This window comes from Antechinus flavipes, chromosome X (genome assembly GCF_016432865.1).
Source record: "Antechinus flavipes isolate AdamAnt ecotype Samford, QLD, Australia chromosome X, AdamAnt_v2, whole genome shotgun sequence".
NCBI lineage: Eukaryota > Metazoa > Chordata > Mammalia > Dasyuromorphia > Dasyuridae > Antechinus > Antechinus flavipes.
The window spans coordinates 40993397-41060165 of record NC_067404.1 but is presented as its reverse complement, the minus strand read 5'-3'; the positions used below and the strand labels follow the sequence as shown (position 1 = coordinate 41060165).

General features: G+C 40.4%; 1 protein-coding gene across 3 annotated transcripts; it reads right to left on the bottom strand.

Annotated features, from left to right (window-relative positions):
* Positions 1 to 17912: 17912 nt before the first annotated feature.
* On the bottom strand, positions 17913 to 53901 carry MOSPD1 (motile sperm domain containing 1). Of its 3 annotated transcripts, none has more exons than XM_051967775.1 (7): positions 53729 to 53901; positions 36204 to 36459; positions 35950 to 36025; positions 34223 to 34443; positions 32159 to 32272; positions 27858 to 28019; positions 17913 to 19675 (listed from the first exon to the last, which is right to left on the bottom strand). In XM_051967775.1, the coding sequence occupies exons 2-7, from the start codon at positions 36355 to 36357 to the stop codon at positions 19644 to 19646; spliced, it is 759 nt and encodes a 252-aa protein (XP_051823735.1). In that variant the 5' UTR covers positions 36358 to 36459; positions 53729 to 53901; the 3' UTR covers positions 17913 to 19643. The 3 variants fall into 3 exon arrangements, with proteins under 3 accessions (XP_051823735.1, XP_051823736.1, XP_051823737.1); XM_051967776.1 differs by lacking the exon at positions 53729 to 53901 and adding an exon at positions 50471 to 50606; XM_051967777.1 differs by lacking the exon at positions 32159 to 32272 and having other exon boundaries at positions 53729 to 53898.
* Positions 53902 to 66769: the final 12868 nt, after the last annotated feature.

The following is a 66769-nucleotide window of genomic DNA, read 5'->3' as shown; positions in this document are numbered from 1 at the left end:
CTGCAGAGGTGTTATTCTGGTTATTTTCTTCTACCTCCTGTGGACACATTTCACAATTCTTTCCCACAAAGCTGCCCTTAGATTGTGAAATTGCTGCTAGCCACTGGAAAAAAAAATACATATATTTTACTTTTCTCAGACTCTGAGAGGTTACATGTCTGGTCTGAGTTTTATTAACTAACTGTGACCTTGGCTGGGCCCTCTTTCTTCCCTGGGTCTCAATTTCCACTAGAAAATGAAAGAGGTTGGATCTTCCATCCTATATCACAATAAGCTAAAAATGGATACCTGACCTGAATAATTAAGTTCATGCTATCAAAAAATTAGACAAGAACCAGATTAGATACCTTTAACAGCTACAGCAAAGGGATGGATTCTTAACCAAACAAAGGGGAGAGATGATCAGAAACGATAAAAACGATCATTTCAATTACAGGATATTGAAAAGCTTTTTGCAAAAAATAAAATGAATACAAGTAGAACGAGAAGGAAAGGGTTGGTTGGGGAAAGTCTTTATAGCATAATCTGATATATGGTCTAATAATGGTCTGATACAAAAATATGTAAGTAACTAACAAATATATAAGAAGAAAAGCCATTTCCAAACGTCAAAGGATATGAACAAACTTAATTACAAACTAACAACCATATGAAAGAAGGCTCCAGCAACAAAGGATGTTCCAACAATAAAAGGAATATGAATCAAAACAATTCTGAAGTTTCACCTCACACCCAGCAGACTGGCAAAGATGACAAAAGATGGGAATAATTAATGTTAAAAGGGTTGTGAGAAAACAGGCACACTAAAGCACTGCTTTTTTTCCCCTTTAATTGTTAAGTATTTTTTCCCTTCCTCCCACATCCTTTGGCCCATGGGAGAAAGAAAGAAAGAAAAATCATTGTTATGAATAAGTATAGTCAAACAAAATTAGTTCCTGTGTTGGCCAGGTCCAAAAATGTGTGTCTCATTCTGTGTATTAGTCCATCATCTCTCTATCAACGGGGGGGGGGGGGGGGAGGGGGGGTTCAAATTCTTCATTACTGACTCTCTGGAATCATTGATGATCATTGTATTGAACCGAGTTCTTAAGCCCTTCAAAATTTTGGTTTCATAATGTTGATGTTATAACATAAATTATTCTTGATTCTGAATGAAGTAAACAGAACCAGGAGAACATTGTACACAGTAGCAGCAACACTGTGCAATGAACAACTATGATACACTTAGCTCTTCTCAGGAATACACTCATCTAAGACAATTTCAGGGGACTCATAATGGAAAATGCTGTCTATAGCCAAAGAAAGAACTATGGAGTCTAAATGCAGATCAAAACACACTATTTTCACTTTGTTTTTTTCTTTCTTGTGCTTTTCCCTTTTTGTTCTGATTCTTTTTTCACATGACTAACATGGAAATACATTTAACATGACTGTACATGTATATGCTATATAAGATTGCTTGCTATCTTGGGGAGGGAGGAGAGGAGAGAAGGAGGGAGAAGAATTTGGAACTCAAAATCTTAGAAAAATGAATGTTGAAAACTATCTTTACATGTGATTGGAAACAAAATCAAATGTTATTAATTAAAAAGATATGAATTGTTCTCCTGATTCTGCTCACTTCACTTGGCATCAGTTCATGGAAATCTCCCCAGGTTTCTCTGAAACCATCTCTTTCATCATTTCTTATAGACAAAAGTATTATAGATCAAAGTATTACATTCATACATATCTATGTCACCCCCCTTAGTTTCCACAAAAAGAGCTGCTTTAAATATTTTTTGCACATATAGGACTGTTTTCTTTGATTTTTTAGGGTGCATAGACTTTTCAGTAGAATCACTGAGCCAGAAAGAACACACAATTTAATAATTTGGGGGATTAGTTCTAAATTGGCTTTCAAAATGACTGGATCGATTCACAGTCACCAACAGTGCACCAATGTGTCTCTCTCCAACAAAACCCCCAACATTGGTCATTCTCCCTTTTTTGTCTACTTTGCCAGATTCATGGATATGAGGTGGAACCTCAGAGCTGTTTTCCTATACATTTCTCTAATTATTAGTGATTTGGAGCTTTGTTTTTTCATTTGGATAGCTTGACATTTTTTCCTTGAGAACTGTCATATCTTCAACCATAATTTAATTGAGGAATAGATCTTATTCTTATAAATTTGAAACAGTTTCTTATATGTCATGAGACTTTTTAAAAAAGAAACTAGCTCCAAAGATTATTCCCCCCAAGTTCACTGTGTCCCATCGAACCTTAGCTGCATTGAATTTATTTATAGAAAAACTTTTTTGATTCCAAGTAATCAAAAATGTCCATTTTACCTTCTATAATCCTCTTTATCCCTCGTTAGGCATGAATGTTTTTTCCGGATTCATAGAGAAAGGTAATTTCTCCCTTATTCTCCTAATTGGCTTATGATGTCATCTTTTCTATTCAGGTCGTTTCCATTTAGAGCTTATCATGGTCTCTCCGGTGTGAGGTCTAAATGGAATTTTTGCCCGACTGATGGACTGATGTCCAGTTTTCCCAGCAGCTTTCTGTCACATTAAGTAAATCCTTATCCCAGTAGCTGAACTATTGAATAGGTTCATCAAACACTAGGCCATCAGGTTTGTTTGTTTACGTATTTTGCGTACTTAATCTTTTCCACTGATTGACCTCTCTTTTTCAACCAGTACCAAATTGATGGTTGCTGCTTTTGTTGCATAGTTTGAGATCTAGTACTGCTAGTTCTTTTCCCTGACTCCCTATTTTCATTATTTCCTTTTATATTCTTGACCTTTTCTTCTTCCAAAACTAATTTAGATAGAATTGTCATTTTGTTTTATTATATTGTTTGAACCTACTCGTGAGCATTGGATATTTCCCCCAAATCATTTAAATCATCTCTTTGTATAAAGAGTTGTTTTCTATTTCTATTCATGTAGGTCCTCTGTGTGTCATGGCAGGTAGACATTCAAGTATTTTAGACATTCTGTAGTTATTTTAAAAGGAATTTCTCTTTGTTCCTCTTCCTGGATTATGGTGGTGGTGGTGACAAAAGGTAAAGGATTTATGTGGATTGATTTTATATCCTGCAATTTTGCTGAAGTTATTGTTTTGAATAACTTTTTAATGGATTCTTTAAGGTTCTAAGTACACCATCATACTTTATACAAATAGAATGACTAAAATGTCCATGTCCTTTGACACAGAGATTTCATTACTAGGTAGCTATCCCAAGGAGTCCATCAATATTGAGGAGTCCCTCAGTACATTTAAATATTTGTAGCAGGACACCATCATGTCATCTGTGCCACACTGACTGTGGTTCCTTGATATTTGAACTCTTTATTTCAAGCTGTTTGACATGTTTTTTGGTTTGGGTTTTTTTTCTTTTTTGACCGGGAAATGCTTATGAAGGATCCTGGGAGTTTTGATTTTGGAGTTTTTATCAAGAGATGATTGATGGATTCTTTCTATCTTTACTTTTCCCTCTTTTTCTAATGTATCTGGGTACTTCTCTTTCATAATTTCTTGAATTTAGCTCTCTGGGCTCTTTTTTGGTCATTGCTTTTTGGTAATTCAATGATTCTTGTATTATCTCTGTTGAATCTATTTTCCAAGTTGTATTTTCTTTTATATGACATACCTTTAATTTTCAGCTTTTTTTCCCAACTTTTTAACTGTGTTTTAATATTTCTCATTTTCTCATGGAGTCATTGACTTCTGTGTGATCCATTCTAATTTTCAGGGAGTCTGTAATTTGAGCAAGGTTTTTTTTTTCTCTTGTGCTAAGCTGTTAAATCTTTTCTTCACAACTCATTTCTTTCAGAATTCTTTACTTCAGCCTTTTCATTTCATTTATATCATTTTAAAATGTCCTTTTAAATCCTTATATTATTTCTCTTGGCAATTCTTTAATTTGATCTTGTGGCTAAATTGTTTTTCTTTGAGGCTTTGCCTGTAGGTGTTTTAGAATTGTTCTCCTCTGATTGGTATCTTGGGAATCTCAGGCATTATAGTAGTTTTTCATCATTTTTCTAGTTCTGTTTACTCGTTCTTCCAGACTGACTTTCTGGATAAGGATTTTGTGTTCAGGCTAGGCTCTAAATAATTCTGGCTGGACTTTAGGGGCCCTTCTTGGCTGATGTCCTGTTTCTATGGTCAGGTAGAGAGCACATAGCCCTCCTTCATCCACTCCCAGGAGGCTAGCTGCCCTATCCCTTCTCCTGGAGGAACAACACCATAGCCCTCTTCTACTCTCAAGTAACTGGCACTGAGATACTGGCCCATTTCTGTTCCTGTCCTGTCCACTTACCTGTAAGTCAGATTTGTGATCTTTTGGTTGGGAAAAAAAAACCAGTGTGGCTTCTTCTTTGATTTCTGATCATTATTCTATCTGGCACTTGTCCGAGAGCTTCCTTTGAGTAGTTGTTTGGAGAGCTATGCTGTACTGCTGCTTTTTATTCTACCATCTTGGCTGACTCTTGACTCTGTTGCACTCTTGAAGTTCTGAATTGGTCCAAACATTCTGGGATTTGCTCTGAGAGTGATTAAAGTGTCCACCCCCTTTGATTCTACTGCTAGGCATATACCTGAAGGATGTTAGTGATAATATCATATCCTCTCTGTGGCTCCTTCAACTAGGTGCTCATCTTCATCTGTTGGGATCCTGAAAGGGTAGATGACTACAGAGTACCCCTGAGCCCTGACTGGAAGATTCCTTATTATTAATCAGTCAGCTAGACTACTAGCTTTTAGAAAAGGGATTTAATAAGAAAGTACCGAAAGAACAATTGGTACAAAACATTCTCCCCAAACCAGTGACGTGCTCTCCCTTTGTACATATGATGTCTCTGGGGACAGGAAACTCAAACTTACAGTGCAATGGTAGTAAGGCACATGTGGAGAGAACATGTGGCAAAGAGCTATCACCCAACTCCTAGTCCTACAAGACCTTTTCTACCTTTTGGAAGTCCCCATGAAGTTTATCACAAGGCCCAGCATCAGTGATGGCTGAATTGCTTGGATGTTCCTCTTGGCTGGCTCCTTAAAGAGTATGACCTAGACAGGTCCATACACTGCTGGACTGAGTTTATCGGCTGCTTTCTCTCCTCTTTTTCTCAAGTGCCAGAGAAGGGTGATGTGCCAGCTGTCATGATACTGTTGCTCAGGCTACTCACTGGGTTTGGCCAGTCATTAAGCCACTCAGCTTCTATCTTTTCAATCTTTACAATGCCCACAAGATAGATGCTTGAGGAATAATTGTATCAAGTTTGCTACTCAGTCACCTCAACACCCAGGCTCATTGGTAGTACTTCTGGTGAACAGAAGTGAGAACTAGCTACTCCGGTTTCTGGCAGGATCTCTTTTGCAACCTACCCTCTCTATCTCTAGAACTCAGAAGGTTGCCTGGGCACTCCCATCACAGAGTATTCATTCATCTAATGCCAGGGAAGAATAGCCACAATAGAAAGCAAAGCACTATGTGCTCATGGAGCCATGAAAGCCAAATAGGGAAAAATGATTGGCTGCCCGGCCCCTATCCAGCTACTCAAAATAGTCCTCCTCACTCAACACTAAGGGAAAGAAAGAACAACTGAAAAAATGGGTGGGGCATACCTTTTGTATGAATATTTAGCAACTCCTGAGTGATTAATCCCTTGGATTTTTTCATCACTCAGTACCAACGTTTGAATCATTGTGGTCTGAAATGGTCGAATTGGAACCAGGCAGCAGATATTAACGAATACTCTGTGTACTGAAATGAGGCACATGCTTCAAGGACTGAGCTGTCATTAGCCAGCCCCCTTGTTATAATAAAGAAAGGCCTTAAGTGCCCCCCCCAATATTCACATGAGCACTTTTTTATAGTTGCCAAGAACTGGAAATGAATTAGGTGTCCATCCCTTGGGAAACGGCTAAACAAGTTGTGTTACATGAATGGAATGGAATATTACTGTGCCATATGCAATGATGAACATTATGAATAGAGAGAAGCTTGTGATCTCTAATATGAATTGATGCAAGGTGAAGTAAGCAGAACCAGGAGAACGATAGAAATGATGACCCCAACGATGTAAATAACAAAGAACAAGAACCCAAAACCAAACTGAAACTGAGTGCTGTGAAATTAGAATGACCAAGCTTGGTCTCAAAGAAGTCATCTTATTTAGAGGCAGTACTCTCCAATGGAAGAATGCTTTCTCTTCACTCTCCCAGCTTATATAGTCTTAATGTCACCTCATATTTGGAGAACACTTTCTCACAGTTTTCACTATGTTTTTATGCATATTATTTCATCTGATATTTATAAACAAAGAGATCTGCTATCTTTCCAGACTTGATAACCTCTCTCCTCTTAGGGGATAAAAGGTGTGACCTTGGTCAAGTCACTCATCTGTATTTTAGTTTCCTCAGCTAGAAAAATGAGGAGGTTGGATTCTAGATGACCATAAATGCAAGGGTGTGCCATAGATGTAATAGACTGGGAGAGCTGATTGCTTAAATTGTCAGTGTGAGCATTTATTTATACCTTGGAAACCACAAGTGCTAAAATGGAAGCTTGATTTCTCATTTCAATTGTCTAGACTTAAGAAAGTGATGTAGGAAGTGCTAATAATATAAATTAAACTTAAAAAGGTAGCATATATCGAGCTGGTCATTGAACATTTACTAGCGCACCAACGCATAAAGCTCCCTTCCGGTTCCCAAATCTAGAATTCTATAACACTGTGAGAGTGATCATTCTTTAGGTGAGAAACCCTTTAGAAGTAACTTTTTTGCTGTCTTGCTGTAGCTCTGACTTCAATCTCATTGTAGAAATGGAAAATTTTGAGCAATTCTTAGTTTCAAAATTAGGAAAGGGTCAATATTAACCTTACTGACTTTTCCCAAGTGCTCTGGCCACCCTATGACAGATTGCCTGACTCTCGGAGCTAAACAACAATTTTGTCCAGTTCCTGCTAAAGGCTTAACTAATCCTCAAGACACCCCAAATCACCTGAAGCTTAATGAGATGCCCAGGAGCTTATCAGAGAGAAAAGGATGTCTTCTAATAAGCTCAGTCCAGGATTAGAAATTAGAAGTTCCTGAGACCTAATGAGTTGTTGATAAACTAGGGACTCTGGCATTAATGCCTTAGATTGCTTTTCTTGTGTTTTTTTCCCTTTAAATAATGATCGGAAAACCAAAGAAAAGCCTTAATTAACTTGGATAGCTGTGGAGGTGATTAGAGAGCTAAAGTGCACTTTCTTTTGAGACTAGAGAGACTTTAGTCTCATCTCCGGTTGTACAGCTATATCCAGTCTAGACCTACGCAATGCTAAATTAGCTAGCCTTTAAAGTTAACGAATCCTTTCAAGTTCTCTCTGGAATATTATGGAGTGCACATAGCATCCCCACTTTACAGACAAGGACGTCGACCTCATTGTTCTCACTTAAGCCATCAGAAGCAAGTGGTTGCACTCATTTTTAATGGAAATAGGTGAAAAGCACACCACACTTGGAGTTGGAAAACCTGGGTTTGAATCTTGGCTCCCAGATTTGCTAACTTTGGAACTGGAGTCGAGGCCCTTCATTTTCTTGAATGACCGATTTCTAATTTGTAAAAATGTGATGATTCTTGAAAGAGGCCGGGTGAGGTGGATGGTATGAAAGATAGCAGGCTGGGATGATTTCAGAAGTCTCTCCAGGCTTATAGGAACTCATGCTGAGTGAAGTGAGTAGAACCAGGAGATCATTGTACACGGCAACAACAAGATTATGTGATGACCAACTGTGGTGGACTTGGCTCTTTTTTTTTTTAATAGCTTTTTATTTACAAGTTATACGCATGGGTAATTTTTACAGCATTGACAATTACCAACCTTTTGTTCCACTTTTTCCCCTCCTTCCCCCCACCCCCTCCCCTAGATGGCAGGATGACCAACACATGTTAAATATATTAAAGTATAAATTAAATACAAAATAAGTATACATTGGACTTGACTCTTTTCAACAATGAGATGATTCAGGGCAATTCCAATAGTCTTGTGATTGGAAGAGCCATATGCACCCAGAGAGAGGACTGTGGGAACTGAGTGTGTATCACAGCATAGTATTTTCACCTTTTTATTGTTGTTTGCTTTTTGTTTTCTTTCTCATTTTTTTCCCCTTTTTGATCTGGTTTTTCTTGTGCTGCAAGATAATTGTGGAAACATATATAGAAGTATTGTACATGTTTGGCATATATTGGATTGCTTGCTGGCTAGGGCAGGGGGTGGGGGAAAGGAGGGAGAAAAAAAATTTGGAGCACAGAGTTTTGCAAGGGTGAATATTGGAAACCATCTTTGCATATATCTTGAAAATAAAAAGCTATTGTAAAAAAGATTATGTGATGATCTACTGTGATGGGTGTGGCTCTTTTCAACAATGAAGTGATTCAGGTCAATTCCAGTAGTCTTGTGATGAAGAGAGCCAACTGCATCCAGAGAGAGGACTATGGGAACTGAGTGTGGATCACAACATAGTATTTTTATCTTTGTTGTTGTTGTTTGCTTGTTTTTTTTTCTCATTTTTTTCTCATTTGATCTGATTTTTCTTGTGCCATGTGTTCCATGATAAGTGTGGAAATATGTTTAGAAGAACTGCACATGTTTAACCTATATTGGATTATTTGCTATCTAGACAAAGGGGGAGATGGGGAGGAAAAGGAAAAAAAATTGCAGTACAAGGATTTGCAGAGGTGGATGTTGAAAACTAGCTTTGCATGTATTTGGAAAAAAATTTTAAAAAGGCAAAAAAAAAAAGACATAGGTTTTCTCTCAAAACAAAAACAAAAACAAAAAAAGAAAGAAAGATGGCAGGTTGCCAGAGATGGCTCCAGTTGGGGTTTTCCAGTGCCAACAGGAGGAGGCACATCCTAAATGTTTGCTAAAACCTTCTTCTCTATGGTTACTATCCTCTATGTATCTTATTCAGTCATTTCAGTTGTGTCCAAATCTTTAGGATCCCATTTGGGGTTTTCTTGGCAAAGATATTGGAGTGGTTTGGCATTCCTTCTCCAGCTCATTTTATAGACTGAGACAAGCAAGGTGAAGTGACTTGCCCAGGATCACACAACTAGTCAGTGCCTGAGGCTACATTGGAACTTCAGGCTCCAGGCCCAGTGCTGTATTGATTACAGCGCCACCTAGCTGTGTATTTTGTATGTACCTCTTTATATTTGCCTGTTGTCTTCTACATTAAACTATGAGCTTCCTGAGGGTGACAGGTACTGCTTTTTGTTTTCTTTGTATTCCCAGGACTTAGCATAGTGCCTGGAACACAATAAGCATTTAATATATCCTTGTAAATTGATTTTTTGAATTGAATTACACGCTGAACTGAACAAACTTAGCTTTCTATATAGTGCCGGTATATCTTAGTGAAAAGTTTGAAATTCTGTTAATTCCAGAAATTACCTTCCATACATGAAACCAAACACCATTCCTGTATTTTTGTTACTTTAAAAGCTTTGCATGTATTCCTGCAGAATATTCATTTAGAACCACATCGATAAGGATATATTGGAATATTCCAATCTCCTTCAGTAGGAATGCTGCTAATTTATGGTGATAAGTTCATTGCTGCCTTCGCTTACGTCTCTATCTAGATCTATCTTGAAACTAATTTGTTCTTGTCACCGATTCTTGTAGTTGACATTGATTATTCATGTGCAAAAAAATGATGTGCAAATATGGCTTTGTCCATTTTTAATATTTATCAACTGAGCTCAAAAGAAACTAGCATAACAAGGACAGTTGGGCATTTTGCCAGCCAGACATCCCATCCCAGTGTCTGCTACCCCCGCTCAACCACAGGATTCAGCAAATACTTTTTTTTTTTAAACATGTATACAAATAAATCCAAGTGCTTTGCCCATCTGGGTGACTTTTATGTTTGCCGTAACAGTCACTAGTGTTGGAGCTGGAAGAAGCTTTAGAACATAGGATGTCAGAGCTGGAAGGAACTTTAGAACACAGAATATCAGAAATGACTGTGATCTTAGAGATTATTTTATTTAAACTCCTCATTTCACAAATGAGAAAATTCAGACCCAGAGAATTTCAGAGCTAGATCTGGATCCCAGATCTTGGGCCTCTGGCAAGACTTCATTCACATGCACTGTGTGAATCAAATTCTCCCCTTCCCATTTTTTGGCCATCTCCTCCCTCCGGCTCCATTGAATTACATCTGAGACTCTCATATTCCTTTTTGTGCTTGTACGTTCTTCAAGTAGATGTTTCACAAAGTATTCTCCGGGCCATGTGAAAATAAGAAATGTGATAGTGAATTGGATGAAGTCACCATGGCGTACCCCAAAATGACATAACAGGGAAGGTTTGACCCAAGTTTACAAAATGAGACAGTGGAGTAAAGAAAGCCCAGGACTAAGAGTTCAAAATCATACACTGTTAAAATCATCACTCACTAATGAGCAGAACCAGGAGATCATTATACACTTCGACAACGATATTGTATGAGGACATATTTTGATGGAAGTGGATTTCTTTGACAAAGAGACCTAAGTTTCAATTGATAAATGACGGACATAAGCAGCTACACCCAAAGAACGAACACTGGGAAACGAATGTGATCTATCTGCATTTTAGTTTTTCTTCCCGGGTTATTTATACCTTCTGAATCCAATTCTCCCTGTGCAACAAGAGAACTGTTCGGTTCTGCAAACATATATTGTATCTAGGATATACTGCAACATATCCAACATATAAAGGACTGCTTGCCATCTAGGGGAGGGGGTGGAGGGAGGGAGGGGGAAAAAATCGGAAAAGAAACGAGTGCAAGGAATAATGTTGTCATTATAAAGTAATCATTAAATAAAAAAAAATAAAAAAAATCATCACTCACTGCTTGATTTCTCAGATACATATTTCTAATCCCTCCCTCTTCCCCATTTTACAGATGAAGAAATGAATTGTGCAAAGTCATAAAATCACAGGATTTGAGAGTTGGGACCTTAGCGGCCTCAGTGGCCTTCTAATCCAACCCCTGCCTGAAATTCCCAGTGTAACATCTCTAAGAAGTGCCTCACCGAAGGGCAGGAATCTCTTTGGGCAGCCCATTCCACTTGGAGATACCTCTTTTGCCCTTTTCTTTATAATCAGTCCCCCAAGTCCCCTAAGTCAGATCTGGCTTCTGGATGGCTCTTCCACTGAGCTTTGTGATTTTGGACAAGTGCTCTCCCTTCTCTGGGTCTCAGTTTCTGCCACAAAAGGAGATCGGAGCAGATGATCTCAGCGGTCCCTTTCGTCTCTTATTAGAGACCCTATTTGGGTTAAAGTCCTGACTTCCTAGCTGAGTGGTCTGGGACAATCTCTTCCCTCTCTGAGCTTCAATCTCCTCCACCTTAAAATCAAAGGTTGGGCTTGATGTCCATTTTAACTCCAAAGTTCTATCTTGATTTGTCTCCCAGAAACAGAGGCCAAATGAAATTAGATGAGAACTAAAGGGCTGGGCCATCTTAATTTTATTTCACTTTCCTTTCTCTGTTCTCTGTAGTCTCATAAATCTTACTCAAAATGCATTTGATAAGCTCATTAAGGGCAGAGACTATTTCATTTCTGTCTGGCACATTTGGGGAGGGGTCCAGGGTTGGTAAGTTATGAACTAAGATTTCATCAGTATGGAGATCTTCCAGAGTGGAAATTCTCTCCATCTATGCAGTTCCTGTACCTTAAAGTCTTTTTTTTAAATTAATTAATTTATTTTTTAATAATTATAACTTTTTATTGACAGAACCCATGCCTGGGTAATTTTTTACAACATTATCCCTTGCACTCACTTCTGTTCCAACTTTTCCCTTCCCTCCCTCCATCCCCTCCCCTAGATGGCAAGCAGTCCTATACATGTTAAATATGTCCCAATATATCCTCGGTACAATATATGTGTGCAGAACCGAACAATTCTCTTGTTGAACAGGAAGAATTGGATTCAAAAGGTAAAAAATAAGCTGGGAAGAAAAACAAAAACTTAAAGTCTTGAGAGTTTCCTGGAGGCACTGAGAGATTGTGACTTGCTGGTGATCGTACAGGTCTTGTACACAGTCGGTACTGAATAATCGTTTATTGAATCAAATTCACAAATAATCATTTACTGAATCAAATTAATCATTTTGGTCCTGGCTTACTGTGACAACTTGGATCAAATGAGATATCTGCAAGAAGCAGCTAGCACACACAGTACCTGACGCATAGTAGGTGCTATATAAATGCTTCTTCTCTTCCCCCTCAACCCCTACCTGCAAAAACACTCCTACATCTGCCCCTTCTTAGATCAGCCCCTTGTTCTCTTTGGCACTTCCTCCTGGAAAGCAATGTGGTACTGTGACATGCTGTTTATTGCTCCCAGCTTATAGGTGTTACAAATATTTTCCTAATGAAATCATCTCCCTCTGTAGTCTGTTCCTGGTCATTCATTTGATCCTCTTAAAACCAGGCTCCCATGACTTTCTTTTCAAATCAACCTGAAATAGATGTTTTAACAGATTTTTCCCCCCTCCTTTTAAATATCAGGGTTTAATTAAGCTGCTTGAAATATGTGATTCTTTGGTAAATGGTACAGGAAAGAAACAAAGACATATGGGCCACTAACTCGGTTAGACCTTGAATGGGCCCCTGAGGTCTCAGTTTCCTCATCTGTAAAATGGAGGGCATTGGCCTCTACATGACTTCGATGGACTTCATCCAGCTCTGACGTTCTGGGTGGGAGGTACGCACATGCCCAGAGTGGCCTTCGTGCCCGGGACACTCTCTGGGCTTGGAGCACCCTTCCTCCACCTCTCCACCTGTTCAGTCTTTCTTTTCCTTCCAGTCCAGCTCAGGAGCCAACAGCCCCGTGAGCCCCTCTTTTTCCGATTCCTCCCAGCGGAAAGTGATCTCTTCCTCCTCAGATTTTCTTAGAGCATTTTGTTTGGATAGACTGAACCTCCCATAACATTTATTTCTGTACACATCCTTCATATCTCCTCCCCACTCCCCCTTTAGCTGTTGGCTCCTCTAGTAGAGAATTCTGGCTGTTGTTTATTCAGTTTTGCAGCCTCAGGGCCCATCAGGGCACCCTGGAGAGGCAGCGCAATATAAGTAGACAGGCATCAGATTTGCAGGCAAAGGACCCACAGCTGAGTCTAGCTCTCTTCATGACTATGTGACACTGGAAAAATCATTTCATTTCTCTGGGTCTCAGTTTCCTCCTCTGGGCTTGGGCTAGAGGTCTTTTCCAGCTCTAAAGAATTTCCACAAGGGGAATTTCCTGCACATAAGAAATCACAGCTTCAGGTCTCCCTCCCCCCAAAGTAGCATCTTCTGTGTAGGAAACTCCCCTTGTGGAAATGCTTTCCACCAATACAGGTCGGCAACTTTTTTAGAGCTCAAGGCGTCATGGGGGCAATGAGAGCTTTAGCAATCTGCCCCTTCACACATCTAATATGTATGGGGAGGAGGACTTGAACTCAGGTCCTGCCCCTTCACATAATGACTATGTATGGGAAGGAGGACTCGACCCCAGATCCTGTCCTTTCATACAACTAATATGTATGGCAAGTTGGACTTGAACTCAATCTCTGTGATCCTCCGTAGTAGTTGTTGACTAAATGTTTGTGGAATGAATTGTGCATCACTCTCCCTGAACTCTACATTCCCTCCCAGCTGCCCCATGTGAGCAAATGTTTCCAGACATGACATTCCATCTCCCTCCTCCATGCCTTTGTAGTCAGTACCCCGTGCCTAGAATGCAGTCTCCTGACCTCCTCCCCTCCAGCTTCCAGCAAAGTTCACCTCAAGTGCTCACGTGCCACTGGAGTTACACTTCAGCTTCACCCTCCCCTCCCAGAAATTCACTTTGTATTTAATAGGTTTATATTTTGTATTTACTTAAATAAGATTCACTTCTCCGGTGAATCTTCTTTAAGGAAATACAAACTATATCTGGGTTTGCATTTTCTCCCTTTCCCAGCAATCTCTCTCCCTCTCAGAATATAATTTGAGGATGAGGACCTTGGGTTCTGTAGTTAATAACAATAATAATAGCTGGCATTCATAGAAGACTTTTTAATATTCCAAAATTTTTAGTTTTCCAGTTGATCCTCAACTGCTCTTATGAGCCCCCTTGAACAGAGGAGGAAACTAAGGCAAACAAATGCAGTGACTTCCTCGGGGCGGCTGGATTTGAAGCCAGGTCCTCTGGACTAGGGCCACGACCCCACCTAGCTGCCACTGTTTGCGTTTCGAACAGCTAGCACGGTGCTTGGCACAGAGTAGGCACCTAAGTGCTGGTTGAATTAATTATAGTTGAAATCTGAATGGGTAGCTCTTAGCACCTGCTGTCCCTTTCACATCTCACCTTTCATAAATAAAGCCTCTCGTAGAGTCTGATGTTCCCAGAATCTTTCTGAGAAATCCCAAGTCAAGAAACACTTCGCCCTTTTGAAACTGGGACAGACGCAAGCAGAACCACTTTGAAATGTCAGATCCACCTGCAGGGACAGCTAATTACAAGTATTAGCAGACCGACTTCTTGCTGCGGGCTTCCTGTTTGCCAGCTGCTTTCAGAATGAATCATTTCTCCCTGGTGACAACTGCTTCTCTCCCTCTTTCCTGATTAGATTTTCGATTACCTGCTGCCTTTAAAATGGCTTTGTTCTTTTCCCACTGACAATGTGTATTTGTGTATTATTACTATCCTGTTTGAAAAAAAATTATCTACATTTAGGATAAAAAAAACCCAGTGTATCTTGCCCCTAAATCACCTTCCCGGCTCTCTGAAGAATGGCATAAAGAACCAGCCGATAAACATTTAGTAAGGGCCTACTAGGTGCCAGGCACTGTGCTAAGTGCCCGGGATGCAAAGAAAGGCAAAAGACAGGGGCTTACGGTCGAATGGGGAGAAAAACTAACAAATGACTAGGACAGGAGAAAAAGGACACAATCACCAGAGGGAAAATAACAGTGCTAAGTGGGACCGGGAAAGTCTTCCTGTAGAAAAAAGGATTTTAGCTGGGACTTGAAGGATGCCAGGGGAGTCGAGAGGCAGAGCTGAGGGAAAAGGAGGGCCAGAAGAGATGACTGAAGTTTGGAGGAGACGGCAGCTAGGTGGTGCAGTGGATAGATCCGAGTTCAAATCTGCCCTCAGACACTTAACACTTCCTAGCTGTGTGATCCTGGGCAAGTCACTTAACCCCAACTGCCTCAGAAAAAAAAAAATAAAAAAAAAAAGCAGCAGTGTCACTGGATCCAAAGTTGGGTTTTAGTCCCCTGCTCTATAAAATGAGGGGATTGGATTAAAGTCTAAAATCCCCTCCAGTTCTAAATCTCTGAAAACCAGTATCTGTCCCTTGTTTCCTAGCTATGATTACTTGTGGTCACCTATGATGTAGATAGTGTGGTGTATTTTACAGATCAGGGAAACTGAGGTCCAAAAGAAAATGACATCCCCAGAGTCCTGTGGCTCACGACAGAGGCAGAACTTCAACGGAAGTCTTTCTTGATTTTTCTCCTTTGCAAATCAAAAGCTGCTTTGAGACATCTGCACTCTGAATAGTCATGTGTCCCTGACCTGTGGGTAGAGCCTTCCCAGCCCATATTGGTCTGATCAGCCACAATCAGACACACTGTACCTTTTTGCAGATAATAGTGATGTCATTTTGGTTCTGTTCAAACACAAAGGAAAACAATCAACTTTATAAATGATCGTGAAGATGCTGGATAACAGTGGTGGTGGAGAGATTGATGTACATTGATCACTAGATTCAAGTTTTGTAAGATCCATTTATAATTTTGGATGATGATCATTTGGCCTTAATTACCATCACAAACCCCTCTACTCAATCAGCCCTTTGCTGGTCTAAAATTGGTTGAGTCAGCAACAAGCAACAATAATTAAAATGGACTTAATTAAATTAATTATATCTATATAAATTATATATAAACTATATATAAATATAAATATTAATTTAATTTAATTTAAAAAACCTTTAAAAACACTTTTAAAACCTTCCCCCCAAAATCAAAAGCTGAGTTTTACAAAATTTCAGAAATAGAGCAGACCAGCTTCTTTTCTAGTACTCTGACCCCCCTCCCCCCTTCTGCCTCAAGTCAGACTGGATTTCTCACGGCCCCTCCCTCAAAGATTCCCTGCTCACCTCAGCTTCTACCCATGAGCAGGAATGCCTTTTCTTCCCTATGAAAAAAGCTTCTTTGATGCCTTCTGTCATTTCCACATCTCCCACCCTTCCCAAATAAGCCTTCCTCAGGTTTAGTTTTTAAAAAAACAAAACACTACCACCAAGGAAACCAAACAGTTAAGCAAAGCCAACCAAACACATCCACCCTATGGGACAGCACACCCAACATTCCATACCTGTTTGTTGTTCAGTCATTTCAGTCATGTCTGAGTCTTCGTGACCCCATTTGGGGTTTTCTTGGCAAGGAAACTGGAATGGTTCGCCATTTCCTTCGCCAGCTCATCACAAAGACTCATCTTCCCGAGTTTAAATCGGGCCTCAAACACTTACTAGCTGTGTGACCCTGAGCCGGTCACTTCACCCAGGCTTGCCTCTGTTTCCTCATCTGTAAAATGAGCTGGAGAAGGAAATGGCAGACCACTCCAGTGTCTCTGCCAAGAAGGCCCCAAATGGGTCACCAAGAGCCAGACACAACTGAATAAGAAAGCCTCTTTCAAGACTCAGCTCATCCCCATTCCATCTTCTGCAAGAGGCCTTCTTTGACCCCCCCCCAATTCTATAGAAACCTTCCCTAACCTCTCAATTCCAGTCTTTTCCCTCTTTTAAATATTTCCTGTTCATCCTATGTATAGTTTATTTTGTATATATTTGTTTCCTACCCCCTTGAGGGACCGTCTTTTGTCTTTTTTTGTATCCCCAGAGCTTAGCACAGTGCCCAATACACTTAATAAACATCCATTGATTGATTTATACTACACATATCTTATACGCATTTACTCCTTTGCATGTTGTTTAACATCTTGTGTGTGAGCCTCTTGAAGACCTGGGCATGTTTTTGCTTTTCTTTGTATTCCCCAGCACTTACACGGTGCTAGACACTTAATAAAGAGTACAGGTTTCACCTTGTACCTCCCCTGCTCAAAAACCTTCATTGGCTCCCCGTTGCCATAACAAACTGCTCAGTTTGGCATTTAAAGCCCTTCCCAATCCGACTCCAACCTGTCTTCCTTTCCAAGCTTCTTTTACATGAGTCCCCTTTTGCATTCCAGTCCAAATGGCTGAGCTACAGCTGTTCCCCACGTCCCATCACCTCTTACAATCCTTAGCTTCCTTAGAGTCTCAACTCTCCCAGAAAGCTTTTCCCCACTCCCCAGTTACTAGTGTTCTCTCTTTCACCAAATTATTTTGCATTTCTTTATCTGTTTCCGTATCACCAATAGTGTAAGCTTCTTGAGAGCACTGACGAATGCGTCCTGATATTAGGACAATGTTTGTTGAATTGGAAACACAAGGCAAAGGGCGAAAGAGTCACCAAAAAGACTATACTCTTCTTGGGGACAGGGACCACATCTTCCAGATCTCGTTTCCCTGGGACACCTAGCCCTTGCCTCAGTGTGGCACACTGCAGAGAAACTGAATTTAAAGTAAAAGACCCATTACTTGTTACTGTCCACAAACACTGGGCAGGTTACCTTTACCTCCTGGGGTCTCCATTTCCTCTTCTGGAAAATAACGGATTTCTAAGATCCCTCTATGCATTATGAATTCATTGTTCTAACTTAAGCTGCTCGGGCCAGATCTAGCTTCTCTCTGTACCCCACTGTTCCCATTTTCCATATTTAATCAGGAAAAAAACATTTCATAAGCTACGTCAAACTCGGAGCTGCTCCAAATTGAAAGTACCACCAAAAAGAAATGGTTAAATGTAAAATTCAGATATGGTTTATTTTTGTCTTTAAATCATTTCTCTCCTCCACATATGCCTTTTCACCCACATTTGAGTGAGTGGTGACTTGAGATGGGCAGAGAAATCCGAATCATTTCCAGATTCTTTACAAAGTTCAGAGCAGAAAATAATAACTGACAGTTATACAATGCTTTGCAAACGTTTTACATCCATTATCGCATTTGATCCTCACAACAACCCTGTGAGGTAGGTATGATTATTATCCCCATTTTACAGATGAGGAAACTGAGGCTCAGAAAGGTGAAGTGACTTGCCCAAGGTCACACAGCTAGGCTAGGACATGGAAGAGGCTAGATTCAAATTCAGATCTCCCCGACTCCAGGGCCAGCCTTTCGGCCACAACGCCACAATTACGTTCGTGTCTTTTTCCCAGACGCGATACCATTGGTGCTATGGATCCGAACAACATATCCTAGAAACTGGACCCCCGAGCGGGCCTCTGAAAGATTATACATAAAAGCTTTTTAGAAGCCAAGTTCCGTTTCCTACAAAAATCCCCACCAGCTATGTTTAGACTTATGCTCACATACTCAATGAACATATTACCGTGGCAAGGCATGCTCATGGTCTGTAAAAAGGCCCAGAAGACTTCTTTTTGAAGAACAAAAGACCCTCACCAAACGGACGTGTTCCAAATCTGGCGTCAACTGTTTGCCGACTACTAGAAAATATCTGACAGAAATGGAACAGTCCCCACAGCTGGGTTTAGGGTAAGTAATCCGTGGCCAAACCAAACAAACAGTTCAGCATCTGCTAAGCCCAGTTTGGGCTTGCCCTTAGGAGGGACAAAGGCTAGCAGAATGCTGTGGTCATGATGCTGCCTACTAACATAAAGCACTGGAAAGAGAAAGGGAAGCTTGAGGGGTGTGGGGGCGGGGCGGGGCACAAGGCTGGCCTAACACCCGGCTGCCTCCTGGGATGCCCGGTAGGCCAAAGAGAAAGGCCTCCGGGACCACCTCATCCTGCCAGCCCATAGTCTTGCCCGTTCTGATAAAAGCTTAGAGGCTTTCAGGCTGGCCATCCAACTGGCTGGCGGGCTTGCTCACTAGCTGAAGCCCGGGGGGGTTCGGTGAGATCCTAGGACATCTGGGATTCCCAGAGACTGGGTATTGCATTTCTTAGTCTTAACATAGTCTTAACTTAAATTCCACTTTTGGAAACTCGGGGAGGGCAGAGGTTCTTGGGCACTAACTTTAAAGCTTCCAGCCAGAGAAAAACCCAAGTATTCTGCTGGAGTTTGCATTTCCATCAATTTAGCCTTCTAATCCTCTAACCCCGAGGGCAAACGGTACCTTAACAATCAAATTAGAGAAAGATAATCAAATAACAGACATCACTTTAATAAAAGCCTTTTACACAAGGTATGGATATAAAAAGACAAGTTTCTTCAATTCATTTCACAGGAGTCACTCAACAAAACCACCACAGATCTTTATAACATGATGAGCAGAAATGTGTCGGCGTCCTTCCGATACAAGTTATACATCAATTTTTACAGATAGGTCTTGATCTTTATCTCAATAGAAACAAAGATCGAGATAGAGATATTACACTTTTGCAATTATAATCAATCACTGATAGGTTTTGTGTCACATATTAATGAGCCAAATGAGAATCGAAGGCAGTCCACAGTCAGGATGTGAGGAAAGGAAAGTTATTTCCCAGGTCGATTTTCATCCTTCTTCATATTCTAAGTATAACCATCGTGATGAGACCTGAAAGACAAAAATTGGAGACCCCATCTCTGAGAAATGGCATTTCATACCATTCAAAGAGAAATTGTTCAGACTTCAAATGCAGCCACGCATAGGAAGAGGCACTCAACTAAGAAGTCAAAATAAATTGAATTTAGCTGAAATCACATTTGTGTTACACAAAGAAATCCAATTTAAAACAAAGGGCAGCCACTGGGTTGGGTTAATTCCATCAAGAAAGGTTCCTCTAAAGTCCTACTCCAGTGCCTCCTCCTATCTTACCTCCTGGGCTCCTAAAAGGCTGTGCCAACAGAGCACTAGTTCAAGCAGGCCAAGTTTCGAGCACAAGTATAATCGCCGACAGGACTGACTTGCCAAGCGTGAAGAAGCTCATCACCATAGGTTGACTACCAGATGAAGAAGGTCTTGAGCCACAGTAGCATGGGACACGAGACAGAATGAATTAACCCGACCAGGGCTTCTTAAAACTTTTCCTGCCTGTGACTCCTTTTTGCCAGAGAAATTTTTACGTGACCCGAAAAATACATGAAATAATGAGTTCTTATCCCAGAAGCTACAGTTCGGGGGTTCATCAAACACTAGATTACTATAGTCATTGATTATTGTGTCATGTGTGTCTAACCTATTCCATTGATCCACCACTCTATTTCTTAGCCAGTACCAAATGGTTTTGATGACTGCTGCTTTATGATAGTTTTAGTTCCGATACTGCTAGGCCACCATCCTTTGAATTTTTTTTCATCAATTCCCTTGAGATTCTTGCCCTTTTGTTCTTCCAGATGAATTTTGTTATTATTTTTTCTAGCTCTATAAAATCCTTTTTTGGCGGTTTGATTGGCATGACACTGAATAAGTGGATCAATTTAGGCAGAACTGTCATTTTTACTATATTCGCTTGGCCTACCTATGAGCACTTGATATTTTTCCACTTGATTAGATCTGACTTTTTTGTGTAACAAATGTTTTATAACTGTGTTTGTATAGTTCCTGGGTTTGTCTTGGCAGGTAGATACCCAAATATTTTATTTTGTCTACAGTTATTTTAAATGGGATTTCTCTCTGTATCTCTTGCTGCTGGATTTTGTCAGTAATATATAGAAATGCTGATGATTTGTGTGGTTTTGTTTTATATCCTGCACCTCTGTTAAAACTATTAATTGGTGCAAGTATAGGTTTGGGATGATTTTCTAGGATTCTTTAAGTATATCATCATATCTGCAAAGAATGATAGTTTTAGAGGCAGGACATTTGAGGCAAAATGGAACCATCTAGATGGGCCAGTGTCATGGGTGCCAAAGTGGGAAAATTTTCCCAAAGTTCAGGGTAGTACACATTAGAGAACTGTGCAGAGAGGTCAGAGTGAAAAAAGACTGCAGAAAGGCCCTCGTGAGAGCAATTTGACTCAATAGTGGAGAGAAAGGCCAAGTAAGTACTAAGGAAAGGGGGGGTGGTGAATGGAACTTCTCTTTCCAGAAGATTAACAGACAAAAGGAAGGAAAAAAGATGTGTAGCTCCAGGGTAGTAGGATGAAGGAAATGGTCTTTAGTTTGTTTGTTTTTTAAGAAAGGAATGCCCTAAGTATGTGTTTGAGGGAGGAGACTTTGGATTTAAAACGAGCTGTAGAGAGGGAATGATTAAAAAGCAATGTCCCAGAAGGGACCAGAGCGGGAGAGATCAAGAGGACAAGAATATTTAGTCTCTGAAAGTAAGCAAACCAGCCCGTAATCCAGAAGGAACAAAGAGCTATTCTGAGCCACTGAGAAAAGAAGGGCTGCAGAGATATTTTGGAGAAGAGAGTTAGGTCCCAGTAGTCGAGTAGATGAGCTAGGTTACATCAAATGGTCTCAGATTCCCCTCCCTTAAGGTGGGTGATACTATTATCATTCATATTTTATGGATAAGAAAATTGAGGCCGAGAGAAACTTGTTCAGGGTCCCACAGCCAGGAAGTGGCAGAGGTGGGATTTGAACTGGCCCACTCCAAACGCAGAGCTCTTGTGTGTTGAGACACTGAGCTGGGTAGCTTGGCCTTCCAGAGAGCTCTTTCTAGAAAGAGCCAAGCACCAGGGGCCAAGGAGTGAGGCTGATGGTGAAGTAGCTGGCGAGTCTAGGCTACTTTTTAATAACAGTATGACATCAGTGAAGAAGAGCTAAGACAATAGCTTGAGAAAGGGGCTGCGTTGCAATGGCGAGCCTGCTCAATGGTCTTCCTGACTCAAATTTTTTCCATCTAATCCAGTGATTTTCCTGAAGCACAGATCTTATCATGTCACCTTCTATTCAGTAACCTCCAGTGTCTCCTCGCCAACTTCCAGGATTATCAAGCAAGAAGTCCCCTGTTGAGCATTTCGAATTCCTGGCCCTGTCCTTGCTTTCCAGTCTTTCTATTCTTCATTCTCATCTGTGACCTAGTCTGTGACCTAGCTCTAGTGGCCCGCTTGTTCCTTGCACAGGAGCAAGTCCCCATCTTCCATCGCTGTATCTTTGCATTGGCTCTTCCTCCTGCTTGGAATGCCTTCCCCCCTCACCTGCTAATCTCAAAGTCTCCATTTTTCTTCAAGACTCAATATAAATAAACCCCAAAAGATGGAATACAAACATCACCTTCTACTAGATACCTCTCCTGGTCTCCCCTCCAAGGTCACTTTTCATCTGCTCTATATGTTTCTTATATGTAGTACCTACTTATTTTCATGTTGTCTCCCCGATTAAAATATTAGGACAGGGACAGTTTTGCCCTTTCTTCGTATTCTTAGAGCTCAGCGAAGCACCTGGCACATAAGAAGAGCTTAACAAGTACTTGCTGATTGAGTAATTTTAAAGACTGGGGAGAACTGAGCAGTTTTGAGGGCTTAGGGAAAGGAGCCAGTAACAGAGAGAAAGAAATTAAGAATGCATTTGAGACTGAAGCCAGGTCAGAGGATACAATGGGGCCCACAAGGGCCTTGTCCACACAAGTAGGGGAGAAAAATGTTTTTGTTTTCTCAAGGGCTTCTAGGATCCCTTGTCTCCTTCTTAAATCTACCTCAGCCATTGAGGACTGACAGCCCTTAGCCGGAGTGACAATATATCAAAGCACCTTCACTGTGGGCCAACTGAATACCTTCTTCAAAGAATTCCGACATCCATGGCCCTTATTTATGCCGTTATTTGCCGACACTTGGCCGGCTAGTAACCACCATGGAATGGCTGTCTCGGAAAGATCAGTGCTGGTGCGTAGAGACGCGAAGCCTGAGCATCCTCAGACCACCAGGTAACTGCTTCAGCACGTGCTTTCGGGTCCACGAAGACCCAGGAATGGAAGCAAAGCTGTGGCAGTGGTAGAAAGGGGCCCAGTCTCTAGAAGCAGAGCCTAGATTTGGCTCCTTCCTCCTTGGCTGATCTGGGACAAGGCCTTTAGGGCCCATGAGCTTCCATTTCCTCATATGTAAAAGGGGAAAGTGGGAAGTCTTTTTCGCAGCTTTGAAGTTAGAAGTCTCTGAGTTTCTTCAAAACATACCTCTGTTATTCTTTGCAGCTCTAGTGGCTGAGGGAAAGCCGTCCAGTTAGAGAAATAAGGCCTTGAAGTATCGAACCAAATAAAGTAGTTGGGCTCGCCTTAAGTTATTTATTTATTCATATAACAAAAGAACCCCAAAAAGTTAGTAGCAATTCAATCTTTAAATTGAATAAGAATTTCTCCTTCTTCTAACTAATCAAAAAACATTTATTAAAATACTTAATATGAGTTAGATCCAGAGTCTCTAACTTCTAAGAAGTGTATACTCTAGTAACTGCATTGGAGGGAAGGGAAGGGGCAGAGCATCCAACCTGTGGGAACTCCTTCTGCCAATACAAAGCAGCACCTACTCTGTCCACTGGTCTTATAGACTTGCCCGGAGCTAGGTGACTTGCCCATAATCATTCAACAAATCTGAGTGTCAGAGGCAGGACCAGGCTCCAAGGCTGGCTCTCCACTCACAAGAGCAAACTGCACAAACAAATTGAAAAAGTACTATGTGAGCTCCAGAGAAGGTACCCATCAGGGGAGGTTCCTGGAAAAAGGATCATTTGAATTGGGCTTTAAAAATGAATAGATGTTGAGGAGGGGAAGATGGAGGAGGACATCCCAGACGTAGGGATATATACCGATGTGGCAGCAACATAGAGAAGTTGGCGGGAGGGGCAGGTTTCAGGGGGACAACGAGGAGTTCCATTTTAGATACCTTGTTTAATGTGCTAGCTGGACATCTAGGGAGAAATATCCAAGAGGTGTTTGAAAATATGGAACTGGAACTCTGGCCAGGAGGCAAGGGGTAGCCCTCAAAGTTTGGGACTTATGTACAGACAGGTGCTAATTGAAGTGAATGAGATAACCAAAGCAGAAAGTGGAGAGACAGAAGAGATGAACCAAGGGGGCAGAAACTTAGGGGACCCCCCCCTCCCTTGTGACTGAGGAGGGGAAAGAACAAGAAGGAACTTTCAAAGGAGACACAGACGTGCTGGTCAGAGAGACAAGAATAACACTTGAGAGTGCATTGTCAGAGAAGTGCAGGAATCATAAGGTGAGTCCACAGCGTCGGAATTTATTCTACAACATATCCTAGAAAGTGGCCACCCAGCTTCTTCTGCTTGACAAAGACCCCCAAAGAGGGGGAAGCTGCCTCTGGAAGTTAGGAGCCCATGTGCTTCTGCACAGCTCTAGGAAGCTTTCCTTTATATCTCTGCACCTTCTCATCAATGATCCTGGTTCTGCCTTCTGGAGCCAAGCAGAACCAAGCCAATGCCCTCCTCATGTGCTGGCTTTTCAAATACTTAAAGCCAGTTATCATGTCCCACCTGAGTTTGCTATCTTTTGTTATAATAGCTTTTTATTTTTCAAAATATATGCAAAGCATGTTTAACATATTGGATTACTTGCTATCTAGGGGAGGGTCCTTTTTGCAAGGGTCAATGGTGAAAAATTTAATTTAAAAATTAAATAATTAATTTTTATCATTAATTAATATGTTATTCATTATAATATATGATATAATATATAATACATGTTACTTAATTAAATAATATAATTAATTAAAAATAAAAAATTAATTTAAAAATACATGCAAAGATAGTTTTCAACACTGACCCTTGCAAAACCTCGTGTTCGATAGTTTTCTCCCTTCCTTCCCCTGTCCCCCGTCCCCTAGACAGCAAGTAATCCAAGACAGGTTAAGCATTGGCAATTCTTCTGAACATATTTCCACACTGATCACACTGGACAAAAAAGAATCAGATCAAAATGGGGGGAAAAATGAGAGAAAAAAGAAACAAGCAAGCAAACAACATGAGTTTCCTCTCCAGACTAAACATTCCCAAAAGCTCCTTCAACCATTCCTCATATGATAGGGACTTGACCTCTTCAGCATCCTGGTTGCTTTCTCTATACAAACAACTCTCAAAGTCTATCTACTAAGTCAGTGCAGGGTGTGATGGGTATCTGTAGAAGGGAGTAGATAAAAGTCACAAATCCTTGAAGTACTTAAGCATCTTGCTGATTTTAAAGACTCTTTTTACTAACTCACAACTTAATTCCAATTAAACTCTTTATTAGAATTTGGAAGGAGGAGTTACTGATGAGTCAGCCTGAGACTGGACTCATGGCATCTGCCACTTACCTGAAGACAATAGTATTTTAGTGGGAGGGGTTCTAAGCTGGGAATGAGGCAATGCAGCTTAATATCTCTAAGTTTCAGTCTCTCTTTAAAAAAAAAATTAATTTAATTAATTTGTTTTTATTTTTAATTTAATTATATGACATATGTATAATTAAATTTAAAAATTATTTTCAAAACATATGCATAGATAATTTTCAACATTCACCCTTGCCGTATGTGCCAAACCTTTCCCTCTCTTTTCCCCCCACACCCTCACCTAGATGTAAAAGCTCGTTTCTCAAATGTCAAAACTTACATCTTCCACTCTCACGGGGTGTTATATACAAATCCTACATGAAATCAGACCAAAATATGACTTCGTAACCTGCCTTCTGTTAGCCTGTGAGACAAAAAGATCAGGCCTATACAGCTAGAAACCAAGCAGAGGGTTAGAGATTTATCTGGTGAATCTGGAAAAGCACTTAGACCAGGCTGGATGATGGCTGAGTTAAGGGAATTCTTCATCAGTTGCTAGATAACTCTGGCCAGAGTTTTGAGTAAGGAATCACTGGGAACCTCAAGCAGGGCCTCTTCACCCTTTCTATGTCACAGACCCCTCGGGTCCCAACTGATGAAGCCTATGGATCATTTCCTTCTCAGACTAATAGTTTGGTGCCTATATTTGTAATGGGAGGAAATACTCAATTTCAGTGCGAGGTTAGTGGGGAAAAAAAAGATGGAATTAAATCTCACATCCAAGTTCTTCCAAACTCCTTTGGAATCTGTCCCCAGACTTTCCAGGTCTTAACCTCGAAGAAAGTCCTAACTAACTCCTAACTTCGAAGAGAATCTCCAGGGGTATTCTAGGGTTTGACTTTGTCCCGTTTAACATTTTTATCTAAAACTTGAATGATAAGGGAAAGCGTACTCATCAAAGCTGCTGGTGACAAAAATGGAATTATGAAATTCAGAAACAAAGTAATCTCAAGATGGAATATGGACCCAAATTGTTATTAGATGCTATTTAATAGGTATAAATGTACTATCTTGCATTCAGATTAAAAAAAATAATAAACCATCAGCTGCTTAAGTACAGAACACAGAGCTGGTTTGACAACAGTTGCAAAAGTCAATGAAAGACTTTGGGTTTTTACCTGATTCCTTCTTCCAAATGCACTAACCACATGACATTGGAACCAAGAGTGCAGGGAATCAGAGGCTGCACTGAGAGAAGTGGTACAGTGTCTGCAACAAGGCAAGGTGATCATCTCCAAGTGATCTTACACTGACCAAACTACCCACAGAGTATTAAGTTCAAGGCAAACGACTACCTTTTGCCAAAACTGTCCACATTGGTCATCTGAAGTAACTGCACAATCTTTAGCCGTTCATTAATGCAGCCCCGTTAACACTGAACCACAGTGGCTGGGAAGCAACCCTTCATGGCACAGGGCATGGACTCACACTCCTGCCAGTCATGACAGAAGGAAAGGGAAGCCCAATTTTGGTTTGGCATTCTCTCAAGTTGGGATATTTCGGATTAGCTGGCTTTTAGGAAACAAGACAGATGCTTCACTTCCTAAGAATCACACTAGGGGGGAAATCTAATTTTAAATCAGAAATAGTTAACAAATCTATAGAAAATCTCAAGAAGACATGGAGTTTTCATCTCTACACGATTTGATAAGGATAAAGGTGAGGTGAAGAGAGGCCAGTACCACGTGCATGCCTGCCAGCATATTTTATATAGATCTTCTACCATGAGAAGTGAGTTGTACAGAGGCATTGGGATTGATCGATTCTGAGGAACGTGGCTCTCGTTACCAATGAGGTGATTCAGACCAGTTCCAATGGTCTTGTGATGAAGAAAGCCATCTATGGGAATTGAGTGGGGATCACAACATAGCATTTTCACTCTTTTTGTCATTGTTTGCTTGCTTTTTATTTTCTTTCTCATTTTTTCCCTTTCAATATGATTTTTTCTTGTGCAGCATGACATTTGTGGAAATATGTATAGAGGAATTACACATGTTTAACATCTATTGGATCACTTGGAGACTGGGGAAAGAGAGGGGAAAAATTAGAACACAAGGTTTTGTAGAGGTGAAGGTCCAAAATTATCCATGCATATATATGTGTGTGTATACCCCCCCGAGGCAATTGGGGTTATGTGCCTTGCCTAGGGTCACACAGCTAGGAAGTGTTAAATGTCTGAGGCGAGGCCAGACAGGTCCTCCTAATTTCAGGGCTGGTATCATATATATTTTTTGAAAATAAAAACTTTAATTAAAAAAATTTTTTTGATAACTCTAAAAAAAAACCAAAAAACCAAAAACAAATGCATTGGGCTACCAATCTAATGGCATCTAGTATTACCTCAGATCCCTCACAAGATTCATTGTGAGCAAAAACATGTGACCAGAAAACAAAAGAAAATAAACCTTAGGAAACACTTTATCTGGAAGCCCTTTTGAGTGATCTCCATCCAGGCCTTTAACATAAATAAATAAAGCCCAAACCATAAAAACAAGCTTACCCCCAAGATATCATTTAGAAAAATATACTTACCCAAAACATAAGCAGCTACTAATTTCTGATTCACGCTTAAGTGGAAGTAGAGAGGCACAAGAGATTCCACTTCTCCCAAGGTGGGGAGCATCAGAGCTGCAACGCACACGATTCCCAGGAAAACAGTCAATAAACTAGGTCCTGATGAGGCAGTCCTGTTTTCTATAAAAAATGTAAATATGCTTCTTAAAGCTGAAATCTTTTAAACACAATTTAAGACCGAGTCCAATCTGTGAGCCTTTCAAGAATACTTGATAGCCATGGAAATATACACCCACTAACATCTTTGTCTTATCTTTCGGTAGACTTGTCCAGCCCTGCCATGCCATATGGCCCCTGGAGCTGCTTATCTGGGACACCACCCCTCAGAGATCCAAGGAAACACTCTTCATCCCACTACTTTCTGGGTCTTGCCGCATCCACAAGATGGGATTCCAGGTACCCTTGGTTCCTAGTCACAACAGCCCATTACCATTATTCTTGGGGATGTCCCTCGGGAATCCATCCCTCCATGCCCAGCTCTGTATAGTTGTTGCTGTTTTAGAGTATGGCAGCAGGCAAGCAAGAAAGTACAGAAAGAAAAGTTTTAAATTATTTTCATGACTGCCTCAGGTGCAAAGGGGGAAAAAAATAAGTCTGCATATATGACGGGACAGGCAAGGTTTAATTTGTTTCAGGGGAAAAAATTTAAAACTCAAATCATCCTAATGATTATCTTGTTCTATTATAGCCTACTTTGTAATTTAAAACAAAATTAGCCCCTAACCTATAACTAGCAAATGAGATCTTCTTAAAATGTATTATCAGGCACTATTCTTCTGCATTATATACTCTCATACATTTTACAAAAAGTGACAGTAACATCCTCCACTATATAGATTTTCCACTCTTGTCTTTTTCATTAAAGCAAATGACCTTTGTCTTCTTTTGCAAAAATGAGGCTGTTCATTCCTGCAGGCATCACGCTCACTTTAAATCAACCTCACCAAAGCCAGATCAGAGAAAACAAATCTAAACTTCAGTGATTACCAATTTAGCTGAAGCAATAAAACACAAATGTTATCACGAGAGATTCGGCTCAACTGTCAATGCCAATAACTGAAGCACATTTAGTGACTCACATTCCTAATAAGAATAGATTTACTTTAAGAAAAAAAATTAACTATTAAGTTATCATCTCAACAAAGATTCCTAAAAACCACATCAAATTCCCCAAACCTATAGGAGAAAAAAACTTAAATAAGATGGATTGTGTTTTCTTTTTGTTTTTTAATTTAAGCAACTTCCCTCTTCCCCCTCCCCAAATCTCCTTATAAATTCACAGGACACAAATTCAGTAAACATAAGCAAAAATGGCTCAGAGGATCAGAGGCTTAGAACTGGAAGGGACCTCAGAGGCCATCTAATCCAACACTTTCATTTGATAGACTGGAAAAGGGAGGCTCAGCCAGGGGAGACTTTAAAAAGTAATGGTAGATTAAGAACTAACTGAGTCCGGCCACTCCAGATCCAGTGCTCTATCTTTTGGGCCACCAAGCCCCTGTATCAATTCATCACTTAACATAACTGAAGTCATGGTACTTGAGCACTTTTCAGGCAAACCAAAGCACAGGCACCATTTAAATTCATCCTCCATGTTTAAAATTGACATTTTAAAACCATAATTTTAAACCCAGTAATTTTCCTTTAAAACATACCTTCAGGATGGCTCCAAGTGTGGGGGGAAGGATATATTCAGACATTAATGTGATATAAAGCCAAAAGGACATCAAAAAACTTAAAATTATATACAAGGAAAGCACCTTGAGTAGTTTGAAAATGTAATTGCGTTTATCGTTCCAGCCTAAATGCTTTTTCAATTGATACCCTCTAACCCTACTGGCCTGCAAAAATAATTTTCTGCATTTTGACCATTTTTCTTAATAACTAACTCTGCACTTTCCAACGTTTAATGATTTCTAAGCTCTACTAGAAGGCAGTGATTCTACCTAGCAATTGTATTTGCTTAACATTTTTACTGAAAGCTCCAAGCTGTGGGTGGAAGCCATTCCTGCATTTTGAAAAGCTAGCAAGAAGCCAAATTCATCTAATTTGTCTCAATGGGACTTTTGGAAAAGTTCACTTCCAGCTATGGAATTGCAGATACCAAACAAAAGCTTTTTACTCAAAAGATTCAATAAGATGGCCAGAATTTTACTCCCTTTTATTACCCTTTCTAAGAAATTCGGAAGACTAACAGTGTGGCCCAGTGGCTAAGGAAACAGGCGTGGAGTCAGAAGGCATTTATGTTAGAATAGAAGCTCCAGGAGGTTTCATTCTTTCCACCATATCCCTAGGGGTCAACACAATGCCAGGCATATAGTGGGTATTTTAGAAATATTTCTGTCAATAAAAAGTTATTTAAAAATATAAAAAAGAAAAAAGAGAAATATTTGTTGATTGGCTTGGGACAAGTCCCTTAACCAAGCTGTGCCTCACTTTCCCTATGTGTAAAAAAATGAAAGAGTTGAACTAAATTGCTTCTGTCTCCTCCAGCTCTTGATCTAGGATCCTAAATGTGACTTTGGGCAAACCCCTTTGCTTTTGTGGGGCTCAGTTTCCTTTCCTGTAAATTGAGGAGAGTGGATTAGATGGCTTCTCGTTCTAAATCAAAGATCCCATGAAATCTGATTTTCCTCATCATCACTAGGGAAAATGGGATAACCTGGCAAAGATGGTAGGATCTGGCACACGAGGTAGGAGTTTTGCTGTGGCACCTCTTTTCTTCAGCAGGCTGGTGATGGCCACAACTTTGTAGCACTGAGAAAAAGGAACCCAACAGCCCCCCACCATCATCTCCCCTCAGCTTCCCCCTTCCCCAAAGAATCTTCCCATTTTCACGAATGGGAAGGGGAGGGGGCAAGAAAAGTAACATCAGACAAAAACCTAACACCAGATCTCTCTAAGGCTTTTCCCTTTTTGTAAACAGGCAGAATTCTTAAGCTCCCACTTGCCTTCCCAGAACCGCAAACAAATGAAAGCCAAAAAAGAATGAAAGGTTTCAGTCAGAACTATTCAAGTTCTAATTTTTGTTGCTCAGTCATGTTCTTGATCCCAGTACAGTTACTAGGGTCTGAGAGCATGTTTTATAACTGATTTTAATACCCATTTCCCTGTCTTCCAATTTTAAAAAAATGATCCCAAGGAGGACTTGAAATAATTTATTACCAAAAATACTAAATTATTCTTCACAGTTAAACAAGCTTTAGTAATTAGATAAACGTGGCCTAGTGACTCAAGTTATTTTTCTTGGTGGGGCAAAATAATTACAGGCTAATTCCGTCTCTTAATTCAATACTTCAAAGATCTGCAATTGTATCAGTATACCAGCCTGGATCATAACTCCTCTCTTACTGAGAGCAAGGCGTCCAGTGGCTGTGACAGAAAAACCCCATCTTGATGTCACCAGCACGGTAAGGAACCTGTCTGATCTTAGTGAGGCTGGGCCCCACACAACAGCCAGATCAGGCCCCAAGCCAGGCTCAGCTACCAGAAATACCTCCTTAGTTAATGGGTTCTCTTGCTCATTCCACAAGAGGTATTTCAAAAGAAGGAGAGTCTATGGGATTTAGAAAATGGACAAAGCCAAGAATTTCAATTTCACAAATTGTTTTGACATCAAAGATAGCATCAACAGGGGCTTTTGGCTTCAAAGAATGGTCAGGTTCTTTTGTCAGCAACAATTATTGGGCATCTCTTCTGAGAAGAAAGCCTTGTGTTAGTGACAGCCTCCATCATCCTTCCCCTTTTTCCAGCTGTTAAAGGCTATATAATAACTTCAGGACTGTAGCAATGTCTATCAAGAAAGATTAAGATTCAGTTCTGCCATCAGAGTGACGTTAATGAAATCACCATCGTGGGAGCCCAGAACGAGAGCTGGAAGATCCCTCAGAGGTCATCCTACCCACTCTCTTCATTTTACAGAGGAGAACACTGAAGCTCAGAGGGTGCCCTAAGTCACCCAGACTTTAAACCTCTTTCTGCCAAACCCCACCATCTCATCTGTCTTTTTGGCTCTTGAGAAACTGGCCTTGAAGGTCCCTTCCAGTTCTCCATCCTGATTTCCCTGTTCCCAAAGTCACAAGGTAGCTGAGTCAGAATCAGACTGGGTCCTCTGACCCCAATGCTGTGGGGTGGGGTCCAGACCCAAGATTTCATCGGAACTCCCAGTAAATAAATTCCCCCCAGCAATCCAGAAGGGCACGTGCTCAGTAACAGCTAGTCAGAGAATTGCCTGGGCACTGAGAGATCACATGACTTGCCTACGGCCACACTGCAGTGGGCATCAGAAGTGGGGCTTGAACCCAGGTCTTCCTGACTCCAAGGTTGCCTTTCAACTTTCTCAAATGGATAAATGGATGGGGACCCATGAATTCCTGTAACAAGAAAGGGATTAAGCAACACAACTCACGGACATGCTAGACAACAATGAAAACAGGGGGTGCTGACTATACTTAGGCCATTACAAGGTGCTCTTATTTTGTACCTTAAGACAAAGTTCTCCTTCTGACAATAGAAGAGAGGAGAGAAGGAATTAAAAGGGGGGATTAATATTCAAAGAGCCAGAGCATAGAGATGGTGACAATGTTAAAAGTACCCAATCCCATTTCTGGAGAGCTAAACTGGAAGGAAATGAGGAACGGAGAGGGATTGAATGAGTAGCCCACAGGGGATTTTTATAATCTGCCTAGTTTAATTAAATCCAATTTTAATGAGGTTTTTTTCCCCCCCAAAACAACATGAGCCTCCTTAACACAGCTTTGAGAGGGCAAATGAACCACATACAATTCACTCACATAGAAAAGCAACTTCCTGGTGTTCGTTCTATTACAGTATAAGCCAAACGTTACTTAGTGTGTTCATTCTCTCTCTCTCTCTCTGGTTAATCAATTCAGCTTAGGCCACAGCAAGTAAATAAATTTGATTCTCAAATCCCCTTATATAAGACATAAATATTTAATTATTTATATAATTAAGGCAAAGCATGAGTGGGAGGAACAGCCAGCTATTATTCAAGTAAAATTAGCATTATGATTTTTGCATAAAATCTCTTTATGCAGTAGAAGAGAGAAAAGGACTAAATTGAACCCCTTGGCTTTTTCTTATTTTCTTCTCAAAGGGAAAAAAAAAACAGATCTTAAATTTGAATTGTCACCAAGTCTTTTGGAAAGGAGAGGGAGTTGTCAACTTGACACACTATTAAATGTTCCCATCTCTATTGTTTCACCATTCATCCCATTCTGATGCTTCATCTAATCAATTCAATCGGTATTTATTAAGCACCTATTAGATGCCAGGTAAAGAGTTAGGTGTTAGAGATACAAAATTCACTCCCTTTGTCCTCAGCATAGAGGCTCCCTGAGGCACAAAGTTGGACAGATCTAACCCCAAACTGGAAAAGCTTCCAATACAGGCCCAGTGACAAAGTACTTCTGTCTTCCCAGGAACAGTCACTTAGAGTTGGCCAAGTTCAGCACCAGAAGGTGGGCCACCAGGTGATGAACTATTCTGGCCAAAATGACTAAAGAAGACTTTCTAAGACCTGGAGGGGGTGCAATCTGTATTTGTGGGAGGAATACTCACAGAAAAGAAAATTCCAGGTCTTTTGAAATACCAAGGACCCATATTCTTTCAAAATATGATAATCATTACTTTATATCCTCAGTCAATAAATACTATAGGGATTTTGTCCTACTGCCAAACTGCCTCTCCTTTCAAATAAATTAAATAAGAAAAAATGAAGGAAAAGGAAATCAAAACAAAGCCTACAACTACTAAGTTGTATTGCCATATAATAAATATATTGCCCCCTTTCTTCAGGTTCAAAAGAACTTGTAAAGGATAGCCTACCACATCTGTTCTTTACATCCCAGCCCTGTTGGAAAGTGCGACCCCAGCCATCCAAGCATTTCAATTTCCAGATGCCCCACCGTCACCTATGCATGTGTTCTCATTCTCTTTCTCTCTCTCTCTCTCTCTCTCTCTCTCTCTCTCTCTCTCTCTTTCTCTCTTTCTCTCTCTCTCTCTCACACACACACACACACACACGTGTGTGTATACACATGCACATATTTTTGATGGAGTTATTCTCAAGGTTATTGTAAACCAGGGATTCTGAACCTTTTTAGTGCCTTGGACCTCTGGCTGTGTAAGTTGAGGCCTATATGGACTCCTCAGAATTTGGGTGCATCACATGAAATATAAAGGAAACCAATCATATTGAGATACAGTGATCCAAATATTTTTTGAAGTCCATCGACCCAAGGTTAGGAACCCCTGTTGTAATCAGAAACAAAAATTTCACTAGGCTTTTTAAAAATAGAGACCTGTTTGACAGAGCATCTGCTCTAAAAAGACACTTTCTGTTAAGTGCTCCTTTATCCTTTTTTCCTCCACTTCCTTTCGTTGTTCTTTGGCAGATGGAAGAAGGGTAGCAATAATCTCCTTCCGTCCTAAAGCCTTTCTTTGGCTTTGCTCAGAAACTTGGAGACGGAATTTGTCTATTACATCATAGTGGCAGGACCGAACATCTCTGTGACGAATAACGCTGTGTGAGATCAGAAAATAAATTCTGTTAGGTCTGGGGATTTTTGTATGACAAGTAGAGGGAGAGTAAATTACTATAGAGGCAATGTTATTAACAAATCACAACAAAATAGATTTGCTCTAAGTCAAAAGTATGAAAAATTCATATATATATATAAAACATATGTAAAATGTAGTAATGGTCTCCATACAAAAGTCTGATGCAAAAGAGACAAATAAGAAAATCCTTCCATGTTCTAGATAATATATCTTCTTGACAATTGACTATTTCAACTGTAATAGTAATCAATTACTTCCTACTCCGGCACTCTCTCCTAGTTTCTACTGCTGTCTTTCTCTATCTATTGCTCAGATCACAAAGCTCACAATGAACTCTAAAATGAGTTTGACACATGGAGGCTGAAATAACCAATCTAGCAGGGAACCCACCGTTAGTGGTGCAACGTGAAGGCAGCAAGACAATGCTGAGAAAAAAGCTAGTTTGTTCATGGCTCCACTACAAAGCGATATTTATGTATTCTGCTTTTTCTTACTAAAGAACACAGAACATTCAGGGCATTTGGCAAGAAACCACATTTCAACAGTCTAACCTTTGCAACAGAATTTTATAACCCAAACTGAAAATTCAACAACAATCAAAAAATAAAACTCCTCTCTGGTAATGAAGAGTACATTTCTAGCAGTTTTGTAAGATTCTAAAGCCCACTACTTTAGCTTTTTCTCTTAGAGAAATAAAAATATTTTAGAAAGAAAATCCTAGCTACCTGTTTGCAGTTCTCATAGAAGGTTTAAGTGAACATATGAGACCAGTTAACAGAGGCATATGGTTTTCCCACTAGGGTAAAAACCCAAGTATGAATTGATTTATTAAATAATTTTGCTTATATTCCAAATAAAATGATCTGGAAGAACTCTCATAGCTTCTTACAGATAAGAAGCTACTTACATACTTGCTCACATCATTCTCTTACTTGCTTCCTGTCTATTTGGGTAAACTTCCTGGGCCTCTTAGCTGAATCACTGCAGATGAGCTTGTATTCCCATTGTTCTCAGGATAGCCCTAAGAAAATCAGGATGTGCTAAAGAAAGCCAAATCCCCTAGTGCAGATGGAATAATTTGAAGAGAGCAAACCCGAAAAAAGCTTGGTTGTTGGGGTTGCTGTTTTTTTTTTTCCCATTTTAAAGGATCTTGCTGCAATTGAGAGATTGAAAAACAATCTTCAAAAGGTTTTTATAAAAAATATACAATCAAGATCTATATTTCCTCCAACATGTTTTAAACTTGATAGACATTTGACGGATCTGTTTTAAATTGCCTAGGCACCTCTTACAGATAAGCTTAGTGCACCCAAACATTAAGTAGAGCTCAAAGCATAGCAAAGGCCAAATAAAAATTATGAGCAGGTAACAAATAGAAAATACAGCTTTTTTAACCTGTTATTACTAAACTCATAAAAAATTTATTATCGACCTTAAAACATTTAACCAGCAAGGGGCTTTGACTTACATATCCACACAGCATTGAGGCTTCACTGCCCCGGCAGCATCAACGACAACATACTTATTGGGAGTAGTGCATAAAACTGAAAGACAAAGGTCAAAATAGTCATTTAAGGCCAGCTTTCCAAAGCCTAGATGGAGGCAACCATTTGCATGATTATAAAGACACGGCCAGGGACATTGGCCAAGCATAAAACACTAATATAGTAGAGTTATATTGAACAAGGTCCCCTTTCGGCCATCTGAAGCAAAGAAACTCACCTTTGAACTTTAGGGCAAATTCATAGGGATTATACAGGGTCAACACTTGCTTGTGTGTTGACTGGTCATCTGCATAAAATATCAGCTCGGTAGGAAATACAAAAACAGGAAGATTTCCTTCCACTAATTCTGGTTGCCTTCTTTGTTGCTGCATTGGCACTGAATCTCCCTTGTCACTCCTCTTCTTACAGTCTCCGATCTAGTCTGGATTTCTCTCTTTGATTTAGTTTAAAAACTCCAAAGCATGTTTGCTATCCTGAAATGGGGGGAGGGGGAGAAGAAGAGAGATAGAAAAGAGAAGGGGGGGGAGGGAAAGAGAGAGAGAGAGAGAGAGAGAGAGAGAGAGAGAGAGAGAGAGAGAGAGAGAAAGAAAGAGAAGGGGGGCAGGAGAAGCAAAGAAAAAAAAGAAAAACTGTATGATAACATTTTCAGGAGCTTATGTTACTTAAATAAGAAGCAGGTGCTAGCTGGCATTTAGTTTCATGCTAGCTCATAATTCATTGAAAAGGGCTGTAAAAATCAATTAATGAAACATGACCTTTAACTCTTGTTATTGGCTTGCTAAAACAGGTTTAATCTAAGGATCATACTATCATTTATAAATCCTCCTTTCACACACCATGAACACTATAAAAATGAGCATTATGAAAAATTACATTTGGTCTATAAAGCAGTAAAGAAAGCCCTCAGTCTCAATGAATGGCACCTTTCAATATTACGCTTCAAGTACAGCAAAATTTCAACTTTTATCTTTTTTAAAATGTTTGATAGAATTTATTTATAAATAGATCACATTTAGAGAAATTTTTCTCCTTTGATAATTTTTTATTATTATTATAGCCTTTTATTTACATGATATATGTATGGGTAATTTTTCTGCATTGACCCTTGCCAAACCTTCTGCTCCAACTTTTCCCCTCCTTCCCCCCATCCCCTCCCCTAGATGGCAGGCAGTCCCATACATGTTAAATATGTTAAAGTATATGTTAAATACAATACATATATACATAAAATTTCAACTTTTAAATCAACATCTGAAATCAACTTTTACATTTAAAAAAATGCGATAAATTCCATACTTATTGAATCCAAGACAACAAATTCAATAACAACCAAAACTTCGGAGTTTTTCCAAGCCAGTCTATCAAATATTTAAGCTCTGTGCTGGGAATAGGGACACAAAGATAAACCGATAAATAGTCTCTGCTCTCAAGAAGCTTATGTTCTATTGGAAGGATACAACATGTAAATATATAGGTAAACACATGATTATTTGAGGGAGGAGCAAAGGCTTCCCAGAGGAAGTAGCATATGAGTTTAGCCTTGAAGGAAGCCAGTTCTAAGAATCACAGATGAGAAGGGAGGACATTGTAGGCATGGAAGACAGCCTCTGTAAAGATGGTGAAGCAGAGATGTAACATCAAATTCAGGAAATGGCCAACTAGCATTTATTAAGCACCTATTATGTGCCAGGCACTGTGCTAAGTACTGAGGATACACAGAAAGGCATATACAGTCCCCATCCTGTCTAATTAAAGAGACAACATGCAAATAACCAAGTATAGACCAGTTATATACATGATAAATGAGGAGAAATCTCAAAGGGGGCACTAAGATTAAGGAGGACCAGCAAGTCTTCTGGCAGAACCTAGGACTTTTGCTTAGACTTGAAGGAAGCAGGGGAAGGCAAGAGCCAGAGATGAAGAAGGAGAAAGTGCCAGGTGTAAGGGTCAGCCAGTGAAAATGGGAGATGAAGTGTCTTGTGGGAAGAGCATCACAGAGACCAGTGTTGCTGGACTGCAGAGTGCATAAAAGGGAGTGAGGTTGAAGAAAACTGGAAAGGTAGGAAGGGGCTGGCTTTGAAAACCACAGACTTCATATTTGAAGGTAATAAGGTAATATTGAGGTACTAAGGAGCCACTGAAGTTCATTAAATGGGGATGAAGGGTATTATTTAATCAGACCTTTGTTTTAGCAAGATCAGTTTCACAACAGAGAGGATGAAACTGGAATGGAGAGAGACTTAAGGCAGACAGACCAAGCAGCAGGGTCAGGATGCAAGGTGATGAGGGCCTGCAGCAGGGTAGTGGCAGTGTCAGAGGAGCAAAGGATACACATACAAGAGGTATTATTATGAAGGTGGAAACTACAAGACTTGACCACTAATTGGCTACCGGGGTGAGGCTGGGAGAGAAAGTGAGGAGTCGAGGATGACACTTAGGTTTCCAGTCTAGTTGACGGGAGCATGGTGATCCCCTTGCCAGGAGTTAGGAAGGGGGAAATGGCAAGTAGGCCTCTTTGACCAAAACACAGCGCAGGAAAGGGAATCTGGACAATAAGCCTGGAGGGGTAGGCTACAGCAGGATGACGTTGGGCTTTAAATGCCCAGTTGTATGTTAGAGACAATAGGAAGCCCCTGAACAATTTTGAGCAAGGGAATGAGATAATTGAATTTTAATTTCTAAATGATATTAAGAGGAGGCACAAAATGCTATAAAACAGGTCTCTGTACCCTAGAAAGAAATGGGACGGTTTTCATTCAAAGTAAACTAGAAAGGGTTTGACTCAAAGGTGGTTCCACATCCGGACTGAGTAGAGCATGTGAGTTCTGTGGCAACTATTCCCCCAAAAGCTCAGATGTGCTTCTTTAGATTGATTCTAGTTTTCCAACTATGTTCAATAGCTGAAGCTGTCATAAATCTGATCACTAGGTAATACATTACTATATTTCCTAGTCTCGGTTGGAAAAAAAATACTACCTCTAAATATATTATTTTTAAGAAAAACCAAAAGCCATATACATATTGCTTTTTATACAAATAATTTGAGGACCCTGAAAAATGCCAAATTAAATTACAGAATTTTAGAACACCTCTAATTTTAATTATGTGGTCTGTGCCTTCAAATTGTTCTGTAAGCTATATATTATCTTGAATTCAGATTTACTCACAGAAAAAGTGGCCCCAGTAAATGGTGAAGTTTTTTACCAGATGGAGATTTTTAATCATTGGCACTATTATCCAGACTTTTCAAATTTGACCAAATGCCCTAGATTATATTTTCCTTGTGCTCATTAGAAAAACATTGAACCATTTCTCCTCATCTTTCATCATATCCAGTGGCACCTAAGTCTACTAAGCACTTTCCCAGCAGTTGAACATACTGAATTTCCATTTTTTAACTCACTCACACAGCCCATTTAGTCATCGAATCAGAATTGTTTAGGGCTTGAAGGAGCTGGAGAGATCTAATTCAACTATTTTATTTGGGAGAACAAAGAAACAGTTCCCATATATAGATTTTAAATCATATTAGAATTCTCTTTTGAAGCTCACAACCACATGAGGTTACTACTACTATCTCCATTTTACAGAGAAAACTAACACTCAGAAAAGTAAAGTTACTTTGGTCAGTGTCATTCACTAGCTAATGCTAGAAGCTCACACTAAAATTTAGGTCTGCTCATGTCTCATCCAGTAGCATCCATTTATCTCACACTGTCTTAGAAAAATAAATCTACTATTCTAAACATATCAGATTATGCAGTCCTGTTCCGTGAGTTTCTTTTTCTTCAGGGACTTCCTTCTTTTTTTAAAGTGTTATATAAATGTGTTAATACTGTTACTATTATTTTTTACTCTATAACCATGAACCACACAAATTATATATGTACATTACATAAAAGTTATAACCTTTTCAGCCTAAATATACTATATAGCTTTTCCTTTTTCTTCTTTTAAAACCCAAAACACTAAAATCCATACATTCCAAGTTGGATTAGGTGTTCTCAGAATTCTAGTAAATCCTTTTTGTTTCAAGGGCAATAAGTTCTTTAATTACTCTGCACAGCAAGCTTCATTAGAGCCAGAACACCCAAATTCTCCATTATGCCTCCTTTGATAAAATGCTACCTTTGAAGATTATGTGGGATTTCAAAGAAAATGAGCTTTAAAGGACACATTTTTCTTAAACCTGGGAAAAGTGATGGACAATGTGAAATGCATTTGTCAACATACAGGCACTGAGGAAGTAAGAGACTAAAAGTCTTCAGTTTAACGTATATTAGATTGCTTGCTGTCTAGGGGAGGAAGAGAGGGAGGAAAATTTCAGACACAGTTTTGCAAAGGTTAATGTTGAAAACTACCTTTGCATGTATTTGGAAAAATAAAATACTATTTAAAAAATAAAAATAAAAATCTTCAGTTCTTTCTTAAATAGAAAGAATCAAATTGAAATACCACATTGTTAGAACGAGGAGGGACTCTTGGATTTTCCAGAGCAGGCACTTCAAAGGGAAGTGACTTGCATGCAGTTCCTTGGTGACAAAGCTAAGCCAAGGGTCCCAATTTCCACATTAGTACACTTTGCACTGTACTATGGACCCTTCTTCAAAAAGAAACCCTTTACCCAACAGCAACTGACTTCAGCAGGGAAAGAATGCACTGACTTAAGGGGACAAACTTTAGGAAGATGTGGAAGTCCAAGATTCTTGGGGGTTCACTTCCAATACTCTCTTATTCCACCTTCCAGTTCTAGCTAAAGCTTTAGATAATTCATTTCAACCCCAGATTTTTCCATGAACCATAACCTACACTGTTAATTTTCTTGTAGTCATTAACAAAAACATTAAGCCATTTTGTTCAGCTTATCAGCACTCCATTTCATGCACCTGCTTCCATTTGTCATTTCTCTTGGCTAGGAATGAAAGTTGCCTCCTAAACTGATCCCATTGAAAATTGGGAAGGAGCTGGCATCAAGTCACCATAGTAATAGGAAGAGCCCTGCCAAGAAAGAAAAACATAGCATGGCAATTGCCCTGAATTGATAGGATTTCTTTTTTCTTTTTCTTCAGCTATGAAGTGTTCATTTCTTTTTCTTTTTTTTAATAATAGATTTTTATTTTTCAAAATGCATGCAAATTCAATTTTCAATATTCACTCCTGTAAAACCTTGTGTTCCAAATTTTTCTCCTTAACTCCCACCCTTCCCAAGACAGTAAGCAATCCAATATAGGTTAAACATTCCAATTGCAATTTTTCTAATCATATTTTCCCATCTTTCATGCTGTGCAAGAAAAATCAGATCAAAAGGGAAAAAACACACAAACAATAACAACAACAAAAAAGGCGAAAATACTATTCTTATCCAGACTCAGGACCCACTGCCCCATCTCTCTAGATGCAGATGGTTCTCTCCATCCCAAGTATATTGGGATTGTCCTGAATCACCTTATTGTGAAAACAGCCACATCCATCACAGTTGATCATCCCATAATCTTGCTGTTGCTGTGTATAATGTTCTCTTGGTTCTATACTCACTTCATTTAGCATCAGTTCATGTAAGTCTCTCCAGGTTTTTCTGAAATCAGCCTGTTCATCATTTCTTACAGAACAATAATATTCCATTACTGTTGGGATCTTTATAAACTGTTAAGTCATTAGAGTTGATAGAGACAATAATTATCTAATTTAGCATGGTTCAGTATGATTGAGCTAATCCTATAAGGAGATGTTATGGGCCAGAAGAAACAAGGTACTAAGTAGAACTAATTGATACAATGCTTGTGTTCACACCTTTACTCTTTGGAGTTCACAAGTATGGGAGATTCACAAAGTAAACTTTGTAACTGTGAATTCACACCTCCCAAGAAGTATGGGAGATTCACAAAGTAAACTTTGTAACTTTGTGAATTCACACCTCCCAAGACCCATACTTGTAAACTCCAATGAGTAAAGGTGTGAACACAAGCATTGTATCAATTAGTTCTACTTAGTACCTTGTTTCTTCTGGCCCATAACATCTCCTTATAGGATTAGCTCAATCATACTGAACCATGCTAAATTACATAATTATTGTCTCTATCAACTCTAATGACTTAACAATTTGTAAAGATTCCAACACATTACACCCATATACCATAACTTATGGTTAGCCATATCCATACCATATTCAGCCATTACCCAATTGATGAGCATCCACTCAGTTTCCAGCTCCTTGCCACAACAAAAAGGGCTGCTACTAACATTTTTGCACATGTGGGTCCTTTTCCCTTTTTTATGTCTTTAGAATACAGGCCTAGTAGTGAGACTGCTGGATCAAAGGATATGCATAGTTTCATAGCCCTTTGGACATAAGTTCCAAATTGCTCTCCAGAACAGTTGGATCGGTTTGCAACTCTACCAACAATGTATTAATGTCCCAGTTCCCCCCAGTCCTCTAACATTTATCATTATCTTTTCCTGTCATCTTAGCCATCTGGGACAGACAGGCATTTTTATTTTTTTTTCTCCCATCACTATTGAATATCCCTTGGGAGGCCTAACAAGCTAAAGTTATCAAATACCACTTCCCCATGAATTAGTTTATGGGATTGCTTCTCAGAATTTCAAAACTTTAGAAATCATCCATACCCAGCACCTCATTTTTACAGATGAGAAACCTCAGGCCCAGAGAACTAGTCATTTGTCTAAGATTACACAGTGAATTAATGATTAACTTGGAGGTAGAACCCAGATCTCCTGATTATGTCATACTGCCTCCCATCAATAGTACAGGAAACTGAGGCCCATGCCCTGAGTTGAGTTTTCATAGAAGGCAGAATTTCAGATTATTGGATACTTGCCCAGGAAAGCAGACTTGAATGAGACATCACAGTGGGAATCATGAGGTAACCAGAGGGTAATCAGGGCACTAACTACCTGGGTGGTTAGAGGTATCTACATGAGTGATGAGAGGGCTAGTCAATCAAAAAGCATTTATTAAGTGCCTACTATATACCAGGCACAATGTTCCCACAGTTCCTGCTCTCAAGAAGCCTATGTCCTAATGGAGGAGATAATATGAAGCATTGAGGTACATATAAGATCAACACATAGTATGTGAAAATAATCTGAAAAGGAAGATCATGGGAGAGAAGGGAGATGGAGACCAGGAAAGTCTACCAGTAGAAGCTAGGATTTGAGAGTCTCTGAAAAGGTAGGTGGGAAGCATACCAAGGCCAAATTTTGCCTAGGGCTGATCATGGCCAGTGCAACTAAAAGAAATGTCTTGCTCTCATCCATATGGGAACTCCCTTCCACAGACACAGATTGTGTTAGTAAACAGTCTTTCTGAGTGCTCTGGTCAGACAAATTAATCCATCATCCAACAGTCAAGACCTTTTGGTGATGGGACTCACCACACTTAAGGCTAACCCTCACACAAATAGATGTCCAGAAAGCCAGAGGCTCTGCTGGAATACACAGCCTTGGATAAGTGCTCAGAGTCAATTCTATCTGATGATGAAGCACTAGAGTAGGACTTTACTGGAGATTATGGTTACCTAAGCCTTAAAAAAAATGCCATCTGGGCAGTCTTCTTAAGCCAGCCTAATGTATAAACAATCCTCAGACTTCCTGAGTACGGTAATGATGGCCTGTTGCTTTGCTCAGAATTCAAAGGCTCCCTGCAATTGGTCCAGATGAATGGCCTCACCTCTGGAAATCCTCACCCATTTCCTAGTGACAGCTTCTCAAAATGTCATCATAATCTTCATCCAAAAATTCAATTCATATAAAAATACCATACTGACTCATTTATTTTGCTCCCTAGCAAATTCTTCCTTACTCTTGTTAATTTTAAGAGAAAATCAATTTGTTTTCCTTTCATAATCCATACTGTTATTTTTATGCTTTGAAAGAGCAACCACAGTTGCCAACAGCTGCTCCTCAATGACATTAAGAGTTTAAAGGGATAGAGAGGATCAAAGAAGATAAAACCATTTTAATTATATAAAATTAAAAAGTTTTTGCACACACAAAACCAATGCAGTTAGAATTAGAAAGGAAATGGAAAACCATTTCCAATGAGTTTCTCTGACTGAAGGCCTCATATCAATGGTATCTAAGAAATTAATTCAAATTTATAAGAACGAGGGCCATTCCCCAATGGAAAAAATGGTGAAGGGATATGAATGGGCAGTTATCAAAAGAAGGAATCAAAGATGGCAATAACCACATGAAAAAATGCTCCACATCACTGACAGAAATGAATATTTACAACTAATTCTGAGGTTCCACCTCACATCCATCAGATCAGCAAAGATGGCCAAAAAAAAAGAGGAAATTTTAATTTTTGGAAGGGCTAGAGTGAAAACAGGAACATAAATGCTTTGTTGGTAGAGCTGTGAATTGGTCCAATCAATCAAGAAAGAAACTTGGAATTATGCCCCAAAAGGCACTAAACTATGTATACTCAGCTATACTACTACTTGGCCCATATCCCCAAAAGATCAAAGAAAAATGAAAAGAACTCATATATACAAAAATATTCATAGCAACTTTTTTTAAAATAATGGTAAGTAGAAACTAAGGGGGTGGCTATCATTCAGAGACTGACTGAACAAATTATGTTATATAAAGGTGATAGAATATTTTTCTCCAAGAAAAATGATGAAAGGTACAGTTTCAGAGAAAGCTGGGAAGACTTGTATTAATTGTTACAGAATGAAATGAGAACCAGGAGAACAATTTATGTAATAATAGGAATATTTAAACTTTAATTTTACTTTTCCCATTAACAAAAATGTCTTTTCTCTCCCTCTCACATCCATCTCTACAGAAACAAAAGAAAGCAAAAAACAAAAACCCTTGTAAACAAATATGTATAGGCAGGCAAAATAAATTCCCACACTGACCAAGTTAAAAAAAATTATGTCTCATTCTATATCCTGGATCTACCACCTCTATCGGGAGGTGGGAAACATGGTTCATCATGAGTCCCTTGGAATTTCCATTGCTCATTGAGTTGATCAGAGCTCTGAAGGTTTTCTAAATAATAACGAGAACATTGTAAAGTAAATGAACTTTAAAAACCTTTTTGTTTTTCAGTCTTTTTTTTTTTTTCCAATGGGCATGACTTAGAAACTTACTGGGTGTGTAACCCTAAGCAAGCCATTTAACTTCTGCTGCCTCAATTTCCTCAACTATAAAATGGGATCATAATATTGCCCACCTCCCAGGGATGTTTTGAGAATTAAATCAGATTATTATTTGCAAAGCATTTAACATAGGATGTGGCACACAGTAGATGCTTAATAGAGTTGCCAAAAACAAAAAGAAAGGAAGGAGGATCATTGAAGCATTTTTTTAAAACACACAGAAGAAATTTCTGGCCAAGATGGCTGCCTGATCACATACCTACTTAAGAAAAAGAAAACAAAACAAGAAAAATTAAAATCGTACCAGAATGAAATGCAGTGAGCAACTACAGTGACTTCTTCTACTTAAAAACTGAAAAAAAAAAAAAAGGCAGCCAGAAGCCTACAGGCAATGGGAAATGAGGCTGCCAGCAAAACCAGAACTAGTACAAACTAACCCCCAAAGTTCAGATACTTTTTTTTTTTACCCTGAAAAGCTCTGTATTCCCTTCATGTCAACAGGAGGGGAGAGGCCCCAGGAGAAAGCCCCAAAGGAGTTGAAGGCACACAGCAGGGATCCTTAGAAGTCACCTAAAGCAGCAGCACCCCAAATAAGGCACAGCTGTGCTCAGACTGAATATTCCAAGGCTAGCACCCTGTTTTGAAATGTCATACATGGCCCTGAAGACCTACACCCTAAAGAGCAAATATCCAAATAGTTCAACCCTGGGAGGTAGAGATAAGTGCAAGAATCAGATGACCTGAAGCAAGATCAAGGAGGACTGAAGAAGGAGGTGGAACTTGCTATTTCTCATATTTCAAGTGCATGAGAACAACACAGAAGGAGCGAACCTCATTTTTATGTGAAATGACTACAAGAGGGTTGAACACACAGACCCTCTGGGGAAGAAATTCAGCAAACTTAGCAAGAAAACAGTTGGTGATAGGAAAGCTGGGCTTGAGGAAAGATAATATGGGACAGGGAACTGATATGCAAAATAAACTTTGTGATCTTGAAAGGATATTTAAAAGGGAGGGAGAGGTAAAGAAAAGCAAAGAATTGTAATCTAAGGGAGTACCCACCAGTTGGGGAATGGATGGAGAAAGTGCGGTACATGAATGTAGCAGCACATTGGATAGAGTTCTGGGTCTGGAAAAAAGAACTGAGATCAAATCCAGTCTCAGAAACTTACTGGGTGTGTAACCAGAGGCAAGACATTTAACTTCTGTCTAACTCAGTTTCACTGTAAAATGGGATCATATTAGTGCCTATTCTAAGCTACTCCCTTCAAGGGTTGTTGTGAGAATTAAATGAGATGAATATTTGCAAAGCATTTAATGTAGCACCTGGGCACATAGTAGGTTACTTAGTAACTGCTTATTTTCTTCCTGTTGTATTATAAGAAATGAATCCTGGCAAATAGATACTGATGCAGTGAAGATAACAGAAACTACTTAGGACTGTTTACTCTTACAACAATATTGTAAAGAAAAGTAACTTTGAAAGACTTAAGTTCGAACAGAGTAACAACCAACTGACCCTCTGATGATACAAGTTCCCCACCTCCTGACACAGAAGACACAGAGGTACAGAAAGAGAAAGTGGCCTGGACAGGGCCACTGAGTGAGATTGTTTTGTTTGACTATGCTCCTTCATTATAGGAGTCCCCCCTCCCCCCCCATTTTAATTAGGAATGGGTTTGGTAATAGTGATACCAAAAAAGAAACATTTTTTCTAAAATATACAGAGAAAACAAAGGAAGTTCCTAAGTGCAGAACAAATTTGAAAGTAATGTATAAAATTTATCACAATTTTTTAAAAAAATAAGCAATATAAAAGGAAGAGTCAGAGTTTTGAATTTTCTTTTTTTGTGTTCTGCTTTGTACATGGAAATAGGATTTTTTATGATTAAGGTCAGAGGAGAAAAAGAAAAAAATGTCCAGAAGAGAACAGAAGGAAACAGATAAGCAGGACCTGTTTGAAAGATATGTGCTGAATTTATTTTGTACTTAAAAGGAAAAGCAAGCACTAAGAGAGATTATGTTAAAAGCAAACAAACATAAGGCTGCCTCCCCAAATCCTACCCACTATTTAAGACCCAGCTTAAGATCTGTCTAGGAAGAAGCCTTCTCATAACAACTCTGGTCCACACTAATCTCTCCTTCCTAAATACTTCTGTTGACTAGATCCTACAATTGAGCACTTAACTGCCCTCATTGTTTCATGTATATTGATTTTGTCTTCCCAATTCAATTTTCTCCATCGTCATTTGTGTCTGGGTCTTTAACGTTAGTACCTTTCTTGAGATTATTTTCAATTTATTCTGTATATATCTTGTCTGTACAACATTGCATGTTGTCTTCCCCATTAGATGGTGAGCTACTTAAGAGCAACTGGTGATTTCCTTTCTTTGTGGGTTTTGGTTTGTTTGTTTTTTTTGTTTTTTAATTTTCTTTGTATCTCCCAGGTTCAGCACAGTAATCGCTACATAGTAGGCATTTAATAAATATTTGTTGACTTGTGTCAACAAGGACTTTTTCTCCTCTGTAAACTCCATTAGAAGAGGGACAATGTGTTACATAAATCTGTATCCCACCTATCCTTCCTAGTAAGGTATTTTTCTTAATAAACTTAACAAACATTTCTGCATTTATTTTATAAGGTTCTCTAGGGCAGGAAATTTGTCACATTTTCTCTGTAGCCTCAACAGCACCTAGTACAGCTAAAAGCACATAGTAGATATTCGATAAATGGTTGTTGATTAACTGAGAAGTTTCACAACAAGCTTAATCACCATGAAATGTTTCCCTTATATCTGCTGGGACCCTTAGTTTACCTCAAAGAAATAGGGAAACCAATATGTTGCAGCTTCTATTGTTTAGGGTAAGGGGTGTTAAGGTTCCTGCCTAAGTGAAAGGGCAGGTCAATTCTCCCAGAGCCTCCACAGCTGTGAATCATAAACTTGAAGGAGTTGCAAAGCAGCCTTCACAGATGTGCCTTGTGGATTGGGAAGGAAATAAATTGAAGGCAAGAGGAGGGAAGAGGAGAGAGGTCAGATAACGGAACTGCCTCAGTCTCCTTGTATCATCATCCTTCTCCTCTCACATGAAGAGATCCATTCTACAGGTCTGAGTTAGACCTCCAGCAGCCACTGGCAGGTGGCTCTGGTATCACAACAAAGGGGAGGTAAGAAAGTGGCAAAGGATAGTCTTGCCTCACTCTTTTGGCTCCTTTTGTTTACCGAAAGATTGTGAGTACCAAGATTAGCTCAAACCTCCTCTGAAGTTCCAAAATACCCTCACCCTTCCTAGGAGATAGAGACTGGCACTGAAGCAGTTCCCTTAGCCTTCTTTCCCTAAATGAAATTTGAAAAGAAATCTTCAATGTGCAAACCATCTAGTAATAATTTTGTAAATTGCTTTCTTTCCTTCTCTCTGACAAACAATGGCATAGGGCATTTCCTTTTTTCTCTTACATAGAGATGAGCAGTACACCTGAACTTCAGATGTTTGTAATCTAGTGTGCCATTCTATTCATTTTAAATTAAAAATATAAGGTATGGACTATGTGAATAAATAATTTGGAACCTGAGCTGATTGAAAAAACAAAAACTGCCAAGCATGGTGGCCCATGCCCATAATTCCTGCTACCAGGAGAGACTTGGGCAGTATTGGACCCCTTAAATTTGAGGGTTTTAACTGTAGTTACACTAAAACCGGACAAATACCTGGCACCAATATAAGCAGACTTCCAGAAGCAGAGGGCCTCCAGGAAGCCTAAACAGAGGCAACCCAACCCAGCTTAGGAAAGCAGAGCATGGAAAAAAGAATAGATGCTGACCAGTATTGAGATGCTGTTGGCCAGGACACTTCCAGCCTGGGCAAGACTGAGGCCCAAGTAAAATGCATACGATAATGGCTATTTTATTCAGGGAGATGGGGCATGATTTTTTTTTTTTTTGAATGGAAGAATCTTTGGTATTTGTTTTCTTGACTTTTGAACTGAGGTGGTCCAGGCTAAAAACTTTGATAATCACAATTAAATGGGCATGTCCATAAGCAGAGTATATAAACTACCATCTGCTTCCATCCCCAACTGTTCACTCTGATTATCATGAATAGTTTAAGCACTTTCAAGGCCATCCTGCCCTCATCGAGAGGCAGAAAATCTTTCAATAATATTTGGGTTTTGGTTTTTTGTGTAAGAGTTCCAAAGGCAATATACTCCTCCACTTCTGCCACATTATTATGAAAAAACACTTTTCTTCTTTCCAAAATGCAAGTCCCAAAGCTTTGAATTTCTATTTTTGTAGGAATTACAGGGAATCGCAAGAGGAAGGCAGCTTAATGCAATGATAAAGAGGGCTGACTTTAAAATCGGAGGTCCTGGATTCAAATCCCAGCCCTGCTACTTCCTACCGTGTGACCTGGGGTTAAGACACTGGCCTCTGGCTGGGAATCAGTTTCTTCCTCTATAAAATGAGGGCTGAGTCAGGTGGTCTGGGAGGTCTCAAACATTTCTAAAGCTATAAGCCTATGAATTCCTTTGGTTAGAAAGAATAAGATCATTGGTGTGTTTATAAATGTGTTGTATTGCTTTGGGTACCATCACCATTTGCCCAATAAATAATGTACACACTGTTTGAAAATTGCCCATAACTGTACAGTAAGTAATAACATTTTTATACCACTGTAGAGTACCGGTCATCTATTGGCTACTCAATCCAAGTTAATACTGCCCAATTACATATAGGGAAACCAAATCACATTAAAAATATAAGATGAATAATATTTCTTTTTTAAAATTTTAAAAAGAATTTATAATACCGTACTTTTTTTTTCCCTTTTGGAAGAAATTGAGGGTAAATGATTTGCCCAGGGTCATACAGCTAATGTCTGAGGCTGGATATGTATTCAGATCCTCCTGACTCTAAAGTCAATGCTCTATCCATTGTGGTACCGAGCTTCCCCAAAGCCATACCTTTATTTATTGGTGAGGCAATTGGGATTAAGTGATGTTCCCAGGGTCACACAGCTAGGAAGTGTGAGGCAGAATTTGAACTCGGGCCTCCTGATTCCAAGGCCGGTGTTCCTGTACCATCTAGCTTCGCCCTCACACTGTACTCTTAAAAACACACGGCTTATTTATTTTTTTAAATTCCCAGCTTTGACCATAACATTCCAGTTTATCTTTAATATCTGCAACTGTATGAAAAATTTAAAACACAGAGCACCTTTAGGAAGGGGTAGAGAATGTCACCAATCAAGCAATCGCCAAGCATTGGACAAAACACCTACTGTGTGCCAGGCACTGTGCTAGATGAGGATGCAAAGACCAAAATGAGACAGTCCCTCCCCTCAAAGAGCTTACAATTCAAACCTTGTCAGCATGGGCTCTGCCACCAACACAGACTGTAAACTCTCCCCGAATCTGCAGGCAGGCTTTAGGAGTCGCTTTGGCCGAACATCTCCTCACCGTGTGGCCAACCTGTTGAGAAGCCTTCCCGAATTTATCCCGGCTGATCCTCAGATGTCAGACACACAGTCTGTCACCAGGCCTGTGCTTGAAGCCTTTCCAGCTCTGTAGGGGCTCGCCAGAGCCTCACACTACTACAGCACTCTTAACAGCCTCAGCAAACCAAGCAGAGCCTCCAGAGGGAGGAGAACTTGAAATGGAAGTGGACCATGTTGCTACTTTAAAGTTTCCAAATCACTGCTCTAAATATCCCTCTTTAAAAACACAATGTAACAATTAGTTAGGAACTCCAGCTCCATTGAGGACCTACTGGGACCTGGGAACACCCACAGGCTCGATTCAGAGAAGCCAGGTTTGAGGTTTGGATCTAATGCTCACTACCTGCATGAGTTGGGCCAAGTTGTTTTCTCTTCTCTAAGACTCAGTTTTCTCAGCAGTAAAATTGAAGAAGCTGGACTGGATGGCTTCTGGAATTCCTTCCAACTATAGCTATCTTCCTTCTAGATCAGGTTTATAAACTAAGTCCAGCCCAAACACTTCTAAATCTCATTCATGGATTAGAAGCACATCATTATCTGTCAAGTGCTAATATAATCACTTTCCCACTTAATTTAAGACAAAGTTGGATTGAAACACCTTGTACCACATTGACAAGCTCATGTTCTGTTGCATTTTCAAGATGTTTAGAAATGATACAGAAATGAGGCTATCTTCAAAGCTACCATATGAATACTCTAAAAAGAAAAATGGTAGAAATAGTTTCAGAAAGAAACAAGATGCTTATTTAAGGCTTTGGGTTTGTTTTCTAAGATTTGCCCCTAAATCAACTTTACAAGGGACGGGGTATGCATCCCTAATTCCTGAGGGGGTGGCCTGCCATTTTCATAAAACAAAACAAAAGAAAAAAAATCAGCATGGGCTCATTTCTGTATCCTAATTAAGTTAATAAATAATCCTGAAAGGATTATAATTGAGATTGGTTTTCCCTTCCCATTTAAACCGACCACTGTGACCATTTGAAAATTGCTGGCATGTCTCCATTTGATAGGCAGTTAGGTGACAGGGTGGAGAGAATGTCAAAATGGCACTGGCCTTCCTGAGCTCAAATCTGACCTCGGATACTGACTATCTGTGGCAAGGCACTTATCACCCTGTTTGTCTCAGTTTCCTCTGTAAAATGAGCTGGAGAAGGAAATGGCAAATTATTTCAGTATCTTTGCCAGGAAAACCCCAAAAGGGGGCACGAAAGTTAAACATAACTGAAAACAACTGAACGATAACTCCATTTGATATAAACTAAAAGAGAATCCCTTAACAGAGAGGAAGCCTGGTGTTTTGAAAACGGCAATAACTCCCTTCACAACTCAACCCAAGTGCTTAAGTCCTCCAGCTGTTCTACCCACCCCACCCTAGAAATAATTTTTTAAATTTTCTTATCTATGTAAGTTGTATGTATGTTGTTTTAAGTTGCCTTTCCTTTCCGACCTCCCTCCTCCCAAACAAAATAAGCTCCTCGAGGGCAGGCAATGTTTCTTTTGCTTTGTCTTTGTATCCCCAGGCCTGGTCCCTGATAAATGTCCCCATAGAGTCAGATATCTGGAGCTGGAAGGGATATCTAGTCCAACTGTTTATTTTACAAAGGAAACTATAGTCCAAAGAAGTCAAGTGGCTTGTTCAAAGTCACACCCATAATAGCAGAGGGGAGATTTGAACTCGGGGCCTCTGACTCCAGAGCTGTTTAAATGAAGAGACCTGTATACTAATACTAACAATAGTTGTCTATCACTTAACCCTAGAAAACTTCTGTTTCCTTATATAAAATGGAGTTAATACTTATTCCATCTACCTCGAGGAGTTATTGTGGGGGATGAACTTTATAAACCTTCGAAGTTCTATAGAAATGAGTGGTCACTAGTCCAGGAACAGTTTTCCAGCTCATTGAGAGTAGGAATGCCAACTGCTGGATGCTTCTATGAACATGACAAATGAATTAAAATCTCCTCCTGGATCAAGGAGTCATTGATTTCTTTCCTTTCACTACTCCCTCCTCTCTCCCCCCAAAATATACACACCCACTTAGCCCTGGAGGAAGTGAGGTTTCTCGACTTTTTATGGCTCACTGTCTCCAGAAAAGTAATGATAAGTAGTGGAAAGAGTCCTGGAGCTCTGTCACTTGCTACTTGTGTGACTTTGGCCAAGTCACTTAGCCTGTCCATTCCTCAGGCTCCTCCTCTCTAAAGTGTCTAGATCTTGGGAAAAGTGGCTTCAGAACGGGGTGCCCAGCCACGAGAGCCCAAGGGGAGAAACCCCCTGGCCCTATTTAGGGCATGCGGGTAAATATGCCCCGGGCCCACTCTTCAATCTAGCGTCCCTACCCCGGTTCCACATGGGCAGATCACGTGAGCTTGTTTACAGCTGTGCACTGCTCAAGTGCCGCCCCGGAGGTCCCGGAAGATGGAGGGAGTCCACATCTTTCCTCCCTCCCCCCCCACCGCCTTCGTCCGATTATTATTGGGGGCTCATGTATTCTCCCCTTCTCTTCTCCGATTCTTCCCTCCCAGCCCAGGCACTAGACTGAAGGATCTCTCCCCCCGCCCCCCCACGCCCCACCCCCACGGTCTAGTCCATTAGCGCCAAGGCAGCCACCCATACCAGACTCGGGGGCAATGGGAAGAGAAAGGGGATGAGCCAGAGGAAACGCCCAGATGAGGGCCATTGGGGGGCCAGCACCCCTTCCCCTCCTCCTCCATCCCTCCCTCCCCTCGATGCCACGCGAGCCACTGACTGCTCTGGCAGCACTGGCCTCCCCGAGCTCCCTCGGATTGCCCGCACGCCGTCGAGGCAGCGCGTCCCCTTTCCTTAAGCCCAGTCGGGACAGACATACGGACTACCAGAGCCTACACGGTGGGGGTGGGGCTGGGGGGAGATCTGCCCAGAGGGAGCGGGGCTTCGCGCTTGCGCGGAAGGACCCATATAGCCAGGCTAGCGCCAGCCGACGTGGGGGGGAAAGGAGGGGGGGTCCTGACGAGGAGGGGGCAGTCGTGTGCGGTTGTTGTTGTGGTCGGACGGGAGAAGGAGAGGGGTAGCTCCAGACCCCACCCCCACCCCCTCCCCGCCAGAGGAAGTGGGCTCTGGGAAGGCGGCGACTCTCACCTCGGACAGCAACGGCTCCTCGGGCTCGGTCCCTCCCCCTCCTTGAGCGACGGCAGCGGCAGAGGCGACAACTGACAGGGCTCCCAGTCCTTTGTCACCCGAGCGGGGGGGCTGCACTGGCTGCTGGGAAAGCGGAGGACTCGGTGGCTCCCTTGCCTTGGGCGGAGCTACTTACTCCCGGAGCAGGCCAAGAGGGGCGGGGCGGGGGGCGGGGCGGGGCGGGGCTTTGTCTGCCCACCTGGCCTCCGACCTTCCAGCCTACTGCCTACCAGCCACCACCCTTCTGTCACCACCCCCTCCCCCGGACTCCCCAAAAAGAACTCTGGCCCTTCCCCCGCAGCTGTCCCCCGGTCGAGGCCTCAGAGGCCAAGAGAGCTCAGCTGAAGAGCTGGAAGGCCCCTTAGACGTCATCTAGCTCAACTCCCTCATCTCTCTGATGAGGAAACTGAGGCCGACAGAGAAGGAATAGCAAGATCGTAGGATCCGAGATCTAGAACTGAAAAGAACTTAGAGATAATTTTAGCCCAACGACATCATTTTACAGATGAGGAAACTGAGGCCCAGAGGGGAAATGACTGTCTCGATATCACATAGTTAAGTGGAAGAGCCAGGATTGTAACACATGTCTTTCTGGTCCTCCGTACGGGCTCGTCTTATGCCGTCACGGCCCTCGACCTGGTCTAGTGTTGTTTTAGCAAAAGCTAACTGGTCCAATAGAATTATACTTGTAAGATCTGCTCTTCCTCTTCAGCTTTAACTTGTTTGTGGTATAATTCCATCATGGTGTCCTCTGTGGGAACACCTTAATGGAGAAAATATCCCTTTGTGGAAGACTAATCAAATGAACAAGTATTTATTTAAGTGCTTATTATGTGCTAGTTAAGGCAGCTAGTTCAGTGGATAGAGTTAGGTCTGGAGTCACAAAGATCTGAGTTAAAATTCAGACTAGTGGTGTGGTCCTGGTCAAGTCCCTTTAACCTCTGTGTTCCTAAATCCACCGGAAAAGAAAATGGCAAACCAGTCCAGTGTGTTTGTCGGGAAAATCCCACGGACAGTGTGATCCACAGGGTCCCAAAGAGTCAGCCACATCTGGGTCACGTCAGACCGAAGACGAAGCAAGATGGTCCCTGCCTTCGAGGAGCTTGTTTTGTCGGGGGTACTATCTACAGACAGAGAAACAAATATGAATTCTACACAAAATAAGGGCACTAGCATTGGGAAAATGAAAAGAGGCTTCCTGGAAGAGGCAAGTGCTTCGGGCATAGCCCTTATGTATGTAAAACACCCCGATTCTTAACTCTTCTCCCTCAAACCCTTTATGTCATTTTTATTTGGTATGTGATTTCTTTTTCCATATTTTCATCTTCCCTTCCTCACATTTTAATGTAAGCTGCCTGAAGGCAGAGACTCCTTATATATCAGCACTAAGCATAGTACCTGGCATACAGTAAGTGCTTAATAAATACTTGTTGAGTTAAAAGAGGTTTGGGGAAGGAAAATCAGATATATTGAGACAGATATACATTGAAATATAAATACTTTAAAATTTAGAATTTATTGTAGGACAAATTCTTTAATTTGCCCTTCCTTTCCCCTCCGATGCGCAATGTTCTCTAAGTTCTCCCTAGGGCTCCAAAGAAAAGATCTGAAATTCAGTCATAGTTAATGCCCCTAAAAACCAGTGATCTCATACGTGTAGATACTCCCCTCCACAAATCACCACCCCCTCCACCTCTGCTTAGCTTTTATGACTCATTCAGACTAAAGTGTCACTGATAACCTGGTGAGGTAGATAGCATAAGTATACATTACCTGATGTTATCTGGGGGGGGGGGTGACTGAACTACTTTATAACCAAATTTTCTAATTTGAGATGGATTTGGATTCTACTTGTAGGGGAATTAATTAAGGGAATTCTCTGATCAATCTGATGAGCTTATCAGGAGATGATCCTTTGTGTGGCTTTTGGTATGAGGGGGCTCAGAGGAATTCTTCCCAGGTGGCCAGATTCATATGTGGAGGAGTCAGCATGCATCCCTCCGACCTCTGTTGTGTTGTCCTTCTTTAGCTATAGAGCGAGTATAGGCTGACGGGAAATCCAGCTATCTGACACTGACCTTTAACTGAAAATTGTTAAGACTGATTGGACAGATGGTAAGTTTTACCTTTGTTGACTGATAGCCTTTGCCTCAAAACCCCTCCTACTCTGGCTACAGCTGCTCTGGAAAAAGTTTGGTAACAGGGAACACAAGCTCGGTCATCTGCTATATTCTTTTGTAACATGTCAAAAGGCCAGAAGCGTGCAGAACTTTATCTCCTATTATACCCTCGCCTCAAGTAGGGACTGATCTCTGCAGCAGAGACGCACATCCAGAAACTTTCAAGAACTGCTCCATCCCTTCCCCTGATTCCATGCCAAAATATAGAGGACTTAATCATAGAAAAATGCTTCTTCTTTTTCCATCCCTAAGACTCACTAAATGAAATCAATTTCCAGTTAGGCAATTCAACGAGCATCAACTTTGGGCCAGCACTGTGCTAAGCACGCCAAAGACACAGAGACAAACCGAGGGCCTCTTCCATCAAGGAGTATTAGGGAGAAACAATATGTATACACATATGTAAATACAAGCATATATATATATATATATATATATATATATATATATATACACACACATATATTTGTATATATGCATAATATATATGTATATGTCCATATATTCAGATCCAGTTATTCATATATGTGTATAATAGATGCACAATTCATATATGCATATAGGATGTGACCGGTGATTTCATTAGTAGAGGGAATTCCCCATGAGTTAACTTCCTCTGCTAAAGAATGAGAAAACATTGATGAAGTACTAACTATATTCCAGGCTCTGTGCTAAAGGATAGAAATACAAGTACAAGTAAGCAAGATCTGTCCTTGCCCTCAAGGAGCTTACATACTAACGGGAAAAGACAACAAATAAAAGGAAAGGGAGGTATTGGACCAGTGAGAATTACCCTGTCAGAGTCCCAGGTCACAGGGGCAGAGTTGGAGTTCTGTGGGAGGAATAGGGCCAGAGTGTAAGAAGCAGGATTTGGAAATATAAAGGAAGTGACCTGCTCAGCAACTGATTGTTTTAACTGAGATATCTGGGTCATTGAGAAGTGAAGTGACCAGCCTGGTGTTGTACAGCTATAGTAGGTGTGTATGTTTGTATATATATGCATAAACATACACACAAAGCTGTTTATACATACATACACACATTTTATATACACAAACATGCATGTATATGCATAGACATATATATGCATAGACATATATATATATATACACACACATGGAGAAAGTGAACCCCCTCTGGGCTACTCTCCAAAACTTTCAGTGACCCCGAGAAGTTCCCCAGAGGGATGGCTGCTACCTCAAGTTCTAGGACTTCCTCGGTGGGAGATTATACTTAACAGTACTTGACAAGCCCCCTCCAGTGTGTTTCCCTGTAATAATCAGCAAGTACACTTAGCTTTTTCAAAAAGTATTTACTCAAATGGCATAGCAAGGGATAGTAGTTACAAAGAATATCTTTCAGAAACCTGTCCCACAGAGATGCCACCGAATCCAGGAGGAAAGAGTAGACAGCAAGTATTATGATAGTGAGGCACATGTGTAAGGAACACACAGAACTGAAATGACTCGCAACTCCGGAACACAGGCCCGATGTCCTTTCTTTCTCTGAAGAATCCCCACAAATTCATGGCAGAGTGAGACATCGGTGTCAGCGATGGCTGAATCACTCCACTGTTAGGCAGGACCGCTGCCTCTGATGGCCTGAGATTTTCATTGGACAGATGGCTCAGGTGGCCTTTTCCTAGCTGTAAAGGTTGATCTGACGCTAGGCTAAACTGCACAGGTTGTTGGGCCGGGAGGCGTGGCATATGACGGAACCGAGCCTTTGAGCTGCTGTTGGACCGGACCAGGCAAGATTACTTCGTTCCTAGTCTTCATGAGACTTAGCATCTTTACTGAATGGATGGATTCCCCAGGCTGGCTCTTTGATGGACAACTGCAATCTCCTTCACCGTCACCCTCTAGCTGAAGGTGGCTATTTTTGTGTGTAACAGCAAAATTGTTACAGGATTCTTTTAGCCCGTTCTGGTGATTCCTAATCGAAGATTCACAAAAAGCATTTTGTCTTTAACTCCCTGACATCATTTCTGACGTTTGCCACCTCCAGACAGAGGGTGATACTGCTCTAACCTCTTGTGTTTTTCAGTTCTTTCTGGTTCAGAGCATTGTCTCCTTAGCCAGTTATCTTGACTGGATTCCAGTTGGGGATTTATTAATACAAATTAATACAGAGATAAAGGTATAAACTATAGAAGCAGCTTGGGCCTTTGGGTGTAGAATATGGAAGACTCGAGATGAAATCTGGCCTCAGGCACTTAGTAGCTGTATGACCCTGAGCAAGACATTTAACCTCTTTCAGCCTCAGTTTTCTCAGCTATAAATTGGGATAATAACAGCATGTGAGCCTCCTACTATTATTGTGAAGATCAGATGAAATAACATTTGTAAAAGTGCTTTGTAAACTTGAAAGTGCAGATGGAATTACAATATTGCATATGGATATGGAGCCATACATAGGCTGAAATAATCAGAGGTTGGGTGGGGGTGGGGAGGAATAAATGAGAGGCTGGAACCAAATCATGAAGGGCTTTAAATACTAAATAGATGGGTTTATCCTCGAGCTAATAGAGAGCAACTGATGTTTCTTAAGCAATGGATTGACATGATCAGACCTGTGCTTTAAGTGTCAGTGCCTTTTTTTCCAAGAAGGTTTTACAATTTTTTTCTTTATTAAAGTTTTTATTTTTCAAAACATAGGCGTGAGCAGTTGTTCAATATCAGCCCTTGCAAAACCTTGTGTTCCAATTTTCCCTGTCTTCCCCTATGCCATCCCCTAGATGACAAGTAGTCCAATATATATTAAAGATGGTAGAAATATATGTTAAATCAATATATGCATACATATTTATACAATTATCTTGCCGCACAAGAAAATCAAATCAAACCAGAAAAAGAGATGAGAAGCAAAATAAGATACAAGCGAACAACAACAAAAAGAGAGAAAATGCTATGTCGTGAACCAAACTCAGTTCCCACAATCCTTTCTCTGGGTGTAGATGGCTTTCTTCATCACTGAACAATTGGGACTGGTGTCAGTGCCATTTATTGAATGCATACTAACACTGTGTGTTGAGGAAAGGGGAAGAAGAATAGAAGAAAAGATCACTCCTACCCTCAAATGCCATGCTGGTTTTGAGGTGGCAAAGTAGATAGAATACTGGGACTGAAGTCAAGAAGACCTGAGTTCAAATGTGACCTCAAACACTTATTAGCTATTTGACTCTGAGCAAGTCTCTTAATCCTGTTGCCTTAGTTTCTTCATCTTTAAAAATGAGTTGGAGAACGAATAGCAAATCACTCTGGTGTCTCTGTTAAGAAAACTCCTAAAGAGTCAGACATCACTGAAAATGATTACACTTTGGGAGATTTGCCCAAAAAAATACTGGTCCTAGTGAGGAGTTGGGGTTAAGCCAAAGATTCAACTGCCTGGAGGGTAGTAATAGGAGCAATATTTGTCATATAGATGAAACTTTTTTTTTTCTTTAAAAGATAGAGATGGAAGTTTTCCTGGAGAATTAATTGGCTCAAGTATCTAAGTCTCCTGCCACTGGTAGCTTCTAAAAACCAACTCACAGGGAGGAAAGGGTTCTTTTCCCTTAGGCTAGACCAGGATATGCCAGCCTGGCCAACCCCAAGGCAGGGAAGAATCAGTGTGATATCCTTGTTGAGTATCCTCAAGTTATGAGTAAATAAACCTTTTTTTTAAATTGTTAGATGATCTAAAAATTCTCATTTTAAACATGAAATACTAGCCAGGCCTAAATCAGGTCTGTCCTTCCCCAGGGGTCTCAATGGAATTTGAGTTCAAGTATATTCAACTACACAATACGGTAGCCAGAACAGCCGATGTTGATCTGTGGCTGCATAAATACAACTGTGTTGGGCACAAGAAGCAAAGTTAGAGTTCCACTGTCCTCTGCCCTGGCCAGACTCATCTAGAACATTGTGTTCAGTTCTGGGCACAACATTTTAGCAAGGATGAGGAGGAGAATGTCCAGAGGAGAGAGAACAAACAGGCTAGTGAGGAGACTGGTTACTATATAGCATAACAGATTTACTAGAAGAAATTGAGAATGGTTAGCCCAGAGAAGTCTTGGGAGGAGCATGAGAAATAGCTCCAAGTAATTGAAGGGCTCTTTTTTCCAGTAGCATACTTTTAATTTCTTTTTTTATAACTTTTAAAAGAAGTATATGCAACATTTTTCAACATTCACCCCTATAAAACCTTGTGTTCCATATTTTTCTCTCTCCTTTCCCCCTCCTCTAGAGAGTAAGTAATCTAATACAGGTTAAACATGTACAATTCTACTATACATATTTTCACATTTGTCATGCTGCAAAAGAAAAATCAGATCAAAAAGGGGGGAAAATGAGAAAAAAAACAAGAAAACAATAAAAGGTGAAAATACTATGTTGTCTTCTAAAATCTTTCATTCATCATTTTACTAAGTTGGAAGCATGAAGGTGATCTTACTATTTGACAGATGAGGAAATTGTTCATAGTTTACCACAGCTGGTGGAATTCAAATTAGGATTTGAATCTAGGTCTTCTGAGCCAAAGTCCATGCTGCTTTCTGATGATGAAAATGAATATGATCATAATGTTGTTGTTGATGATGGTGACGATAATGAAATAAAAAAAATTATTAAGAGCTTAATTTGTGCCAGATATTTTGCTAAGTGCTTGGAAAGAAAAAAAAAAGTCCATACTCTTAGGGAACTAGCAATCTAATGTTGATAAGTATGAAAATAATGATAATAATAAAGATTCCTTGTGGTTGAGTATTCAAAAAGAAAAAAAGAAAATACTGCGTTGTGATCCACATTCAGTCCCCACAGTCTCTCTCTGGATGCAGATGGCTCACTCCATCACAAGTCGATTGGAACTGGCCTGAATCACCTCATTGTTGAAAAGAGTCATGTTCTTTATAGCTGATCATCACATAATCTTCTTGTCGTTGTGTACAATGTTCTTTTGGTTCCACTCACTTCACAGCATCAGTTCATGTGTCTCCAGGCCTCTCTGAAATCATCCTGCTCATCATTTCTTATAGAACAATACTATTCCATTACATTCATATGCTATAACTTTTTCAGGAAGGGCTCTTTTGTGAAAGAGAAACAAGGCTTGTTCTGCTTGGCTCCAGAAGGCAAAATTAGGTGACATAGTGGAAACTATGGAGAGGCAGGTTTAGGGTTAATAGAAGGGCAAACTTCTTTTTAATTAGAATTACACGAAAGTGGATTGGGTTGCCCATAGAAGCTGGATAACCATTTGTTGCAGACGATGGTGAGATGTGAATTGGACCAAATAGAGCTTTGAGCGCCCTTTGAATTCTAAATTGATGATCCCCTAGTGAAAGTGATTGAAAGGAGGGAGAGATTAGTGGCAGGAAGACCATCGGGAATTAATAGCCAAAGGGGACAGAGGGGCAGATACTGACAGAAGTGAAATTTGATTCAGTAGTTCAGTTAATATAGGAGATGAGGGAGAGAGTGCCTCCTTGCTATCTCCATCACTCGATTCTGGGCATTTTCACATTCTGTCCCCTTTGCTTAGAAGGCTCTCCCTGTTCATCTCCTCTTCTTGGGCTCTCTCCTTAGAGTGAGCTCTTGGGACCGGGGACTCTTGTTTGCTTTCTTTGTTTCCTACTTAGCACATAGAAAGGCACTTAGTAAATATTTATTGACTGACTTGTTGACTGAGGCAAGAATGGCACTACACCCAAGGTGATGAACATGAGCATTTGGCTAAATGGTAGCACCAAAGTCATGTTGAGCTAAGTGCGTAAGAGAGGCCCCGAGTTCTATTAGAAATCTAAGGAGGGAGAGGTGGCTTTCAGCGAGGAGGAGGAGGAAGAGAAACAAGGAAAACTTCATGAAGGAGCTGAGCCTGAGCCTGAGCTGGGATGGCTGAAGCTACAGTGTGTCCCTCATCCCCTTCTTTTCAACACTTCTCTAGTTCAGCCTCTGTTTCAAAAATTTTTCATGTCAGGAAAAGGAGCTAGTAATCAGGATTATGAACCGAAGTGGAAATTTTGAGGGCAAAACATATATAGAAGCTTCATTATGGAATGAGAAAAAATAGAAAAAGTCCGGTGTAATGGGAAGAAGGATATAAAGGCTAGGATATACTGGTAAACTCAGTGCCATTACTAGAAATTTCGTGGGGAGAAGTGAGGCCAGAAGTCCAGTCACTGGGACAAGAAGGAGGTAAGTCTATAACTATCACCTATGTTATTGGGCCAATAGGGAGGCAGTGAAGGCAGTATGTTTGGAGGGAGCCATCAGGGGTAAGGATAGACAGGAAAAGGAACACACCCTGGGATAGTACTCAATTATCAATCACTCCTTAAACATTTATTAAGCACTTATTAGATGCAAAACATTGTGCCAAGCAGTAGTACTCCCAATACCCTTTAAATTTCTCATCCTGGGACAAAGTACTGATGGCCACACCCAAGTTACAGCTTTGAGTAAACTTAATTATAAACCTTCAAAGAGAGTCCATAAAATGGAATCAGATGTCAAAGGAAATTGTTGAAACGTCCCCACCTCCCTCCTTTCCTGAAAACTCAGAAGACAGAATACTTGAGTTAGAATTGGAACCCATGGGATTTTTTTTTAAATGAGCCCATATGTCCTGAACACATCAGGAATACTTCTTTACAAAGACTCTTGTTTTGAATGCTCCTGGTGAGTAACACATGGCAGTGAGGGCCTTCAAAGGCATGGCTTATGTATAATTAAGATTCACTTCAGTCTGTGTGCTTCTGCACACAAGTCCTACTGTCTGGGCCTGCGTTTTATACACTGCCAGGAAAGGAAGGTGGAAAAAAACCCTAAGATTTCCACCAGGATATGGACAAAGATAAATGTGCCCCCTCCTTTTTTGTTGCAAATTCTTACTGTTTCGTTTGAATAGAACTCAAAATAAAGCTGTAACTTGCATTCTTCATCTCTTGAGAAAGCTTCACAAAAAGTGACAAGGGTAAGCAATCTGAAAAATATCTTTCAATAAACTTTTAAGGACAAATTCAATTGGTAGAAGTTGGGAGGAGACAGAGACCCCATGATTCTGGCCTTGAGACAGTCAGTGAGGCTGTTCCAACTCTGCAGTGGTGGAAAGAGGAAGAGTGCTTACTTGGGATGTGGCAGGAGATGGAAGCTTTTATCTGAACTTAGCACCGTCTGCCTGAGTCTTCATGACCCCATTGGAGGTTTTCTTGGGAGAAGGACTGGAGTAGTCTGCCATTTCCTTTTCCAGCTCATTTTACAGATGAGGAAACTGAGACAAATTAGATGAAGTGACTTGCCCAGGGTCATACAACTAATAAGTGTCTGAAGCCAGATTTGAACTCAAGAAGATGAGACTTCTTGACTCCAGGCTTAAAACTCTATCCATTGCAGCACCACTTAGCTGCCTCTATCACCTTCTTAGCCAGAATAAACTAATAAGTAGGAAACCATGTGGTAGTTGCTTACTTTAACTGGTTTTACTTGTTAATTAATTAAAAATTGACTAGTTAAGCTCAGTTATTTCTATGTACCTGGAGAACCATCAGAAGTGTAGTGCCCACCCAGAACTCACCCTCCTCTTCAGCATTTTTCCTTCTCTTCCATTAAGCATTCTAAACCAATCCTTCATCAACTACTCCAATGGCAGTAGACAAAACCGGAGTGCAGTCTTGAACTTGGGATTGGAACAGAATGAGACATCTACTCATAGTCCATGTAGTAATTAATCAAAGGAGGTTTGCTTAGCTATAGCAGGGGAAGGATAATGAAGGAGGAAAAGAGTGTTGATTCAACTGAACACAGCTTTTCTGTGCTAGTGTTGGTCATGCTGCTGGTCTCAGAGAAGAGGAAGTAGAGCTTTTCTTGCCGTCTCTGGTACTCAGTGGCCAGGAAATTAGATCAATATGCCCAAGCCTTTAGTAGTACCCTGAGCCATTTAAAAAATATTTGTTTTTAATATACATTGCTTTATGAATCATGTTGGGAGAGATAAAGCAGAACAAAAGGGAGAAAACATGGGTGAGGAAAAAAAAGAAAAAAGAAGCGAACATAGCTTGTTGATTTGCATTCAATCTCCACAGTTCTTTTTCTGGATGCAGATGCCATTTTCTGTCCAAAGTCTATTGGGATTGCCTTGGACAATTGAAGTCTTAAGGATAGTTTCAGTTCCTTTTAAGGAAAAGAAGTAGCCTAGCCTACACGTAGGGACCCTGACAGATATATATTCTACCTACTACGAATAGAAATCTCCCTTCTCTCTTTAGGAAATTAGATTCTAGGATTATGCTACTTGTCTATCCAGGAGGCTGGAGTTTGGGAATCTTGACCTTCCTCCAACAAGCTGGGGAAGTTATGTCATTGTCTTTCCAAATATGGGGCCAGGACCTGGGGGTCAAGAACTTTCCTGTTGGAGCATGTCTGTTTCTCCCACATTCCTCTGTCATTACTAGCTTCTAAGCTGGAGAATCCACCTCCCCATGAGTCCTGGTCTGCTCCTGGAGCTTCTCTTTCTGGATATCTCCAGAAAATAAAGGGACAAGAGCCAAAAGGGTCTTGGCTTCTAGCACAAAGGATTTTTCCCTCCTATCTATTCCATCCCACAATATCAAGGACTAACAGATTTGCCTTTAGGATAGTCCCAGTCACTGGGACTTAAGAGGAGATATTCTTAGCTCTTTCAAGGTTGTGTCTACACCCTCTAAAGGAGATACCTTCTCTAGTCCCAAACAGAGGCTCACTTCAGCCTATATATCTCTGACAATTTTTATGCCCCTTAATGTACTATGTGAGGTAACAGTGACCAGATTACTGGTTTCCCATTTTTCAGAGTCTACAAGAAGTTTGAATAGGTCAGAGTGGAACTATTGTAATTGCAATCAGTGCTTTCTTTTCATCTTTATCCTTTCTTCTAAGTTGATGTTGATTTTGACCTTTGCTCTAATTAGCAGCTGGTCTGATTATACACTAAAAATGATACTTATGACACCCCATTGCAAGCACTGGACATAATCTTTTCTTCTCAGTTTCCAAATCGTGTATTAATTGAAGTGGAAAATGCCTTTCTTCGGTGACCTGTTTAATCATTATTGATGGATCACCAGGAGTAATACATAAAGAAGTTTGCAGAATAGATGGCAATCCAAAACATTTTTGCACGACCAGAGAAAAGAGCAGAATCAAATGAATAACGAAAGCTGCAGTTGTAGACATATAGCAACTGAGCCGCTGAACTTTGGGAAACAAAAGCTCCCTGATGACTCAGAAAGACTTAATTCCTTCTATTATACTTGGAAAATTGGGCCCAGATCTCCAGAAGAAGAGTTTGTATACCGATGGACATCCTGGATATACAGCAAGAAGTTCTAAAGAATGGCTGGAATAGTAAGTCTTTCACATTGATAGAAAGACACAGAAAAATTTATATGGGAGAAGTTCAACTGATGACATAGATTGGAGCTCCACTGGATAAATGTTCTTAACGAACAAATTTGGATATCTCTATTGATAAAAGATTTTGTCATCAAGGCCCGGAGGAATTTGGTTCTGAAGGTCTAGATATAACTTGATTTTCATCAAGAAAGACTTTCTTCAAAGATGTGGGCTCTTTATATTTTTGACTACTACTGGTTGGGGAGGGAAAGAAGTCCTGTCTGGCCTCAGAGGAATTTGCTAACTTTTATTTTTTAATAGAGGTGGGATGCTGTGACAAATACCTACATTGAAGTGTGAGTGGTGGTTCATGCATGAAACCATGTCAAATCTCCTTACTTTGATGGGGTACTTGGTGAACAGAAAGTAGCACTTTCTTATTCCTGGTGTTAATGAAGCTGTGGCTCCTTGAAGAAGTGCTTTATTTGAAAGGATATGCAAAAGATGTAGAAGCACAGATGCATGACTCAAAAAAAAAAAGCTATCTTAATGCATAGGTGAAGATACCAATCCCTTCTTCTCCACAGGATCAAAGGAGTCTTCTTTAGTGCAAAAAGCAGAAACAGGAGCTAAAACAATTGGAGAATGGCTGAATAAATTGTGATATATGAATGTTATGGAATATTATTGTTCTGTAAGAAATGACCAGCAGGATGATCTCAGACAGGTTTGGAGAGACTGACATGAACTGATACTGAGTGAAATGAGCAGGACCAGGAGATCATTATATACTTCAATAACAATACTCCATTCTGATGGACTGGCCCTCTTCAGCAATGAGATGAACCAAATCAGTTCCATTTGTTCAATAATGAATAGAACCAGCTACACTCAGCAAAAGAACTCTGGGGTGTGGTGAGCTTTTTCTTCTCAAAACACAGCCAGGTGATAAAAGTTCAGATCTTTTATTATCTCCAATATAGCCTGGTTAGCTTAGAGGCCTATCTCTCTGCTTGGTTCCAAGAGCTCCCTCCAAATGTCGCCAAATCCTTCAGCCTCTGCCTCTGCTTTCTTCCGCCTCCAGCCAGCACAAAGATGGAATGAATCTCTTGTCTCCTTCACTTGGGGCTCGGCTAGCTTTCTGGTGAGTTATTCAGACCAGCTTGGTCTCAGTGCGGGGCGTGCAGGAGCCCAGCCACCAACCACAGTGGTGTGAGATGAAGATGAATCTGGTTGTCCACTGAACTCTCCACTCGTAGCTTCTTCCTCTGAAAACTCTTCTTCTACCACCAGCCAGCCAAGTGGAAAATATTCTGCCTTGCCTCGGAGAGAGGGCTTCTGGCATAATTCTGCTGAAATCTGACCGAGAGCCTCTGTCTGTTTCTTTTATACAAGAGGGAGGAATTGTGGGATACGAGAGAGAGGGATTATGGGTTTTCTCCCATAGTGCTCTCTGGCCCAAAGAGCTTCGAGGG

Excerpts from the sequence above, each read along its gene's own strand:
- MOSPD1 (XM_051967775.1), bottom strand. The coding sequence starts at position 36,357 with ATGCAGCAACAAAGAAGGCAACCAGAATTAGTGGAAGGAAATCTTCCT. Across the intron at positions 32,273-34,222 it reads GCAGATGCTCTGTCAAACAG|GAATTCATGGGTCCCCATCC; the intron begins GTCTCTATTTTT and ends TTCTTGTTACAG. Across the intron at positions 28,020-32,158 it reads CCACTGCAGTGTGGCCGTAG|AAAACAGGACTGCCTCATCA; the intron begins GCAAGTCATGTG and ends CATTTTTTATAG.